Genomic DNA, 71179 nt, shown 5'->3' with positions numbered 1-71179 from the left:
CTCACCAACTGTGAGATCATGACCTGAACTGAAGTCGGACACTTAACCAACTGAGCCACCCAGGCGCCCTTAGGTGGGTCTTTTTTTTTTAACTTTAGGCAATGTTGCACATTGCCCAGCCCTATAGAGTTAACCCAGGTTTATCGTCTGCGTAAAGTTTTAAGAAATTACTGTATTTCTGGTAATTTCTTAATATTAAGTTATTGTATCGCATCTGAATATTAATTATTTTTTCTCAGGTTCTTAACTGACTTCGCGCTATAATACTGAATTTGTTAGTTAATATATCTTTGTTGGTTATAGAGGGAGAGAGCCCGCAAGCATGCTCGTGAGTCGGGGAGGGGAAGAGAGAGAGGGAGAGAGAGAATCCCAAGCTGGCTCTGCACTGTCAGGGTGCACAAGATCCGAGGCTTGAATTCACACCGCGAGGTCGTGATCTGAGCTGAAGTCAGACGCTGAACCGACTGAGCCACCCAGGCAACCATTAAAGAACTTAAAATTGAGAGAGACTAAAAAACGAGTGCCTAGGCCAGCACACCGTGCTCATGTGTGTTTTTAACCTCTACATTCTTGTCTACATAGAAGCACTTTCTTCTGCAGAACCTCCGTGTTAAGATAATAAAATCAGTCAGTGTAGTTTCTTTTCTTTTTTTTTTTTTTCAACGTTTATTTATTTTTGGGACAGAGAGAGACAGAGCATGAACGGGGGAGGGGCAGAGAGAGAGAGGGAGACACAGAATCGGAAACAGGCTCCAGGCTCTGAGCCATCAGCCCAGAGCCCGACGCGGGGCTCGAACTCACAGACCGCGAGATCGTGACCTGGCTGAAGTCGGACGCTTAACCGACTGCGCCACCCAGGCGCCCCAATCAGTGTAGTTTCTTATAAAATACTTGATGAGATTGTGTTTCGGAAGGGACAGTTTGAAAGGCTTAAATAACTACTGTCATTAAAAATATTGTTTTGACTGTCAAATAATGTGAATGTCATACCAACGCTGTGAAATAATAGAAAAAAATGTGTATATATTCATTGGTCTCTGCCCCTCCCATCCCTGTTCTTGGCACCGAGTTCCTGAAATTCCTTGTAATTTCTTAAGTAGTAAGAACACCAGGGGCCTGCCTTCTTCTGATATTTGCTCTTTGACTCTGGTTCCTGGCACAGGGCTCCCAAGTCCCCTGGAGTGTCCTGGGTGACAGCAGTGCCTTTGGTTCTAATGAGGTGACTCTGGGTGGGCTCCTGGATGGGGGCCGGTCACCAGAAAGACAGAGCCCTGATTAGAAGCTTGGAATTTCAGCACCATCCCCATTCTCTAGAAAGGGAGGAGGGGCTGGAAATGGAGTTAACGACTGATCATGCCTACGTGATGAAGCCTCTATAAAAATCCCCAAAGAGGGGCGCGTTCACATCAAGGTGATTTCCTGATTTCCCATGCTACGTGCTGTTCAATGAACTGGTGAAGTTAAGGCAAACGCTAGTGTGAACACCCGCCAGGTCAAAGAACAGAGTATAGCCTCCCCACGCCCCTTCCGTGACATGTCCCTCCTGCCCCTCTGGGTAACACCACCCTGACTTTTGTGGTGCTCATTCCTTTTCCTTATGTTGGCATCCCTAAAGGATAGAGCTCATTTTTGCTCATTTGTGTCTTTATATAAATGGATCACACCGCACCTGTTCTTTTGTGAGTTGCTTTTCTTATTCATTACTACATTGGTGCGATTGAGCTAGACTGATCTCCAGTTACAGTTTTGTGGGGGTGTCGTATAATAGTACACGATTTGAAGAAATCACTGTTTATTTATCCATTCTACTATTGAAGAGCATTCGGGCTGTTCCTGGGTTTGAGCTAACAAGCACGGGGTTTCTGTGAACGTTCTTGCCTGTCTCCTGGCGCACTTGACTGGAACCCCTTCAAGTGTAGGGTATGCACCTATGGGTGGAATTGCTGAGTGCAAGAAAAGACCAACTCGCCAAACGACTCTGCACTCGGCAAGCATAACTTATATTGAATTTCCTTTGCTCCACGTTCTCTCTTACATTTTTGTTATCTCTTTTATTTTTGTTATCTGAGGGTGTGCAATGGTACGTCCTTGTGGTTTTAATGTGCATTTCTCTGGTTATTAAAGAGGTTGAGCAATTTCGTGTGTCTTTATTGACTATGTGGATTTCCCCTTTGCCCTTTGGGAAATGCCTGTTCATGTCTTTGCCACTATTTTATTTTATTTTATTTTATTTTATTTTATTTTATTTTATGTTTTTCCATCTCTCTTTATGTGCATATGTGTTCACAGGAATTCATGAAATGTTTCTGGATATTATTCTTTTGTCATTTATGCATCACATATATATGGGTTTTAGTTCGTGGCTTGGCCTTTCACTTTCTTTATAATGTCTTTAGGTGAACAGACTTAAAAGTGTTTAACATATGAGTACTGTTCATGCTTTTCGTGTCCTTTCCTACACCGAGATCACGAAGGTTTTCTACTACATTGTCTTATAAGATCTTTATATTTTTGCCTCTTGCATCCGGGTCTTTAATAATCAAGGAACTGAGTTTTGTTTACAGGGTCAGGTAGTGGGGGTGTGGTTGCTCCATTGTGATTTATTTCATTTTATTATTGGTTGTTTTTATTATTTATTTTTTATGTTTATTTTTACTTTTGAGAGAGAGAGAGAGAGAGAGAGAGAGAAAACAAGTGGAGGAGGGGCAGAGAGAGATGGAGACAGAGAATCGGCACAAAACCCAACATGGGGCTTGAACTCACGAGCTGTGAGATCATGACCTGAGCCGAAGTCGGATGCTCAACCGACTGAGCCACCCGGGTGCCCCTGAGAACAATGGAATTGTTGACTCCGGATAGCCATTCTTTCTTCTTCCCATTGATGGTTTCCATGTGGTTATTTTACCCTGTGGTATTATGAAAATACTAAAGTACAATCAGTATTGAGTATTCCTTGAGTCAGTCCTAAGCAGACTGCCACATTCGTGCCTTGTAAGTTCCCTGGGATGCCGTGGCCCCAGCTGCTGCCTTGCTCAAGTCACACAGTTCAGGGCCACCTGTGGGTGACCGCCCCCAATACTTGCCTCTCAAGGTTTTGATACTTTGAGGGAACAGAAGGATAATTCAAGTCATGGAGAATGAACTATAGGAGCTCTACCCAGAAGCAAGAAGGCCCAAGTCTTTTCTGTAACTGCGTCCTGGGGGACCCCAGGCTGACTTGTGTTCTGATTTGTTGGACTACGGGCATCCAACGACTCTTCCTCTGCTAGAATTCAGTGGGACTCCACCGCCATCTTTCTACGTGACCATACGTATCACACATACGTGGATTTTAGTCTCTTTTCCTCTGGGTCCAGGGTTTCTTTCAGAGCCCATTTGAATGGATGCAGTGCTTAATAGACAACTGATTTCTTACCCTGGAGGAGGAACTGGAAAGAAGGTCTCCCGTGTGGGGAGAGTTGGTGAAAAGGTGATGAGGAGGGGTGGAGGCCCATCCAGTCTGCTCACGCCCCTCCCCATCCCTGTCACTCTACCGCTCTGTAAGGATACCTGTGCCCCTTCGAAATGGTTTCCTTCACTTGCGAACGAGGATACAATACCTACCTCATTTACTTTCTAGACGTGTTGGGAAGGTCAAATGAAATAGAAATAATAAAGTATTTTAAAAGCAGAAGCAGTTAGATGTGCATTCACTGGGTACCTACTCTGAGCCTGCGAACAAGGAACACGTAATCAGCGCCCATCCTCACAGAGCTCACGGTCCAGAACTTCCAGAGACAACGGCTCGAAGCCCGCTTCCCGGGAAGTCCACTTGTGTGACTTTGGACAAGTCCTGTAACTCCTCTGAGCCCAAGCTTTTTATTTGTGGAAGGAGGTGCGGAAAGATAAATTACACAGCAGATAAGATCTCTTCTAAAAGTCCCCGGTTCTGTGCCCTTGGACAGACTACAACTAACTAATGACCTCATCTTTTTTGCCTCCTTGAAAGAGTCATTGTCAAGGTCAAGCGGGATGTGCAGGAGGCCGTGGAAATACTAAGGAGCCGCGTGACTGTGACGTGTGCCTATTATGTCTCCCCTGACCTCACTCCTGGGGTGAGTGGGTTTCAGGACAAGCTGTGTAGTTTATGTGGCCCGTCGCAAGATGAAACCTGGGCCCCCTGTTAAAAAATTATTAAGAATTGCGAGAGGGGAGGCGCCTGGGTGGCTCAGTCGGTTGAGCGTCCGACTTTGGCTCAAGTCACGATCTCGCAGTCCGTGAGTTCGAGCCCCACGTCGGCTCTGTGCTGACAGCTCAGAGCCTGGAGCCTGCTTCGGATCCTCTGTCCCCCTCTCCCAACATTCAGCCGCAGGTTAGGGCACACGGCAGGCGGTGGCAGGGGGAGGCGTGTGAGGCCTCAAGGCTTTGAAGGAAGGACTGACTGCAATAAATAGGCCTGGCTGAAGGATGAAATGAGCCAAGGATGAAATGGGTTGTAAAATTAGTCACTGCATGCTGTCTAACCGGGCTCACTAACCATCCATCAGACGTGTTAGAGAGGCATTTGAATGTGGGTGCAGGTTTGAGCTAGTCTGTCTTAAGAGCTTTACGACTCCGAGATCCGGTGATTCTGTGTTTGCAAATTATTATCAGATTGGTTCCTCCTTTACCACTGTTTGAAAATCTCTTAAACTGTGAATGGGTGTAAAGGGATGTTTGGGGGTGATGGAATGTTCTAGAATTGGATATTGGTGATGGTTGCACGGTTTTGCAAGTTTACCCCAAATTATTGAACTGTATGCCTAAAAGAGATGAATTTATGGTGTATACATTATACCTCAATAGATCTGTTTCTTCAAAGTCTCTTATTCAAAGTTTCTTATTCAAAGTGTCATATTTTAAAAATAACGTATTTATTTTACATTATACGTTAAATGGTTTAAAGTATATGCTATGAATTGGGATGTTTTGAAGAGACTTTAAGAGATTTTAGGATTCAAATATGAAGTTAAATGTAATTGCTTAGAAAATTATTTAGTATCTATTAAAACGATGCAAACTTTTTTTAAATTTATTTTTAATTTATTTATTTTTTAATGTTTATTCATTTTTGAGAGAGAGAGAGACAGAGCATGAATGAGGGAAGGTCAGAGAGAGAGGGAGACACAGAAGCTGAAACAGGCTCCAGGCTCCGAGCCGTCAGCACAGAGCCCGACGTGAGGCTCGAACTCACGGACCGAGAGATCATGACCTGAGCCGAAGTCGGACGCCCAACCGACTGAGCCACCCAGGCGCCCCTAAAATGATGTAAACTTTAAACAACATGAATCAACTTGGGACTAATAGCTTATTCTTTTAGAAATCACTTAATTTAAAGTTTATTTATTTATTTAGAGAGAGACAGCACGAGAGGAGCGGAGCGAGAGGGAGAGAAAGAGAATCCCAAGCACAAGCACACCCTGCACTGTCAGCACGGAGCCTGATGCGGGGCTCAAACCCACGAACCGTAAGATCATGACCTGCGCCCAAATCAAGAGTCGGATGCCCAACTGACTGAACCACCCAGGCCCCAGAAATTACTTAGTTTTAAATGAACAAACAGCAACATTTTGAGGGTGTATCATTCTGTAGGTTTTCACACATGAATACAATCATGGAAACACCACTGTGATCAAGATAGGAAACACTTCCGTCGCTCCTGCAGCTCCCCCCGTGCTGCTCAAGTACAGTCAACTCCTCTCGCCACCTGCGGACCTTGGCAATCATTGACTTGGTCTCCGTGCCTTTGCAAGGACATTATATGATATATAAATTTTGGAAAGATTTTCCAACGTAACCATTATCCACTTTACTTTGTAAAGTTGAGATATGATTGACAGATCACATCATATTAGTTTCAGGTGTACAACATAATGGTCTGATATTTGCATGTATTGTGAAATGATCACCTCAGCATGTTGATAACATCCATCACTTCACAGTCATACCTATATCTATCTAATAGATGATAGATAGATAGATAGATAGATAGATACAAATTTTTTTCCCCTCAGGATGAACACTTTTAAGATCCACGCTCTTAGCAACTTTCAAAAATACAATTAACCATTGTCACCATGCTGCACAGCACACCCCCGTAACTTATTTATTTGATAGCAGCGTTTGACCTTTGAGCCCCTTCACCCATTTTGCCCACCCTCGTCTCTGGCAACCGCAGATCTGCTCTCTCTATCCATCGGCTTGTCTGTTTTGTTTCGTTTTGTTTAGATTTCACATTAAGTGAAATCAGACGGTATTTGTCTTTCTCTGTCCCACTTATTGTACTGAGCATATTCCCTCAAGGTCCATCCGCGTTGTGGGGATTACATTTTTGAATTATAAAAATAATGCCCACTTTGGGGTGGCAGGAATTTCCCTGCTGATAACGAGTCAGACTGAGAAGGGCCAGGCAGTCACAGACAGGATGAGACTTGTCTGAGTTCAGCCACACGTATCGGCTCCCAGGCAGTTAGAACCGGAAGGAACTTCTGGGTCATTTAACCAAAATCTTAATTGTAGATAGGAAGAAACTGAGGTCGCGAAGGGAAGAGTGGGTCTCGAGTCTGTGTAACCACCTGCTCTATGGACCTAGCACTCAGTTTCTTAGGAGTCAGCCTCAGTGTGTTTGCAGTTCCTCTGTACTGTGCCTGCTTTTGTTGGCTTTGTCTGACTGTCAGTTCTAGCACAGACCTTGCCTCTTTGCCACACCCCTGATGGCTGATGATCAAAATAATACTGGTATATATCACTAATATCAGAAGAAAGGATGTTTTTGGGTAATCACCTCATTAAGTTCATTTCTGACTCTTTGCATCACAAAACTATGACACACTCACTAACATTTATCTGATGGCTGTTCCTTCTGCTATTAGGGAAAGTACCCAGGAGGACACACAATCCAGAATCAAGTCATTTTAAAAGGTGAGAACTGGAAGGGCTCTTAGAAATCATTGGAGGTGGTTCTGAGTCATCTCCAGAGTCCCCAGCTGGGGCATCTCAGTAGAGCGATAAGGGGTAAAGTCTATCATTATCATTCTACTTGAAGGGCTTTCTTTAACGTTTCTTACAGTGATGGTCTGCTCAGCTTTTGCATGTCTGATAAATTCTTCATGTCAGCTTTGTTTTTGAAGGCTATTTTCACTAGGTATAGAATCCCAGGTTGACGGTTTTTGTTCCTCACTCTCAAGATGTTGTGGCATTGTCTGCTGGCTGGCACTGTCTCCACTGAGAAGCCTGTTACCATTTTATCTTTATTCCTCTGTATATAATGTGTCTTTTACCTCTGGCTACTTAAAAAAAATGTTTATTTATTTTGAGAGAGAGAGAAAGAGAGAGCGAGAGGGAGCACAAGTGAGGGAGGGGCACGGAAAGGGGGAGAGAGAGAGAATCCCAAGCAGGCTCTTACTTGGGGCTCGAACCCACAAACCGTGAGATCACGGCCTGAGCCGAAATCGAGAGGCAGCTGCTTAACTGACTGAGGCACCCGGGCACCCTCTCTGACTGCCTTTAAGTTCTTCTCTTTATCACTGGTTTTAAGCAACTTGGTTATGATGGATCTCGGCGTCATCTTCTCAAGTTTCTTGTGGCTGGGATTTATGGAGCTTCTTGGATCTGTCTTTTATAATTTCATTAAACTTGGAAAATTTGACCATTAGTGTTTCAAACCTTTTGCCCCTCTCCTCCCTTTTTCTGGACTCCAGTTCCATGCATATTGGTCCATATGAACTTGCCCTGAAAGTAAGTGATTCCTAGTTATTTTTTCCCCAGTTTTTCTTTATGTGTCATTTTGGACGGTTTTTAGTGCTGTGTCTTCCAGTTCATGTCTTTTTTTTTTTAACTTTTTTTTTTTTTTTAAACACTACAGTGTTTAATCAGTTCTTAATTCTACCAAGTGTATTTTTTGATGCCAGACATTATATTTTTTATCTCTAGAAGTTCAGTTTGGGCTGTTTTATATTTTCCATGCTTCTTAATATACTTGTGTTTTCTTCTGGCTTCTTGAACATACAGAATGTGTTTATAATCACTGGTTAAGTAGGCTCTATATCCAACATGGAGCTTGAACTCACTACCCAGGAATCAAGAGTTGGATGTTCTACTGACTGAGCCAGCCAGGCATCCTCCTACCCCCAACCACTGTTTAAATGTTTTTTTCTACCAGTTCTGTCATCTGGATCATTTAAAAATTCTATTTATATTTAATTTGCTTTTGTCTTCATTATGGGTCACATTTTCCACCCTCTTTGCAGTATCTGGTAATTTTTTATTGGGTTCCAGATACAGTGAATTTTAGGTTATTGGAATTCTTTGAATTCTTTTAAATAATTTTGAGTTGGGTGTGAAGTTAATTTACTTGGGAATTGCTTGATGTTTTGAGGCATGCTTTCAAGTTTTGTTAGGTGAGGTGAGAGCCATTCTTCTTTATTCCTTTGTGTGCATCCAGGTCTCCATCTGGAATCTTTGTATTTAGCCTTAAGAATGTCTTTTTAAATTTGTTATTTATTTTATTTTAGAGAGAGAGCGAGAGGGAGCAGGAGCAGGGGAGAGGGGCAGAGGGAGAGAGAATCTCAAGCAGGCTCCATGCACAGAGCCCAAAACGGGGCTCAACCCTCGTGTGACCCTAGGATCATGACTTGATCTGAAATGAAGAGTTGGACACTCAACTGACTGAGCCATCCAGGTGCCCCAAGAACTTCTTTTAATATTTCTTGTTGTTGGGGTACCTGGGTGGCTCACTCAGTTAAGCATCTGACTTCGGCTCAGGTCATGATCTCGTGGTTCATGGGTTTGGGCCCTGTGTCGGGCTCTGTGCTGACAGCTCAGAGCCTGGAGCCTGCTTTCGATTCTGTGTCTCCCTCTCTCTCTCTGCCCCTCCCCTGCTCATGCTCTGTCTCTGTCTCTCTCTCAAAAATAAATAAACATTTAAAGTAAAAAAAAGACATTTCTTGTTGTTTAGTTCTTCCAGCCATGAATTCTTCTAACCTTTTTATTCTTCCTAAAAAGTCTATATTTTGCTTTCTTTTCTGAACTGTATTTTTCTCAGGATAGAGGTCTAGATTTAGTGTTTTTGTTTTGTTTTGTTTTGAGACACTTTAAAGATGTTGTTTGTTGGCTTGCACTTCAAAAAAAATTTTTTTTTACTGGAAGACTGCGATAATTCTTATCTTTTTTTTCTTGTTTGTAATGTTCCTTTTTCTTTGTGTACATTTTGTATTTTCTTTTTATCACTGGCTTCCAACAATTTGGTTATGAAATTACTTGGGTGGTTTTTATGTTTCTCTTGCTTGTGGTTCATTGAGCTTCTTGGATTCTGTGAGTTGATCGTTGTAGCAAATGTGAAGTATTTTAGATCATTTTCCTTGGAATATTTCTCAGCCATCCCCTTCTCTGGTCTCTGATTACATTCGTGCTGTGCTGCTTAACAGCCATACTTCACTGAGGGGCTTCCTTCTCCCCCCCCCCACCCCGCCCCTCTCTTTTTTTAAAAGAGTATTTTCTCTCTCCTTTTTGGTTTGCATGGTTTCTCCTACTAGGCCACCAAGTTTGCTGATCGTTTCTTTTACAACTGTCAGGCCCAGCTAGTGAATTGTCCAATCAGATATTGTATTTTTCAACTTTATAGCTTCCCATCTGGTTCTTTCCTGTATCTCCCATTTATTTCCATGCAAATACAATAAGGAGAGAAGTGGAAGATAGAGAAAAGAACCAAATGCAACTCTGTTTAAATTTTTTTTTTCCTTTGGAGGGAGCCATGGAAGCACACACTCAGATCTTTTGTTGTAGAAAGCCTAATTGATAGATGACTCCAGCAGCGTGCTCTGAACACAACATTGTGTTTGTCCTAAAGCCCCCCTTTTCATGGGCTGATGGGCTGCCCCTAGCCATGGACTGAATGTGATATGAATGCTAATGGAGGTGCAGATACCTCTGATGGGTGACTTTGGCCTGAGGACTCATCAGCCCGGATGGAACTTTCATAGAACTGTATAGCAGTCTGAGACTCTACTCAGTCCTTCTTTCTTTCTTCTCTTTTTCCCAAGGGTCAGATCTGCATCATGGCCTGGAGAGTATATATCTTTGGCACCTTGATTCTCGAAGCATTTGAACTAATGTATTGATTATGATTATGATTATGATTATATTTTGCTTTTATTTGCAATCAGTATACGATTTCATTTAAAGAAGAAGTTCCAGGGGCGCCTGGGTGGCGCAGTCGGTTAAGCGTCCGACTTCAGCTAGGTCACGATCTCGCGGTCCGTGAGTTCGAGCCCTGCGTCACACTCTGGGCTGATGGCTCAGAGCCTGGAGCCTGTTTCCGATTCTGTGTCTCCCTCTCTCTCTGCCCCTCCCCCGTTCATGCTCTGTCTCTCTCTGTCCCAAAAATAAATAAACGTTGAAAAAAAAAATTAAAAAAAAAAAAAAAGAAAAAAGAAGAAGTTCCAGATTGAAAAGTGTTTGAGAACTGGTGGTCTGTCTTATGTCGTTTATAGTTGAGGGACCGTAGCTGGGAGGTGCCTTCTGACCACTGAATGTGCAAACCTAAACCAGCCTATGTTATGACCCTTGTCAAAGTCATAAGGTCTTGTTCTTTTGCCTGGTGACCTGGGGCCCTGGACAATGAATCAGGAGCCCTGATAACACTACTAAGTCCTTTTTGGTACTGGATGAGTTACTTAACTTCTCTAAGTTTATTAAAGGGGTTAGGATAGCTCAACTGTATGGCCTCTTTAGCTCTGATGTGTAATTTTGTAGATGAGAAGACTTAAGTAATTTACCTGGCCAATCGTCCAAAAAGTTGTTACGGAATATCTGATTTGGATTTTTTCCTAATAGCCAACAAATGGCCCAAGTCTCTATGCGTGTGTGCGTGTGTGTGTGTGTGTGTGTGTGTGTTGAACTGTATTTAGGAAAATGCCTTGATAAACCACTTAGGGTAAAGGATATGATCTGAGGTTATGGATTTCAGGACCGAATGAAATGAAATGAAAAAAGTGGTCGAACTGTTTGGCCTACAAAAAGGAAGGAGTTTACTTTTGGTTCTAGGAGGCAACAGAAATGAGAAGGCAGAAGGGGAAGAGCAAGGAAAGGGAGTGGAGCGATAAGAAATGTACAAAACTGAGACCTGCATGGCGTGAACATTCTGGGGGTGGAGTAGGAAAAGGGCTTTTTAAGGCCTGAGATACCCAGCGTTAATTGGAAGGTTTTTGCTGTATTCATTAGGCTTCTTATGTTTGAAGGTGACACAAATCCAATTCAAAGAAGCTTAAATTTAAAAAGGGATCTTAGGGGCGCCTGGGTGGCTCAGTCGGTTAAGCGTCCGACTTCGGCTCAGGTCATGATCTCTCAGTCTGTGAGTTCGAGCCCCGCGTCGGGCTCTGTGCTGACAGCTCAGAGCCTGGAGCCGGTTTCAGATTCTGTGTCTCCCTCTCTCTGACCCTCCCCCGTTCATGCTCTGTTCTCTCCGCCTCAAAAATAAATAAACGTTAAAAAAAAAATCGTTTTTAAAAAGGGATCTTAGTGGGTTACAGAGTTTGGAAAGATACTAGGTGGGTTTGTAGCAACTAAGGAACAATGGCGGAAACCAGTGCTGCAGAGAATTAAGCGGAGTCTTGGGTTAACAGCACCTGATCTTTCTCTCTCTTTCTCTCTCTCTCTTTTTCTCCTTCTCCCCTTCCTTCTTTTCTGGCCTTGCTCCTCTCTTTGACTCTCTTCCTCTTTGAATTCCTTCTTTCCTACCGCAGACAGGACTTGACCATGAGGCAAGAAGCCTGGTTGATGCCAGACCCAACTCAGCAACCATAAAGAGAGAGCTTTTTGTGGGGAAGGGGGTCCCAGCATGCATGTAACAATTCCAGAGACATGTTCTAATTAGCCTTGTTTGGATTCTATGTCCATTCCTTGTGCCAATCATCAGTACCAGTGGAACAGGGCGCCGATCATCCAACGCAGGTCATGTGACTACATTTTTGCCTGGGGTAGGGGAAGGGTCTATTACCAGAAGGATGGGGATGGAAATGCTTTCTGGGAAGATAAAAATAATAGCTGAGTCTGTTGCTTCAGTGTAAACCAACCTTTCTTCCAAAATCCTTTCTTTTTTAAAAGACTTTATCTATCTATCTATCTATCTATTTGCTTATTTATTTAATGTGTCTTTATTTTTGAGAGAGAGAGAGAGAGACAGAGCACGAGTGGGGAAGGGGCAAAGAGAGAGGACGACAGAGGATCTGAAGCAAGTTCTAGGCTCTGAGCTGTCAGCACAGAGCCCGACGCGGGGCTTAAACTCATTAGCCATGAGATCATGACCTGAACTGAAGTCTGGTGCTCAACCGACTGAGCCAACCAGGTGCCCCAAAGATTTATTTTTTTAAAGTAATCTCTACACCCAACGTGGGGCTCAAACTTACAACCCCGAGATCAAGAGTTGCACGCTCCACCAAATGAGTCAGCCAGGCCCCTCACCCCCTAAAAACCTTCCTTACAGTGAAAATGTTCTATCCATGCAACAGCTTTGTGTAAGTGGGGCTCTGTAGGCAGACATTCTGGAAATGATCCGGATCTTTTCTGGGTTTAAGGTGGTAGGGAATAGGGAAATACACACTGCTGCTCCAATGATTCATAAAGTGCACTAATTTAGCAGAAGCAAGAGTTTAGAGCCAAAGGTGACCATAAGGACAATGCAGCGAAAGAGGGCATTGTATTGACAAAGGGTGTAGGATGGAGGTTGGAGCCCATCTTTCTATCCCTGTGACCCGGATTGGGGCAGATTGACATTACTGACTATTCTGTAAAGCTTTCCAAGATTCCCCTGCTGGGAATCTTTTACCTGTAATTCCTGGGATGCTGTGGGTGATGCCTCTTATCTGATTGGCTGGTTTGAACTTCAACTCTCAGGGCTGAGCCTCCCAAAGTTGGTCATGGGGGACCTCTACGGAGGGATGAGCTTTCTTTCTTATTTTCTTAATGTTTATTTATTTTTGACAGACAGACACACACACACACACACACACACACACACACACACGGAGCATGAGCAGGGGAGGGGCAGAAAGAGAGAGGGAGACAGAATCTGAAGCAGGCTCCAGGCTCTGAGCTGTCAGCCCAGAGCCCGATGCGGGGCTCGAACCCACGAGCCGTGAAGTCGGGTGCTTAACAGAGCCACCCAGGTGCCCCAATGTGATGAGCTTTCAAGCTGGCTCCAGGTCAACACCACCTCCGGGAGCTGATGTCTTGTCTGAGGAAACGCTCCTACATTTGTGCCACTGTCTGCGGGTGGTCAGTCCTGTGCTCTGTGGCCTTAAGCTCACCTAACCTCAACCTCTCTTCACAGTCCTTACACACTCCAAACTCTCGAGGACACGTGTCACTCTAAGGGATCTGCCACGTATGGTTCCGTGGCGGCCATCCAACCGGCTTGAGGTGAGGGCACGTCGTCTGCCCCATGCTGTGAAGAACGTGGGTTCTTTGCAGAAGTTTTTTCTTTTCTTCCTCTTCGGTGTCGGCTCCCGATAGGAGGGAGGTGCTAAGGGCCACAAAGCCAGCCTCTGTGCGTCGTCTTTGTAGGTTCCCGAAAAAGTGGGCCAGCTCTGTAACGTGTGCCGAGTTTAGCAACTATTGTTTTATTTACGCTTCTTGAGACTTAGCCCACATTGAAAAAGAAAGAATCCCCATTTTAAGTTCTTTTCACACATACGTGATCCCACTGAAACATTGAGGCACATTGGTCCCATTGCCCAGGTGGGGAAACAGGTTTAGTGAGGCTATGTGACTTGTTCACGGCCATACAGATAGGAAGTGACAGGGATAGAGTCTGAACGCAGATTTTTCCGACTCCCAAGTCTGTGCTCTTTCCACTTTAAAACTGTTAACTGACTACCAGGGAGGCCTCGAGTCTTGCCATCAATGGTCTGAGTTGGGTGTGAGGAGCCGTGGTCAGGTGTCGGTGTGTCTGAGTCACCATTGGGGCTCTTAGCCCACTCACCTCTGGGTCTCTGCTTTCCGTTACAGAAGCTGCGGAACATCATGGTAATATATTACGTATATTTTTTACTGCTTCCTAACAGAACTGTGTTGGTGAAAATGTTTGGGGGTGTCTGGGTAGGAAAAGAATCGACGGAGCTAAAATTTATTGAACGTCCACACTCGGCTCCAGTCGGTCCTTTATGCGCACTGCCGAATCGGGATCGACTAGACTCATTCAGCAAGGGACGCCACACAGTCAGCCACCAATCAGGACCACGCTGGCCACTGACAGCCTGAATGCGGGGGCCTTGAGGACACCGGCTTGGCAGCCCAGGAGGGTCACACCGCCACACGGGTCACACAGCCTGCGGGGGGGCCGCCCCCCCCCCCCCCCGTGTGGTCCCACAACAAAGCCCAAGCTCTTTCCAGCTACTGCAAAGAACACTTCAAAAGAAAGCAGCCACACAGCGGCAGAACTATTATTCTTCTCAGATGCCAGTACTCTGATGTTATTTTGGAAAAAGGTAAACAGGGCTGTAAGTTTCGTTTTTACATTTCCTCTTTCAAAGGAACAGTGTTTGTCTCCTTTGTCTTATCTGTGTCTTTCCCACGCCTCCCAGGACGAGCGGTAGTTCAGTTAGGAGCCTCAAAATCGCATGTTCAGACTCCTTTTTTCTCTCCCTGTGATAGAGCCCCCCCCCCCCCCCATCGAGGTGCATCTGAAGTACTGAGAGCAACGGCCAAGCAAAAAGGAAGAAAAGAGGCAGTGGGGGGAGAGGCACAGGTCAGGAAGAGAGAGGGAGAGGCAGGGAAAGGAAGAGGGGAAGACAGAGAGAAGGAAGGAAGAAAGGAGAGAGAGGGAGATGGAGACAGAGAGACAGAGAGAGAGAGAGGCAGAAGGTGTCCAGGCTGGGGCTGATCTGGAGCCCATATCTCCACGTTCGATCAAATAGAGGCTCACAGCCACCGGAAAGTTTGCAAACTGAGAAGTCATTTCTGCACTCCCCCCCCCCCCCCGCAAGTAGCTCTGAACATCAAAGTGCCTCAGAGTCCCCTGCTCTTTGCCGATCACCAGGACTGTGTTGATCGTGCCCTGGGAGGCGAGGTGATGGTGCAAGGTCAAGCCTCAACGGTTACTTGCTTACTTGCGGAAAAACCAAGGACAAACAGGAAGAATTCAAACAGGAAATGACTCATAAACCATAGACTGGGGCGCTCCCCTCCCTCTTACTCTCCCCCTCACAGAGAGCTGTGTTTCCATTCGCTTTGCTTTTAGGATTTCCACCCCCCCCCAGCAACAACAACAACACAGTCCCCTCCCAACTCCCTCCTGTGAGGGAGATTCAGTTTTTCCAAAGTCCTGACAGCTTCCCGGCGGTCTTCTCTCACGCGTTTTTCGCAAGCCATCTTGAAACCAAATGCTTGTGTTCTGTGTTTGCTGTGAGGAGACAGGATTCATCAAAGATTCATAAACGCACCGTGTAGACAACCCGCAGCAGCAGGTGCAAACGTTACAGATGGAAAAATCCATCTGAGAGGTGGAAGGTCCTCCAGCTCCTCGGGAGGCGCCTGTGTTCAGCTCTGGGCCCTGGTGGCTGCTCTGAAAAGGGAACTTGGGTCAAGAGGAGCTTAAATTGGGCTGCAGTTGGAATCACAGGTGTGTTCCAGGGAGCAGGGAGGGGGGAGGAGGGGAGGGGGGGTGCCAGGAAGTTTAACAACCACCTGTCCAATAACAACAACAACAAACACCCCCCACCCAGCCCTGGCCTCTGGTAGCCTTTGCGTAGACACGCACACCTTCCTACGCTATTTCCACCCTACGGGTACCATAGACGTAAGTCAGCGCCGGGCCATAGAGTGGCAACGTGTAGCCAAATAATTAGGAAGCGATGCCCTTTGACTACTTACGACCTTTTCAAAAACGAATGTATTTAAATGCCAGCTGGTACCTTTCGGTCGCTCACAGCGGTTGTGTTGAGCAACGGGTTTGCAAAATTCCCGAAATTTTACCGGTTGACTTATGTGAACCTGTATGAGCAGCCTCTGGCTTGTGGGCTCTGGGACTTTGCGAGAGGAGCAGGGAGAGACTGAGTCAGAGCTCCCAAGAAGGCCACTTTCCAAGAAGTCAGAGCTCCCAAGAAGACACTAGAGCCTAAGGAGAACGTCACCAGGGAGAAAGTCTCCACGGATGGCCGAGGGATTCCGAGGGCAGTGATTTGAAGGACTCAATGTTATTTTATTTTATTTTATTTTATTTTATTTTATTTTATTTTATTTATTTTATTTTATTTATTTTATTTTATTTATTTTATTTTATTTTATTAGTTATTATTTTTTAAAATATAATTTATTGTCAAGTTGGCTGACATAGAGTGTATACAGGGTGCTCTTGGTTTCGGGAGTAGATTCCCGTGATTCGTCGCTTACCTACGACGCCCAGTGCTCATCCCAACAAGTGCCCTCCTCAGTGCCCATCACCCATTTCCCCTCCCCGCACCCCCCATCAACCCTCAGTTTGTTCTCTGTATTAAGAGTCTCTTATGGTTTGCTTCCCTCCCTCTCTGTTTGACACTATTTTTTCCCCCTTCCCTTCCCCCGTGGTCTTCTGTTAAGTTTCTCAAATTCCCCGTATGAGTGAAAACATATGATATCTGTCCTTCTCTGACTTATTTCACTTAGCAGAATACCGTCCAGTTCCATCCACATTGTTGCAAATAGCAGGATTTCATTCTTTCTCGCCACCAAGTAGTATTCCATTGTATGTATAAACCACATCTTCTTTATCCATTCATGTTGATGGGCATTTAGGCTCTTTCCATAATTTGGCTATTGTTGAAAGCGCTTCTATAAACATGGGGGTGCATGTGCCCCTATGCATCAGCACTCCTGGACCCCTTGGGTGAATTCCTAGCAGTGCTATTGCGGGGTCGTAGGGTAGTTCTATTTTTCATTTTTTGAGGAACCTCCACACTGTTTTCCAGAGCGGCTGCACCAGTTTGCGTTCCCACCAACAGTGCAAGAGGGTTCCTGTTTCTCCATATCCTCGCCAGCATCTGTAGTCTCCTGACTTGTTCATTTTGGCCACTGGCGTGAGGTGATATCTGAGTGTGGTTTTGATTTGTATTTCCCTGATGAGAAGTGAGGTTGAGCATCTTTTCATGTATCTGTTGGCCATCTGGATGTCATCTTGGGGAAAGTATCTGTTCATGTCTTCTGCCCATTTCTTCCCTGGATTATTTGTTTCTCAGGTGTTGAGTTTGAGAAGTTCTTTATAGATTTTGGATACTAACCCTTTATCTGATATGTCACTTGCAAATATCTTTTCCTACTCTGTCGGTTGCCTTTTAGTTTTGTCGATTGTTTCCTTCGCTGTGCAGCAACTTTTTATCTTGGTGAGGTCCCAACAGTTCATTTTTGCTTTTAATTCCCTTGCCTTTGAGACACGTCGAGCAAGAAATTGCTGCGGCTGAGGTCAAAGAGGTTGTTGCCTGCTTTCTCCTCGAGGGTTTTGAAGGTTTCCTGTCTCACGCTTAGGTCTTTCACCCAGTTTGAGTTTATTTTTGTGTCTGGTGTAAGAAAGTGGCCCAGTTTCATTTTTCTGCATGTTGCTGTCCAGTTCTCCCAGCACCATTTGCTAAAGAGACTGTCTTTTTTCCATTGGATGCTCTTTCCTGCTTTGTTGGCCATAGCTTTTAGTTGGCCATAGATTTGTGGGTCCGATTCCAGGTTCTCTGTTCTATTCCTTTGGTCTACGTGTCTATGTGTCTGTTACTGTCTTGATGATCACAGCTTTGTAGTACAAGCTAAGGTTGAAGGACTCAGTTTTAATTTGTTTCTTATTCTGTGCTGTTCTGTGTACTCTGGCCCTTTCCCTCAAATCGTTAAGTGTTTTTTTTTATTTTTTTATTTTTTTAAGGCTTATCTATTTTGACAGAGAGAGTGAGAGAGCACTAGTGGTGGAGGGGCAGAGAGACAGGGAGAGAGAATCCTACGCAGGCTCTGTGCTTTCAGGGCAGAGCCAGATGCGGGGCTCAATCCCACGAACTGTGAGATCATGACCTGAGCTGAAACCAAGAGTCAGGCTGCTTAACCCAATGAGCCACCCAGGAGCCCCAAATCATTAAGTGTTTTAAAAAACGGTTGAAAAGACCATTTCGATGAGACAAACGTTATCTAACACTTCATGAAGCGGGCAGTCTTCGTTCGGAGCCCTGCAAAATGGGGTGGGAGGCAGGATGCCTTTATAGGATAAAGAATGAGGAGCGAGAAAACTGGCACAGAGCCCAGGGTTGGCCTGGGGATGGGGCTCGGGTGACTGGACATGCTGTGGAGCATTTCCAGGGACGTGAGCCTCGTCCCCTTCGGCTGGCCGATGTCATGAGGGGGTGGGGATGTGGGCGGCGGCAGGGCGGCTGCCTCAGGCCTCGACGGTTATTCCAACATGCGAGGGAGTGATAGTCACACAGACTCGTGTTTGGTGGCGCTTCGAGGGTCAGGGGCCACGCTGGTGACCAAGTGGCGGGGAGAGGGACACAGCTATTGGAGGGGAGGTGACACTAGGGGTGGGGACTCCAAAGCCCCAGCTCCAAGCCCCTCCCAGTCCATCAGGGGCTCCCTGCCTCCCCGCCCTCCTCACAAAGAGGGGTAGTTTGCAGAGGTAGGATGGGCTTGTCCTATTTCGACAGTAAATAAAAGGGTGACCCTAGAAGGCTACAGGACTTAGAGACATTTGGTTAAGGCATTTAAAAAACACTTCATTGTAAAAATAGTTTAAATGAATCAGCATGACACAAAGAGATGAATGAAGCTTGATGATTTTCTTTGGAGACTGGATACATGAAGAGCTATTCCAATTTAGAGGGGCCACTCTGATCCTCATTTCTCTCTCGACAACAGGGATGCCCGACAATGTGTACTGATGAAGTTGGTTTGTGTGGCGGGACCCACAAAATGAGTGCCCCCCGCCCCCTTCCCAGTGGCCTGGCCCACGTCACAAATCTAAACCCAAGTCAGCCTGCGCCTTCGGGAAACACCTGTCAAGGAAACCTCGCATACACCAATCGAGATCCTCTAATTCAGCTTTGGCTAGCTTACCTGACCCTAGAAAAGAGGACCATTAGCCTTATTGGGAAGTCTCAGACCTCCTAGCCAATCATGCCTGTTTCCACGTTGCCTTTTCTAACGCTCTATAAAACTCGCTCTGGCCAAAATGCCTCAGGAAGAGTCTCCAACTGCTCCCCCATCCCTGGACCACTTGCCTTTGAACAAAGGACATCCAACCCGTTTTTAGTTTTAGTTTTGTCATGTGACAGTGCTAAAAGCAAGTTCCCAAAGTTATGCCAGCAAAAAGTGTTATGGAAGATCGCCAGCTTACCAGAAACTTCCAACAACCGATTACCAGGCCAGTAGAAACTGGACACAGAGAGGAGCTAACCCATCAAAATGGCGGCCACCATGTCTTTGTCCCAAAGCCCGGGGTGGGAGGTCAACCATCAGAGCCACCAACTCTTAATTCATATGGAACTGATGGTAATTGTATTTCTCAGACCACAGCAAAAATGCAACAACAGATTAGAAGGGACTGGTTGATAAGAGACAGGCTCTACGACACAAGAAGTAACTACTGTTCCTCCTGGAGGTTAGGAGATTATAGAAGAACCGAAGAGACTACTGTAATTCATAGCTATAATGACAAACATGATTAATCAAGAGGCGGTGAAATGATAGTTACTATCGTCTATTTAAGAGGAAGGGTGCCAATGAAATATTCTAGACTTATTTCTGTAAAAAATGTTTATAACAAAAAAGTTACTTGACAATGTAAACTTCAGTTATCTGGAAAAAATGCATCGATGCAAATCACTTTGTTCCTTAAGTTAGGATTTACTATCTCATTTTTATTTAATAAAAACCCATCTGTAACCACTCTCCTCATTTGTCAGAGTTGTGCGTTTGAATATTAACAACAAGTTAATTATGCCTCTGGCTACATTACGCCTCTGGCTACTCTTTTTCACTGAATGTTCTGCTTTCATCTAATGCTCAACTTATCTACAACCAAACTCATAGATTCTCCTGTGAAATGGCAGAAAATATATACATATATGTGTCTCTTCCCTCAGTTCCTGACACAGAGTTCCTAAATCCGTGTGGTTTCCTAAGTGTGGAGAGCACTGGGAACATGTTTGTTGTCATATTTGGTCTTTGATCCCAGTTCCTGACAGAGGGCTCCTGAGTCCTGGAATTTCCTGGGTGATAGGGTTGGTTTTTGGTCCTAATTACTCTGGGTGGGCTTCTGGATAGCTTCAGGATGGGGGATGGTCACCAGAAAGACCAAGACTTGATTAGAGACTTGGAATTTTCAGCCCCACCACCAACCTCCAAGAGTGGGGCAGGGGCTGGAGAGTGAATTAATGACCTATCGTTCCTATGTAGTGAAGTTTCCAGAAAAAACTCCCAAGTATGGGGTTTGGAGAGCTTTCGTGCCGCTGAACACATGGAGTGCTGGGAAGACAGCACACAAGGTGAGGGCATGGAACCTTCACGTCCTTTCCGCCACACCTCCTTGCCCTCATGTATCTCCCCTGTCTGGAAGTCCATCTGTATTCCTATAATAAGTAATATATTTTTATAATAACCCAGCAAATGTAACTAAGTTTCTCTGAGTTCTGTGAGCCATTTTAGCAAATTATTAAACTCAGTGAGGGCGGCGTGGGCACCTCAACTGATAGTCAATTGGTCAGAAGTACGGGTGACAAGCTGGGGCTTTCAATTGGCATCTGGAGCTGGGGTGGGGACAGTTCTGTGGGACTGCGCCCTTACCCTGTGGGATGTGACACGAACTTTGGGTAGTGCCAGGACTGAATTGCATTGTGGGGCTCCCAGCTGGTGTCCCAGAATTGCTTGGTGTGTGGAAAGCACCCTTACGAAGGTCGTGTCAAGGGTGTGGCCAATGTGGTAGTGGAGGGAGTAAAGGAGAAACACTGTTAGTCTCTCAAGCTGACTTCTCCAACCTACCAAGTTTCTACCTCAATGTCACAATCACCAAGCATAAGATGAGGCCTTGGATTCCTCTCTGAAGAACCTTATTTCCCATGTGTCATCAGTTTTAAAGTTCTGCCCAGTGTTTCCTTGGTAAGGCTCTGTGCCTCCATTTTTACCCTCCTGGTTAGCCCCGGTCCTCTTACACCTAAGTTATTCCTTAGCTCTCTCACCGTAACGATTTCTGGCATCCCGACTCTTTCTCCAGACTATCCCATACACTGACTGTCGTCACCTGAGGCTTTTGAAACCCCACTGCATTCTGCTACGTACTGATGGAAAGCATGGGATTTGCTTTCGTCTCGGATTTTAGGCCTAATGCTACCTCTCTCTTTTGTGGGACCTTGAGCAGGAAATTTAGTTCCTAAGCTTCAGTTTCTTCATCCGTAAAGGGTAAACAACAATAGTGCCTAAACCACAGAGCTGTTGTAAGGATTAAGTGAGATAATTTGTGTATAATAGGAGTCCGATGCCTGGCACGTAAATGGTTTCTCTCCCGCCTATCTGACAGCTCCTTGTCAGACTCCTTTATTATGTCTTCTTCTTCCAGAGGCAACAGTCCGCTTTGCCTCTCCTCTGTTCAATCTATACTAACTCTCCACGGGACCACATTTTGTCTCATGCCTTAAAGTATTACCCATGTGTTGGTGATTTCCAGGTATAAGTTGCCTATACCCACTGGCGTGTTTAGGTTCCTGACTTCTTCAGCTCCAAGTTTGGGATATATGAAACGAAAATTAAAACCCAGGAAACTCACCTCTGAGTTGTTCCTTGGGTCCTGGGTTCCCTAGCCTGTCTGCCTTCTTCTCTCCACCTTCAGCATCTTAGGTTTGTTTTATATATGACGTCTCAGGTTTTACATTGTACTTGGTGGGAAGAATAGAAAAGTAGGCCAACTTCATCTTGGTGGACATGTCTATTGAATTTTTATTTTTTAAAAATGTTTGCCATTAAAAAAATTAAAAAAATAAATAAAATATATTCAAATCAGGAAAAAAAACGCTTTTTTTTTTTTAATTTTGAGAGAGAGAGAGAGAGAGAGAGAGAGAGAAAGAGCATGCCTGAGTAGGGGAAGGAGAGAGAGAGGGAGAAAAGAATCCAAAGCAGACTCCACACGGTCAGAACAGAGCTTGACAGGGGGCTGGATCCCGTGAACTGAGAGATCATGACCTGAGCTGATATCAAGACTCGGATGCTCAGGGGCGCCTGGGTGTCTCAGTCAGTTAAGTGTCTGACTTCAGCTCAGGTCATGATCTTGCAGCCCATGAGTTTGAGCCCCACGTTGGGCTCTGTGCTGACAGCTCAGAGCCTGGAGCCTGCTTCGGATTCTGTGTCTCCCTCTCTCTCTGCCCCTCCCCACTCATGCTCTGTCTCTCTCTGTCTCTCAAAAAATGAATAAACGTCTAAAAGAAATTAAAAAAAAAAAAAGTCAGACTCTCAACCAACTGAGCCACCCAGGAGCACCTGAGGTTTTTTTTTTTTTAATTTTTTTAAGTTTATTCATTTTTGAGAGAGAGAGACAGAGCATGAGCGGGGGAGGAGCAGAGAGAGAGGGAGACACAGAATCCAAAGCAGGCTCCAGGCTCCGAGCTGTCAGCACAGAGCCTGATGCGTGGCTCGAACTCACGAAACGTGAGATCATGACCTGAGCCAAAGTCAGATGCTTAACCAACTGAGCCACCCAGGCGCTCTATGGCTAGTTTTTTTTTAAATAAAATTTTAAATTGTAATAAAAATACATAATATAAAATGTACCCTCTTAACCCTTTTAAAGTATACACTCAGTAGTGTTCACTATATTCACATTGTATAACAGATCTCTAGACCTATTTCACCTTGCAAAATTGAAACTATACTCATTGACAAACAACTTCCCATGTTTCCTTTGATGGGAAATTCAAAGCACACAAGGGAGCAATTCATTACGAGTAAAATTCAGCATACTTAAAACGGGAAAATTTGAACCCTCAAGCACTTAAAATAATAGGTTGACATCCTATAACAGATCGTAAAATATTTATAAGTCAATCATTAAAAACATAAAGTAAAACAAAAGGCAAGATTTCATAAAATTTAATTTCCAGACATGAGGCATACGATCACCGAAATTAAAAACTCAGTGGATACGCAGCCTTAACAAGGTAGGAAATTCTGTCATAAGCTACAACGGGGTTGAGCCCAGGGGGAATCTGTTACATAAGAATATGTAATGAACACAGGTACCGTAAATATTTTACTAGTTTAAGGCCTTAAGATATAAATCTATCCTTGATAATCTTGATTCTTGATCTAGCACCTTAATGTCATCGACTCAGATCTTTTTTTTTTTTTCCGACTCAGATCTTTATTTCTATCACCATCTTCTACTACTTTCTACTACGCACACCTTGCCAATTATCATCTAGGACTGTTCTACCTGTCTGAAATACTGAACGTCTGTATCTTACTGTGTGACCGCAAGTTTTTATCGTTCCAACTCCTGTGTCATTTCTCCATACAAATTAGAAGCCTTGTCAATCGCTCTAGTCCAATAACCCACTCATTTTTTCCCCCAGTTTATTCGTCTCCTTCCTGGCCTCACTTTGTTTTTCTGCCATAGTTGACCCATTGCTTCTTAGTGTGCTGAACACCTGTATCTTTTGGGAACCCTTCTTCCATTCCACATGGTACTGGTAGTCATGTAGCCTAACCACCTCCACCATATAGACGTGGGCCCCTGACCCAGGCTGTCCAAGCAATGCTTGTTGGGGATTGATACGGACACTGTCAGAGAAAGGGTCGGGGTCAGCTTATGGGGTCATGAGCTCTAAGGAATGTGTAAAAACAGAGCTGCTGGAAGTTGTCGTGCATACTTGGAGAGATTTGGGAATGAATCGAGTCAAACAGAGGCAAGCAGAGCTGAGAGATGAAGGGAGATAATTTTTCTCATGATATTATTTGAGCTATGGATGCTCCTGGACCTGAAGCCAATTCTATCTCTTGGCTGTTGCAGCCATATGACTCATTAAATCCTCTCCCACTTCTTTCCCCTTATATTATTTTATAATATCTCTCCCTACCCCCACCCCCATCCCGAGTTTGGCTTCATTTTGCAGTACGGAAATCATTTGGAGCCATCTTGAGACAGACATCATTGACGTAGCGGCTCTCTCCGGTCAATACTGAATTGCAGCTTGGTCTGTTTTGTATCCCACACCTGGGATACGAAAGAAGCTTCCACATTTACCTAATGTTTTTTACAACCAAAAGCATCGTGACTAACACACTTACCTAGCCTGGTACTTACCTAACCTTCAGTTATGAACCCATTGGGTTGCAAACGACCAGAAAACATACCACCCATGTCCTACATAAATAAGGGTTAATTTGTTCCGCATAGGCAACAGAGCTGATAACAGCAGCCCTGAACGCCATCGGGAACCCATGTTCCTTCCCCCTCTCTGCCCTGACATCCTTACTATGCTGGATTTATACACCTTCTTGTGGCCTCAAGGTCACCAAATGGCTGCTGCCTCTCTAGGCCTCATGACTGTGCTGGTGACACTAGAAAGGAAAACAGAAGGGCATCGTGTGTAGACTTCTGCCATGTCTCATCGACGCATGGCTTCCCCTCGCTGTAGGGGAGCTGGGGCATTAAGTGTTTGGCATTTATTGTCTCTCTATTAGAGGCAGATGGGTTGGAAATACACAACTCAGCTGGCTGTTTCCGGGATCTTAGCACTACACCTGACCTCTTTCCCTGCCCCTGAAGCCACCAACCACCTGCTGGTTCTACAAGCCATTCTGTACTCGAGTGCTGAGGGTTAGTGGATAAAAATGACACGGCTAGAGAGAACGGATCCTCTACAAGTTAATGGCGGTCAGTTTCCGGTAGGCATTCGGAGCTGCTTGATCTTTCTTTTCCTTCTGGTTTCATTAGCTTCCTCTCCTATTCCCTTTAATTATTATCGTGGATCTTTGACCTGAAATACCTTCTTTAGGCCCCGTTCTCACCTTCCCCTCACTGACAACAGACTGCAGTCTCTTGCATGCTGAGAAAAGAGAGGCTGTAAAAATAATGAAGTTTCTCAACTTCCTATAAGCAATCCTTTCCTCCTTTCTTTGTTCCTTTCAGCTTTAAAACCAGAATCTACAGTTGTGGTTTTAACCTTGCTCACATCCATTTGTGCCGCTTGATGTTGATTTCATGCGTCATCATATCTTAACATAGCATCATTTAGTAGTATTTGTTGGATGCTATCGAATCTTCTTCGCAGGACTGTGCCGGATCGATGATCCTCTACCGGATCTTTCGCTTCTCCCTCTACTGCCTCCTTTTAGCCTATAAACAAATTCAAGCTCCCCACCCCCCACCTATCAACACAGAAATCCCAGAAGAACAAAAATCTTCCTTCTCATGTCCCTGCATCTACCCCCTAGCTCCGTCTGATTTCTCTCTTTCTCTACTGAGTCGAGCTTCTTGAAATAGTAGCCACCAATCTCAGTCTCTATTTCCACATTTTCCAAACATTTCTTAACTACCTTCTCACTCGTTTCAACCCATCATGTCAAGGAAACTGCCCCTGCTAAGGTCCCTGATGATTTCTTACTCACCACACTCATTCTAGGAAGTGGAAATAGCCAAGTGTAAAGGCCCCACGTAGGAGTGTTTGGTATGTTTTCAGAATGGCCGGAACGCCAGTGTGGCTGGAGCTGAGAGTGAGGAGAAAGATGAGCAGGAGTTGAGGTCAGAGAAGTAATGGAGAGGAGGAGGGTCAAGTCACGTCAAGCCTTTTAGACCATCTTAATGGCCCCAACTTCTGTGAGTAAACTGAAAAACTGTTGGAGGGGTTTGAGCAGAGGAGTGATACGTTCTGTCTGAAATTTTAAAAGGATCACTCTGGGGGCCCCTGGGTGGCTCAGTCAGTTAAGCCTCCAACTTCGGTTCAGGTCACGATCTCAGGGTTTGTCGGTTTGATCCCCGTGTCAGGCTCTGTGCTGACAGCTCAGCGCCTGGAACCTGCTTCAGATTCTGTCTCTGTCTCTGTCAAAAACAAATGAAATGGGTTCAAAAATAGGATAAAAAGGATCCCCCTGTGTCGAGAATAGATTGAAAAGAGCAAGAAAGGAAGCAGGGCCTGCCTAGTTAGGAAGCTGTTGCAATCATTCAGATGATAGATGATGGTGACCTAGATCAAGGAGGTAGCAGTGAAGTACCTGTTATGGATCTATTTTGAAGGAAGAACCGATAACCCACGATAAGTGGTGGGATGTGGGGTCTGAGAAATAAGGACGCAGAGATTTTTGTCCTGAGGAACCGAAGGACGGAGCTGCAGTTTACCGAGCTGGGGAGTACCGTGGGAAAAGTAGGTTGGGGGGAGAGATTAAGAGAGAGGGTTTGGCGCACTTCTCTCCTGGCCTGGCTCCCGCAAAGAAGGGTGGTGAGGAGAAGAAGGGCCGTTCTGCCATCCACGAGGTAGTGACCCGAGAACGCACCATCAGCATTCACAAGCGCATCCATGGAGTGGGTTTCAAGAAGCGTGCCCCTCGGGCACTCGAAGAGATCTGGAAATTTGCTATGAAGGAGATGGGAACTCCAAATGTGCTCCTCGACCCCAGGCTCAACAAAGCTGTCTGGACCCTTGGGGTGCCTGGGTGGCCCAGTGGGCTGAGCATCTGACTTCGGCTCAGGTCACGATCTCATGGTTCGTGGGTTCGAGCCCCACATCAGGCTCCGTGCTGATGGCTCAGAGCCTGGAGCCTGTTTCAGATTCTGTGTCTCCTTCTTTCTCTGCCTTTTCACGCTCTGTCTCTCTCTCTCTCTCTCTCCAAAATAAATAAACATCAAAAAAATAAAAAAAAAAAGCTGTCTGGGCCAAAGGAATAAGGAATGTTCCATACCATATCCATGTGTGATTGTTCAGAAAATGTAATGAGGATGGAGATTCATCAAATAAACTCTATACCTTGGTTATCTATGTACCTGTCACCACTTTCAAAATCTACAGACTGTTAATGTGGACGAGAACTAATTGCTGACTGTCAACCAAAGGTATAAAGCTGCCAAAAAAAAAAAAAAAACAAAAAAAAAACAAAAAAAAAAACAAAGAAAGAGAGATAGGGTTTGTACCAATGAAATATAAGATGGTGATTAGAAGACATTCAGTTGTAGATGAAGTCTTGAGGGAACTGGGTAAAGGATGGAGTTTAGCTGTCGAGGGGACTGGAGATAGGCATTTGGGAGTCAACATCCTGCGGTGGATGTAAATTTAGGAGGGTGGATGAGATCATCATTGGAATGAGATGAAATAGAAAAGAGAAGTGTTCTAAGAGCTGAGCCTTGGAGTAATTTAATGTTAATGGGCCCGGGAAGATGAGCATGAACCGGTGAGGGAGCTGGGAGGGCGGGAAGGAAGTGGGAAGAAAATCAGGAGAGTGTGGTGTCCCGGGAGATGACTTCAGAACTATGTCAAGAAGGAGAGAGGGATGGACCAAATCGAATGATGCTGATAGGTCATGTACTTTGAGGACGGACTATTTCAATGGGTCAAGAGAGTGGGAGGAGAAAAGTATGAATTTTGCTGTAAATGAAGAGAGAAATAGAACAGTAGCTAGGGAGAGAAGTAGGATCAGAAGAGTTTTGTTTTCTTTATTAGTCGGGAGAAATAACATGTTTGTAATCTGATGGGCGATGATCTAGCAGAGAGGGAATTTGTGAGAGCAGATTTAAAAGGGAAGAACTGCGGGGCGCCTGGGTGGCGCAGTCGGTTAAGCGTCCGACTTCAGCCAGGTCACGATCTCGCGGTCCGTGAGTTCGAGCCCCGCGTCAGGCTCTGGGCTGATGGCTCAGAGCCTGGGGCCTGTTTCCGATTCTGTGTCTCCCTCTCTCTCTGCCCCTCCCCCGTTCATGCTCTGTCTCTCTCTGTCCCCAAAATAAAAATAAACGTTGAAAAAAAATTAAAAAAAAAAAAAGGGAAGAACTGCATTGCTTCTTGGCCTTTTGGCTGAGGTCAAGTGTAAACGGGAAGAATTACCGGGGCAATGTCCTCGAGAAGGTGACAGGAGCTAGGTTCTAGTGCATAAGTAGAGAAGCTGTCCCTTACTTGACACAGTTCAATTCGTCCAGAGTAACGGGAGAATGGAGAAAGATGCAGAGAGGAAGAGAAGACAGAGCAGGACACAAAGGAAAGGGGGTGGATAGATGTTACAATGGAAGCATGAGGAAATACTTTTCAGATGGCATCTGTCTTTTCAGTGAGGAAACTGAGAGTGAGGACAGTGGAAGAAGTATTGAAAGGCAATGCCCTCTACAGCTTGTCTGCTCTCACCTCCTGATCGTGCAGGAGAGTAAGAGAATGAACGAGAGAAATAAAGTTATAATTGCCCGGCAGCATTGGAGTTAAGGATCATACATTTAAGTGAGACTAGTCATAGCATGGTTGCATGCTTTTTTCCAGCTAGTGGTGCCAATTCAGGTACAAATGAGCCCCAGTTGGAATTAAGCAGTATTGATTTTTTAAATTGGCTTTTGGCCAGGCAGTACAATTCAAAATGGAACAAGGGAGGTGAGGGCGTATCAGAGGGAGTGGTGGTAATGACTTACTATGGACATTAAACTGGGTAAGGAGACGAGTGTTGCCACAAGGGTCAGGAGAGATAGCGAGAGGTAGTTGGATCAATGGACTATTGGTTGGGGCACGGAGGTGAAGGGATTGTTGGAGTTGGGGTAAAAGAAGGAGTGAAATGGAAAGATAGAAGATGGCGATTAGAGAGAGTGGGATGCTTAAAACTAAGATTACGGAAAGATTGTAGATTTTGGCATTAGAGCATGACTATAGGAGATGTCTAATCAGCTATGTCTAGAGAAACAAATCAGCCTGAGGGGCAGGAATCGCACACAAGAGGAACCAAGCCAAAGAGCGGTAAAAGGGAGCCAGGAAGACAGAGGAGAAAACCAAGATGGAGGAACCGAAAGGCTAATGGACTGAAAGGAGTGGAAGACAAGCTCATTGGAGGTGAAGAGGTCAGAGACCTGAAGAGTGAGGCTAATGGAAGGACCATGTACATGGATGTAAGTTCAAGGGGAGTAGGGTCGGAGAGCGTACAAGTCAGCCAGGAGCTGAACTCTTCAAGAAGTTGGGGGGCAGTGACCCGAGGATAGCAGGTGACTCTAATAGGAAGGATGACAGCGTTCCAGTCTTACAACATTAGATTCGAAGCTAAAATTACTCATTGTCCGGTCATGCATGATCTCCTGTTTACCCAACTTTTATCTTAAGTTTTCTGCAGAATTTGTCATCGCTTCCACTTTTTTGAACTTCTTTTATCTTGAACTGTTGTGACTCTGAGATCTCTTGGTTCTCCTGTCTCTCTCTGTCAATTCCTTCTGCTGTCATCTCTTGGATTTTCCGTCTCAGTTACCCAGGGCTCCCAATGTGTCCTCCTCTGTTCTCTTTGTACATACATTTCCTGGGTGGCCCCCCACCCCCCCAATCCCATGGCTTTGGCCACCACCCAAAGGCTTCTGGATCTGTAGCTCCAGCCCTGACTGTGCTCTCTTGTTCTAGTCCTTGATTTCTGACTGTTCACTGAAGAGACTTCGGATGTCCTTCGGACAGCTTAAATTCATCCAAGACTAAATTAATCATCTTCTCCAAACTTCCTTCTCTTTGTTTTTGAATTTCAATCAATCACTGATGTATTTGACTCATCACGGTCATGTTTCTCTTCCTCGTCTCCCATATATAGGCAAGTCACCAATTCCGTGAATTCTATTTCTGAACTCTGAGTTCTAAATCTGATTTGTCAACCCTGATTGAGTCTGACTCTTTGCCTCCTTCAAACCTATATCTGTGCAACGAAAAGTTGGTGAAGAAAAACAGAAAGGCACTTCCCAGCTTCATGGAAGTGTAGAACATCTAGTTGGTTAGAAGTTCCCTTTCTATAGCACAGGTAGGAAAATCAGAGAAAGCCTCCTTGTAATGAATAGTGAGAAAGGGCTGGCCACGCCAGGACCTGGGGATAAAGACGTGCATGGAGAGAGTAGCAGGTGTAAAGGCCCTGAGGTGGTAGAGCCTGGTGGGCTCAACGATACCGCCAGTACCTCTGAAGGACTCGTTTATAGCACTTACCGCGGAGGTAATCGTGTATTTGTGTTTATCTACCTGAATCTACTATACATTTGTTTAGCGCCTGTTATCCCTGCGATTCCCGAGGACTGAGGCCCCGTCTTGTTAAAGGTTAGCACCTAGTACCTGGCCCACAGGGAAGAGGGAAGTTTACTGAATGAATAAATAACTAGGTAACAACTGCTTAGTAAATATGATCATCTATCGGATTAGCTGTTGAAGAGGTGCGTTTTGTTTTCGGAATGTAAACCCTGAATGTAATACTGACTACACCTTTTCAAACTAGCATATTCTGCCCTCTGTCAGAAGCAGACTCCTTTCCTGCACGCTTCTTCTCTCAACAATCTCTGTTGTGAGAACTGCAACATTTAAGGTACCTTCCCCTCTGTTTTAGATGGCCATGAACTCATCCTATGATTGGGATTGTTATTAGATCCTGAGAGGGGCTTTCATAGGGATTTTCTCCTTTCTTGGAGTTACCAGGAGTATTTATGATATATAGTCTATGGAAACAAAGGGAGGGAGAGAGGCAGAATTTAAGGTGATTATTGGACATCCAGGAAGTATCCAGTCAGTAGGATCTGGGGAAACAAATTTATTTATGAGACAAGAATTGTAAGGGAAGCCAAGCCAAGGAGAGGTGAGAAGGAGCCAGAAAGACAGAGGAGAGGGCTAGCATGGCAAGATATACTGAGAGCCAAAGAGAGAAACTTTAGGGGTGGAGGGGACTCTGTAATGTCAAATGCCACAGGGGGCACCAGGATGTACCTGGACATTGGTGCTTTTAAGAGGGAAACTTCAGAAGAGTGTTGGACCAAGTAGGAGGAAGTGAAAGCTTTGGGCATAGTCACTTATGCTATGGTCTGGTGGTCAGAGGTCAGTAACAGTGTCCCCTTCCTTCTTCCCCACAGGGAGTGCCTTTAGGTAATCTCTGGGAAGAGGGAAATCAGGGGTTCAGAGTTCCTCTCTCTCTCTCTCTAGTTGAGAAGTCACTTCTCAGCTCATTCTCATCACTGTGAAATTTAAAATTTTTTGAAATATTTATTTATTTTGAAGGAGAGAGAGACAGAGTGTGAGCAGGGGAGAGGCAGAGAGAGAGGGAGACACAGAATCCGAAGCAGGCTCCAGGCTCTGAGCCGTCAGCCCAGAGCCCGATGCGGGGCTCGAACCCGTGAGCTATGAGTTCAGGACCTGAGTCGAAGTTGGATGCTTAACTGACAGAGCCACCCAGGTGCCCCTCATCACTGTGAAGTTTAGAATGAGATGTCTGCCTTGAGACTCTGGAACAAAGTTGCCTTCTCTCTGTTCTGCGTCCATCTGTGACGATCTTCCTCCTATCGACAGATACACTAGACCCTGGTGGACGTTCAGTGGTTCTTTACTAAGAGCTTTAGAAAACGTTCAAAAGCCGCACAGGGTCCAACTATTGGTTTGGGGGGGATGGGAGTGGGCAAGGGAGATCAGGCACTATGACTTTGCCTGACTTGCTGATTTGCTTCTTTGACCAATATGGAACGGGGCAAAGCTTCATGGCTTAGGCCAGCGTTTGAAAGCTTAGATGTTTCTAGATATCAGGCAGATCAAATAAATGACTGAGGTAGGCAGGCCAGGCCAAGGATGAAGTGTAGAGTGTGGGCCCCGTTTAGAACAGGACAAATGTCCCTCAGCACCAGACATTGTTGCCCTGTAGGCATGTGGTCCCAATGTAGTCAGGTATCTGGAAAACATTTTTAAGGAAGAGTGAGAAATGAGGATCTCCAGGTAAATTGCCTCAATTTTTCATGTTACTAATTTTAAAATTAAGGTGGAGGGGAGTGGGAGATACAGGCCTCCAGCTGTGGAATGACTACGTCATGGGGATGAAGGGGGTGGCATAGAGCATATGGTCAATTGTGCTGTAATGGCGCTCTACGGTGACAAATGGTGGCTACCCTTGTGGTGAGCACAGCACGGCAATAACAACGACAACAAAATTAGAGCATTGTGGGGCCAAATATCTGTAGATAGGATCCTGGTCTCCAGCAGCCAGTTTGTGATTTCTGGTGTAGGACTTAAGAAAATATGCCGAGGTCTACTTTTCTCCTTCCTTGCTCCATTACTGACTCCTCCCCAGCCCCCAACACCCCCGTCATGGTTCCCATGCTCACTTTCCTCAACCCTTCACCGACTGAGATTGTTTTCTCCTCCTCTCTGTTGTGCTGGCTCTGAGGGAGAGAGAAAGTGGGCAGTGGCCTATGGACCTCTAGCTCAGTCTCTCAAGTCTGCAAGCATGCCTTTGGTGTTCTCTTAAAATACCTGAAGATCAACACGTTACCTCCCCAGGAGGATCACTCTCCTCTCAAAGACAGCCCAATGTAGTCTCCATGCACAGGAAAATGTTTCTGCTATTAAGTAGACTGGAGTCACCCAGAGAGTTAAAAACAAACAAACAAACTGCTTACCTGCATCCCAGTCTAGAATAATTAGATCAGTATCTCTGGATGTTCCTGCACTGGTGGTTTTCAAAGCTCCTCATGAGGTTCTAGTGAGCGGTCAAGGGTTAAGAACCACCGGACGGGTGAATACTGAAAATATTCACCTAAGCACCTAACCACTGGATAGGTGAATACTGAAGGTTGGGAGAGTTTGGATTCGCTGGGGGAGTAAAAGCGTCACTGAGTAGAGCCAAGGTCCAAAGAGGAATTGTGTGGCTTTGTGATGTGCTGCATGGTTCATGGGCTTTCTCCTCTGGACTTTGCGGGTTGCACCGGGGAATCAAGATGGAGGACAGGCAATCCTTTGGATTGGATGCTGGCCCAGCAATATGGAAAGCTAGGGAAGAGAGCACATAGAGTGTTGATAATGACTTTATTGATCTGTGGACAGGGAATGAAGGCTATTCAGATAGGGACCAAGGGTCTTGGTGACTTAAAATGAGTGAAGCGGGGAGGAAACACCAGTGAGTGTAGGGGAAATATAAGGACAAGGAAGAGTGGTGATTTCAAATTTCAGATCTCAGAGGCAGATCAGGGCATTGTGACGAGAGACATTGGGGTTTGTCATCCTGGCGTGACTTGACTGGAGAGCCGTCCCTCTGTATACAAGGAACCCCCTCTGGTGTTTCCAGCATTCACCTAAATTCGTTGTATTCTAACAATTTTTTTGAAGTTTATATATTTATTTTGAGAAAGAGTGCAAGCTGGGGAGGGGCAGAAAGAGAGACAGAGAACCTAAAGCAGGCTCCATGCTGCCAGCATGGAACTGATGTGGGGCTCGAACCCACGAACAGTGAGATCATGATCTGAGCTGAAATCAAGAGGCTTACAGTTAACTGACTGGTTTACCCAATATCAGAATTGCCCTGTATTCTAACAATCTTACTGTCATTCATTCTGTACCCTTCCTATAGTCTTTTTTTTTAATGTTTATTTATTTATTTTGAGAGAGAGAGAGAGAGAGAGAGAGAGAGAGAATGCATAAGTGAGGGACAGGCAGAGAGAGAGGGAGAGAGAATCCCAAGCAGGCTTCACATTGCCAACACAGAGCCTGATGCGGGACTCGAACCCATCAACCGTGAGATCATGACCTGGCTGAAATCAAGAGTCAGACACTCAACTGACTGAGTCACCCAGGTGCCCCTCCTTCCTCTAGCCTTTAAATTCCCTCCTCCACCCCCAGCCACCAAATTACTTCCCATCTATTGTTTGCTTGTTTATTCAACAACTATTTAGTGAATGTCTACTTCGATAGATTCGGGACCATGTGAGGTTCCTGGGACACAGTCACCATTCTCTTGGAACTTTGAACGCAATGAGATCTATTAGATGCATCAAACACAAAATTACGTAAATGCTCATAAAATTTGAATTTGTACCAACGGTTGGAGAAACACACGGGGCTCTGAGACCACATCACGGGAATAGCGATGGAGAATATGTCAGAGAAGGCTTCTCTGGAGACATGATGTAGAAGCGGAGTCCTGAAGGATGCCTAGGAGCTGGCTTGTGTGTGTGCGTGCGCATGCGTGCGTGCGTGCGCATGCGTGCGTGCGTAGACTAGTAGAGGGAACTGAATGTGCAAAGGCACAGAGGCAAGAAAGAGGGTTGGCGTTAGTCCAGGAGCGGATGAAAACCAGTGTGGCTGAGATGCTGTGAAAGGGTGGAGAGGTAAGTAGGGCTCTCGCAGGTCATGCCAAAGGTGTGGGACTGCCGGTGGGTGTGACTGGGGGAGGGGGCGGCTGCTCAAAAGGGGGAAGTGTTTCTCTTCCCTTCCGTTATCTTCCCGGGACAGCCAATCACAGACTTCTTCCCTCAGCGAAAGCAGTTGAACTGCGGTGCCCTTTCCTCCATTCTACAATGAAAACATTGAGGAACAAGCTTACTTTCTGGACAAAGAAAGATGTTTGTTTTCCTTTTGTAGGAATCATGCAGGCATTGCCTGGTTCCCCCACCCCGCTGCAAAATGCGTTTTCTATCCCTTGGGAATGGGGCATCCAGGTCTTAATGTGTTTACCTTCATAACAATGGATTACTTACAGTTGGCTAATTCTTTTTGTTTCCACCAGAAAGGAAAAAAAAAAAAAGATTAATTATATGGTGAGCGATGGGTGGTCTCCGGGCCTGTAGAGGAGACCTGACCGTGTCCCACAACAATGGTGCCATTTACTGATATGGGAAAGAGTGGTGGAAGAAAAGCCTTGGAGAAGGAAATCCGATGCTTTACTTTTTCTTTGCTTTTTGGCATCCTGAACTTGAGATGTGTGGTGGACATCTAAGGGGAGGTGCCAAGTAGGCAGTTAGCGACATAAGCCCGCAGGCCAGGGCTAGAGATAGAAATTTGGGAACCGCTGGCATATAAATAGTATTAGGACAATGGGCTTGGTTGACATTGTACAAGAACATGTCGACGGAGGAGTGAAAGGGGCCCAGGTCTGAGCCTCAGCTCCAGTGTTTACTGGTCCCACAGAGGAGAAGGAGGTTCAGAAGGGAACTGAGAAGCAGCTGGTAAAGAAGGAGGACAACTAGGCGGAACGTGGTGTCACAGAAGCCAAGAGATGAGAGGGTGGCACCGATAATAAATATGAGGATGTTTAAAAGGTTTAAGGAAACGTAAGAATCAAGAAGTCTATATTTTATTACCTGGTCTATAGTGAAATGTAAGCTTAATTTTTCTCAAAAATTTTTAAAATTTTTGCTTTTGAGAGAGAGGAGACAGTGCAAGTAGGGGAGGGGCAGAGAGAGAGGGAGACACAGAACCCCAAGTGGGCTCCAGGCTCCGAGCTGTCAGCACCGAGCCCGACGTGGGGCTCAAACCCACGAACTGTGAGATCATGACCTGCGCTGAAGTCGGACGCTTAACCAACCGAGCCACCCGGGTGCCCCAGCTTAATTTTTCTCATAAGCTCTTTTCTCACTCACCTGTCAGATATTCGTGGACACATTTCTAATTCTTGTTTTGGTAGGTGACCCTCCTCAGTGCTGCCCCGACTTGACTCAAGGTAGATTCTCGTAGATTTTCTGCTCTGGATGGATTAGCATCCTTGCCATGACACGGCCTCTAATTTTCTGACGGGGCTTTGGCATCCTAGATGTTGAAAAACATTTCTCTACCTGCCCTGACGTCACAGATTATTCCTTCTTCCCCTCTGAAGGCCCATAGAGGTCTTACTTTTTTTGATTGATACCCTTTGGTGCCCAAAGAGATTTCCTCTGAGCTTGAGGCCATCTTGCATGGGCATGGTAGTAACCCTCTTCTCTTTGCTTTCATGCCTCCACAACTCTGTTCCTAGAAGTTCTTCCTTCTTCCTGATCAAATGTTTTCTCCAGTCCTGTCCTATCCCACTGTTAATGTAATTGATAGCCACTATGTGAGATCAGTTTAACTTTGATGAATTTTGCTTGGCTCATCTGTTGTTTGCACCCATCATCTCTGTATTCCCCATTTGGACTCCCCCACCCATCCCCACTGAATCTTGAGGTCTTAAAAGCTGGTCTCCATTACATAGTTTCTAGCACATGGGCTCTCTCCAACCGTCCTGGTCTGTTTAAAATTTTGCATATAAACTTTAAAATTAATCAATTTTTTAAATGTTTACTTATTATTGAGAGAGAGAGAAACAGAGTGAGGGAGCTGAGGGGCAGAGAGAGAGGGAGACACAGAATCTGAAGCAGGCTCCAGGCTCTGAGCTGTCAGCACAGAGCCCGACGCGGGGCTCGAACTCATGAACCATGCAATCATGACCTGAGCCAAAGTCGGATGCTCAACCGACTGAGCCACCCAGGTGCCCCCAAATTTTGCATTTAACTTTAAAAATGGATTGAGGGGCGCCTGGGTGGCTCAGTCGGTTAAGCCGCCGACTTCAGCTCAGGTCATGATCTCACGGTCTGTGAGTTCGAGCCCCACGTCGGGCTCTGGGCTGACAGCTCAGAGCCTGGAGCCTGTTTCAGATTCTGTGTCTCCCTCTCTCTGACCCTCCCCCATTCATGCTCTGTCTCTCTCTGTCTCAAAAATAAATAAACGTTAAAAAAAATAAAAAATAAATAAAAATGGATTGAAAATTTTAGAAGAATTGAATGGTTTAAAATTACCAAACAATACACTATTCCTGTTGCTACTTAAATAATTCAGAAATGCAGAAAGGAAATCATAGGGTACAAAAGCCGGACCATCTCACAGAGGAGACAGGTAAAGGGTTGTCAAAGGTGACAGTGAGGGAGTCCCAGGACAATTGCTCTGTGTCAGGCATAGAAAATAACCAGCTCAGGGTGGAATATGGGGTCAGATGCTCCAACAGGCATGCCTCTAGAAGAATGTAAAGCCGATAAATTATTTAACAGATTTCACTAAGTGGAAAATTATATTGAGAATCACATTGACAGAGGTAATGGAGGGCATGGGAATGTAGATGTTCAATGAAAACAAAGCAAAGAGGAAAATGAGGAAATTAACTCTAAGAAAAACTAAATATTGTACAAGAAGGGAAATGTAATCATAGTCACTTCTTGGCTCAGTAATCAACAGTATTTTACAGTCATAATGATGAAAGCATCTGAATATGTGTTTAGCCAAAATTGAGATGTCTTCATATTAGGAGGATGGATTAAGGAAAGAATGAATCTAAACAGATAAGATGTCAGTAGATAATGTGGGGCGTGTGTGTGTGTGTAGAAAGGACAGTATGGGAGAGGCAGATATAAAGCGAGAGACTGTAGTTAACTGTCACATGCATTTAAAAAAAATTTTACGTTTATTTATTTATTTTGAGAGAGAGAGAGTGCGTGCATGAGAGAGAGAGCGCACAAGCAGGGGAGGGGCAGAGAGAAGGAGAGACAAGATCCCAAGCAGACTCTATGCCATCAGCACAGAGCCCGATGTTGGGCTCGAACTCATCACCTGTGAGATCATGATCTGAGCTGAGGTCAAGAGTCAGACACTTAATGGACTGCACCACCCAGACACCCCAGTTGTTATATACATTTTATTTATTTAAAAAAAATTTTTTTTAATGTTTATTTAGCTTTGAGAGAGACACAGTCGAGCAAGGGGGGAGCAGAGAGAGAGGGAGTCACAGAATCCGAAGCAGGCTCCAGGCTCCCAGCTGTCAGCACAGAGCCCGAGGCGGGGCTTGAACTCACAAACTGTGAGATCATGATCTGGGCCGAAGTCAGATGCTCAACCAACTGAGCCACTCAGGTGCCCCTGTTATATGCATTTTAAAGCACTATTTGAACTATTTGTAGATAAAACTAATGAAAATTAATCAAAAGCAAAAAAAAAAAAAATGTAGCACAACTACATGTTCTGACATTGGAGAGTTGTTTAAGAGATACTCTTTCTTTAAAAAATGCTTGTTTATTTTTATTTTTTAAGTAATCTTTCCACCCAGTGTGGGGCTCGAACCCACAACCCCAAGATCAAGAGCTGCACGCTAGGAGTGCCTGGGTGGCTCAGTTGGGTAAGCATCTGACTCTTGATTTTGGCTCAGGTCATGATCTCAGAGTTTGTGAGATCGAGCTCCACCTGGGGCTTTGTCTCTGTCACTATCAGCGTAGAGCCTGCTTAGGATTCTTTCACTCCTCTCTCTCGCTCTCTCTCTCTCTTTCTCTCTCTCTCTCTCTAAATAAATAAACAAACAAACAAATACAAAGAGTTTCATGCTCTAACACCTGAGCCAGCCAGGGACCCCTGAAGAGATATTCTTAAGCAGAAAAATTGTAAAAAATATTTCAAAAGCTTACACCTTTGATAGGGAACCATTTGTGGTAGTTATGTTGGGGATTGTATGGAATTTCTGTTTATGGAATGTTTGAATCATTTATAATGAGCATGTATTTATTATTTTTGTGATCAGAAGGAGACACGTTGAAAAATGGTGTATTAGAGTGACATCAGCTAGATGGTGGATACGAGGGCCTAGCCCTGGTCCTCCCAGGGGAACCCTGATTTAGCAGCCATTCCTGGACAAATACACTTTTACGAGAGCTCCAGGGTCCCGTTGAGAGGTCCTAGCGCCTGAGTGGAGCACGGAATCCGAGAACAGACACATTGCAAAGGGTGAGAACAATTTCACTTTACTCACGTCACCCCAAGCTGGCACAGCTCAGTGCTTAGAGAGACTCCCTCAGTCTGGTTCCTCCCACAGGAGACCCCGTGAAATGAGCGTCTTCCTTCCCCAGCCTTTCGCAGTGGGCCCGGGAGGCTTGCTTCTGTCCCCCGGAATGCATAGGGACGTTGCATTTCTGTCTCATTGGGGGGCAGCTAAGAACAAAGCAAGGGGGCTGGGGCCCACGGCAACTGACGTGTGGATCTCAGAAACCAGCCTAGGGGCCCTGCCAGTGAGCTGGTCCACCAGTGGACCCCCACAGCAGGCCCGCATCCACCCCTGCAGGCGGTCCCCCATAGTGGGGAGCCACACGACTCGCATGCACAGCTCGGCAGCCAGCCTGGATCCCAGCAGTTGGCTTTGGCTCTACAGGAGGGGGAGAAAGCACCTTACCCCCGAATGCTCCTTCACCAGGGAAGGAGAGGTAGGAGTTGGCACCATTATCCTGGCACATCTGTGTGCTGCCCTGGGGAAGATAGACCCGGCGCCTCGGCCCTTGGCGTGGCTCCGCGGAGTTGGGAGAAAGGGGATAAAATTTCAGTTATGCGCGAGGAATGAGTCCTAGAGAGATTCACCATACATCCTAGGGCCTATAAGTAACAATATCGTATTCAACATTTTTCTAATCGGGTAGGTCTTATGTTAAGTGTTCGCGTCCCACCAAAAACTAAAAATTGAAAGTAAGAGGCTAGAGGACACTTCTCATGGTGCCAGATACGTTTATAGTCCCGACTGTGGTCAGTTTCACAAATGCCTACTTCTCTCCAGACTCATCGAGTTGTGTGCCATTAAGGACGTCCAGCTTCTTGTATGTCGATCACACCTCCATAGAGCGTTGTAAAAAATTTTTTTATCTTGAAGATCTCAAACGCACAAAAACATCAGAGAATTCTGCTCTGGGGATAAAAGAATGAAGTTTTAAAATCTGAGCCGAGTAGACTGGTAGGGAATGATGTAAACTGGCAAACCGGTAGGGAAGCGGGTCCCAGACAATGTATTCCTTCTCCGTTCTTGTGGTGAGGGTTTGTGAGAAGACTGTAAGAATTCAGGAGGACGCAATTTAACAACAGGAATGGTAACAACGCAACACTGACGCTCGTGTTTATCGGGCTCTGTGAATACACCAAGGGCTGCAGGCACATTGTCTTTAATTCTTCCAGGACTCCACTAGATGCTCATTTATCTATTTAAAAAGTATCATTGAACACTGTTTTCAACGTTTGTTTATTTTTGAGAGACACAGAGAGAGCATGAGCAGGGGGTGGGGGGTGCAGAGAGAGGGGGAGACACAGACTCCGAAGCAGGCTCCAGGCTCCGAGCTGTCTGCGCAGAGCTGCCGCGGGGCTCGAACTCACGGACCGCGAGATCATGACCTGAACCGAAGTCAGTCGCTTAGCCGTCCGAGCCATCCAGGAGCTCGGTTGAACATTTTCTAGGTGATAGATCCTGTGCTAGGTGGTCAGGATACTGAGATGAAATCATTGCGGTCCTTGCTCCCCGAGAGCGTATGGAGTAGTCGGAGAAAGAGACGTTAAATATAATAAATAGTCGATGGCATGTGATAGACGACATGGAAAGTGTGACAGGGGGATGCAATTCAGATAGAATGGTCTGAAGGTCTCTCTTGGAGAGTGACATATATGCGCTGACACCTATAGAATGAGGAGGAAGGAGGCAGGCAGAGAAGGGTCTGGAGGCAGATGTGAGCAAACTCCTCCGAGGAGCTGAAAGAGAATCAGAGAGGCCAAATCAGAGAGAGGGGTGAGTGGTGACGGCCGAGGTTGTAGAGGCGCCAGGCCATCCAGAGCCACGGAGACTCAGTTTCTTTCTGAGTGACCGGGAAGTCCCGCAGGGTTCATCTTAAGCAGACAAGCGAAGGGTCTGATTTATATTAAAGATACTACTCCGGCTGTCTTGTGGAGAATGGACCGGAGGGAGATAAGAGCAAACCTGGGGGACATTTGTTTGGAGTTTACTGTTGTAGCCCAGGTTGGAGATGATGGTGGGTTAATTAATACAGGATGGAGGTTGAAGGTTTGGAGACAAGCGGGTTGATCTGACATACATGTGTGGAGGTAGAGTCCAAAGGGCCTGGTGACGAAACAGCTGAAGTCAAGGATGACTCCGGTTCCTGGTTTGAGTTAACAGGCTGATCCCCATTTTTCAGTCTAGCAGACCAGAGCTCAAGAGGTTCCGTCACGGGTCCCGGGAGGTATGTCTAGTAAACGATGCGTGAGGGTTTGGGGATGGGTCCGTCCGATTCCGGAGACAACATACGTAACACACGGTACTCTCTCCCAGCGAATCGCAGTCCTGCTGCTCTCTACGAGGAGAGAAGTCGTTGTCTTCTGAATTACCAGTCCCCGTCAACCGCAACCCCATCCGTTGCCAAAGAGAAAGTCAATATCCAGGCTTGTTCGCCGAGGCGTGTTTTGACCCGGAGCACATTAGAAAATGTTATTTGGGTCCCATGTTGGAAATGATGTCATTCCTTCGATACTTGACGGAGGCGAACAGGTTCCGGTCCTCAGAACTGGAAGCGATGATCCTAGATATTCAAGTCCTCCAGGCAGAAACCACGCTGTGTTTGTTCTCTCCCAAGGGGTCGGGAGAAGCCATGTGCTTCCTGCATTCCTGCTGAGACCCCTCAGCCACTTGGATGACGTTGCCGAGGGCAGTCGTCCGGGGAGAAATGGGCTTACTCTAATGGCAAAAAGGAAAATCAAGCAGGTTAATGGGGACCAGTGTCTCGGGCTACCTCTCTCGTGGCTATAGAGGAGGTCTGGAGAGCACTAAGTGACAGATAGGAATACGGAGCTAAGGCAAAACTGACTTAAAATTTTAATTTAAACAATTTAACGGAATTCAGGTAGGTTGGAAACTCAGCGATGGGTGACGCGCCTCATACAAGATAACTTCTACGTTTTGGTGATGCCCTGAGACCTTCTACATTCCGCTGGTGTCTGTGCCATCTATCCCGTGGCCCCCTTTACTTTTACTTCCCCTTATAAAGTTCTAAGTCTAAGGAGAGAGGTAAGCTGTGAGAACAGGGCACGCTCACGGGCTCACCTCTTTGGACTGATGAACCGTGGAGTAAATTGTGGAGGAATCAGTGCTTTTCGTAGGCGTTGGGTTACTTGTTTGCTGTAAAAAAATAATCATAGACATCCGGCTCACAGACAAAGAGATATTTGTGCAGGGAAAGACAACGCAACACAGAGGGGCGATGCCAACATCCTCCAGGAGGGAAGGGTAAGAGAGTGTGCAGCAAGAGGGGCTGGCCACCAAACACCACGAGCTCTCAACCCAGAGAAAGTTGAGTGACATTTCCCGAGGCCCACACAAGAAGCACAACCAGTGGCCTCGAGAGCCAGAGAAGGACAGAAAGGCGACCTTGTTGGCGGGTGTGTGAAGAAAGGGAAGCGTCCTTCCCTGCACCGGACTCTGCTGTCCTTCGTCCACCTTATGCCGGAGCGTATAGGAGTATTGTATCTTTTGTCTTAGCTCCTTCGGCAGAAGTCCCCCGTGCTCATGGGTTTTGACATTTAAAACGAACTAAGGAATATTTAGGGCATGGAGAAAACCTCTGAAACTCTCCAGAGCGCGATTTTTTTTTTTTTTTTTTCCGGAAGAAGTGGGCAAGTTGGCTGGAGAGCCGTTTATTGGGTTGTTGAGGGTGATGCATCTTGTCCCCAAGAGAGAATTAGGAAGGCAGCAGAGATATTTGGACCAGGGGGAGTACCCTTCTTGTCACCTCCCTTCGAGGAGCCTACCTTGGAGATACCACGAGGAGCTGTGTGAAGGGACATTTGCTTGGGGAACCTAAGATTCCTGGCGGGATCATCGCTTCCATCAGTGGGTGAGTGCTGAGTTATCTTGGCTTACTTTTCAGAAGGTGGATGGTGCTATTTAGGAGGGTCCACCTGCGGATGCTTTACTTTGAGGGTGGTGGGAAATTGCTGATGTGTGGCAAAGGAGTTCCTGGTGGCTGCCCAAGGCCATCTGCTATGTTGCAGAGGGGAGGGGAGCGTTGAAGGCCGCTCATGCCTTTACCGTCTTCTACTGTTGCGAATCCTTGCCCCGCCTCCCCCCCTTGAGAGAGTGTTTCTCAGTTCCTCTATTTCTACTCCATCCAGGGCAAGAAACCCCCCTGCCACACAGTTGTGCTCTCTGGAAACTCTCAAACTTCATTGAATTCCGATCTATTCAGCAAGTGTTTACTGGGAACCGTGCTCAGGGAACAGAGAGGAAAACATCATTTTCACTTCCAGGCAGCTCGTAATTAAGCTGCCAAGGGACAAGACTTACTGATGCGTCACGCAGTTAGAGGACCATGTAAAGTAGGGCGTGAGCAAACACATCATGGGGCGAGAGCCCTGGGGGCTGGCAAGGTCCCCCATGCAACATCGTCATTGCTGCCACTGCCTCTCCTCTCCTCCACAGTGGGGGTCATTGGATTAAAGAGATGACTGTGGTGACAAGTTTGCGTACAAAGACTCTAAAACCCGTGCCAATGATGGAATATAAAGCTGAAGGGACTCACCCTCTTTGGATGAGTGACATGAGCATACACGGTGTTCCCCGAAGAGATGGAGACATACTCTAAGTTATTCATGTTCTCTGCTGTTAACACAGGAAGGCACAGTCAGTGTCCCGCTCTCTCAGTGTCCCACTCCACGGCACTTTGTGGCCCCAAAGAGGCAGTTGGTCGAGGCAATGCCCTTCCTTAGGGTTCATTCATTTTTGACACTCTTTGAAGTTCTGGGTTGAACTAGAACCTTCTCAGCCGTGTGCTCTATTTTGACCTCATCTCTTGGGGGGACATGGTCTTGAGGTGTCCTAAAGCTTCAGCGTCTCTCTCTGGATTCACATGTGGACCAGTGAGCTCCCGGGACCAAAGAGCATTGCCTCCACAGGGGCCAGGGAACGCCATTGGCAAGCTTAATGGAGCCGGGTTATGTCACATATAAAGCATTAGGAAACCTCTCAGATTCTATTACAGATGGTTGTACTATGGATAGTTATATTATATTATATTTATTATTACTGATGAGAAACCGGAGGCTCAGGAAGTTCAATTAACTTGGCACAAAGTCAAAGAGGAAGTGATGGAACAGGAACTCGGATGCCTGCCTTCTTTCTGACTCTGAACCTCACGTTCGTCCTCTACACACGATGTCGTGTATCTCTGACCCCTGAAATGAGACTCACGGCCAGTCTGAGTCCAGAGCCTGTGTTCCTGTCTCTGTATCACACTTTTCTTTTTGGACTGGGTCTACTCAGTGTTCAAATCCCCTGGCTGAAAGAGTGACAGGGTCAGGCAGTTTGTCTGTGGACCTTTGATGCTCTAACCCTGTCCCTGCCCTGGACTTGCTGGTTGATAATGGACAGCGAGCCTTTCACCGGTACCTGGTTTCTCATCAACGGGGTGGGGAGCCACCCTCATCCCAACGCCTGAGATCCTTCAGGGACAGACATGCATAGTTACGGGTCACCTCTCTTTCACCATCTGGTCCCCCTGAGTAATGGTATTCTGACTCCCTCCTCTCTCATTACCCAGCCTTCTGGCTGGCCCCTTTCCTCCTTCACTAGGACGCCCCCTCTGTCTTAGGATTGGGAGCTAAGAGTCTACAAGCTCACCAGAAGTCTGGGTTTGCTGAGCAGAGAAATGAAAGATGCCTGAAAAATAAAATCAGGGAAATGGAAATTTGTTGAGTGCAATGTGAGAGGCCCCCACGCCCTATCCCTCGCCCACAGGTGTCTCTCTAGAGGATGTGGTGCAGGGGGACCTGAAGGGGAAGGGCAGCCAGGCCTTGAGGCTTGGTCATGCATTTTCTGGAGAAAATTAGCACGTGTGCGGTCACATCCCAGGGGCCGTCCCAGTGGACCTTCCTCCCTCCCTTTACCTCTCTTGCACAAACAGTATTTCTTCCTCCAAACAACAAGTAACACGATGACTGGACATATCAAAATGATAGTCACAAGTGCAATCCATAGGATACCAATGGATTCATCATTCAAAAAATCTGGAAAAAGAAAAAGAGAAGAGCATCTTTCTTCTGAAAAGACCCCTCCTGAGGGTCTCTGCTGAGCCTCTTCTAGGCCACCTTTGGGGGCTGGGTGGGTTCCGGCTCTGGGCAGCCTTTCCGGGAGTGGGAGTCCCTGTGGTGGACGGGGCAGGAGCCTGGTAGAGCCGGTGTGGGGAGCAGTTTCGACTTCCCAAGGACTTGGCTCCTGGGCCCTGAGTGGGCTGGAGGACTAGGGGGAGGGAGGGAGGAGAGGCTTCTGGAGGCAATGAGGGGTATGGAGCTGCGGGGGGGGGGGGGGTGTTAGTCCTACCCCGGCAGTGTTGGGTGGCCTCCCCCTGAGCCCCTGTTTTGGGAAGTCGCCTTGGGCAGGAAGGACATACCACATCCCACAGCTGCTCAAGGCTCTCGGGGAGACCTGAGACCGACTGTTACCTTTGCAGAGACTCTGGGTGGAAACAGAGAAGGACAGTTGGCTGACAGGATTCTCAGCTATGCAGGTGTACTTCTCTTCGCTGGAGTTCTTGGGGTCCCAGGACAGAGTGAGGTTGGCTTCTCTTATAGATATGCTTCCTGCGACCTCCCACCTTACTAGGTTGTCGTCACTCATATTCTCCACAGAGCAGGTCAGGTGGATCTCACAGGTCCCATTCTCGGATCGCCAAGTGTGGTTGGCCACTTCTAAGTTCTTCAGTGGTCCTGCACGCGGGGAAAAGGCCCGGCCTGAGACCAAATGGCTTGGTCTTCAGGCCATTGTGAAAAATACCCTTCCCACCGCAAAATGCTTCTGTATTCCTCCCAACACTCTACTGTATGCTATGGCCTGTCTACTCTGTAAGTCACTTGGCTTGTATTGCCTAAAGGATGGTGTCAGGGTCTGGGGTGACCAGTGATGAGGGACATCAGCATGAGACAGAGCAGCCAGGGGGAGAAGTGAGTGGGGACACACGACGGCCATCACCAACTAGTTGCATGATTCTGGGCTGCTCAATTTACTTTCTGGGCCCCAGTGTATTCCTGGCATCCTTTCCAGCCTTGTACACTGGGCTTGTGTGAAGACGTTGGGGAATGCGGCTGAGGGCCAACTGGCCCTTAGTCAGGGCAGAAGCCAGTAAACCAGACTCAAGAGCCCTATTCTTTCCACCATCAGAGTTCCCTAGCTGGGGTGGAAGATAAAAGCTCGGTGTCCTTGGAGACTTGTACTTCTCACGAATCTGCAGGAATGCCGGTCCTCACTGTATCGGATGCTGGCTCCAGTGAGGACAAAGAGATCCTGATGCGGAATGTCAGCAAGACAGAAAGGGAAATGTCGAGAGCCAAAAAACTAGAGAAAGAAGTGAGGGAACTGAACGAGCATGTAATTCTGGAGAACCAAGAAGTACAATATATCCAGGCATTTGAGAAATTTCTAAGAGCAAAGATCAGAAAATATTGGCTATTGAGACGCCAGGAGCGCGGTGCCTGGGTGGTTAAGTCAGACTTCGGCTCAGGTCACGATCTTGTGGTTCGTGAGTTCGAGCCCCGCATCAGACTCTGTGCTGACAGCTCAGAGCCTGGAGCCTGCTTCACATTCCGTGTCTCCCTCTCTCTCTCTCTGCCCCCGCCCCCCCCCCGATTTGGGCTCTGTCTCTTTTTCTCAAAAATAAATAAACATTAAAAGATATCTTTAACAAATGGCTGGAGCTGTGAATCAGTAGGGATGTGGGAGTGGTACAGAAAAAGGCCACTGAGCGGGGCTTGGCCTGAGGTAACGATGACCCAGTAAAGAACGGAATGACCCCGACTGTCTGGTGGGAAGATATTGAGGAATGCTCTAAGCTTAGTTAGAGGAGTAGAGGTGGGACATATTCTGACAGAAAGGAATTTCATGGAATGGAGAGTGTTGGATTTGGAGTTAAGAAGACCTTGGCCAGACTTACGGCTTTGTCATTTCCTGGTTATGGGACCGTGGAGACATTTTTAAATCTCTCCACGCCTCACACAAACTTACATAACAATACCAGCTTGTCAGGTCAACATGAGGATTAAATGAGACAGTGCCCAGCACAGCAATGGCAAATATTTGGCATGAATATCACATTTCCCTCAACCCGTGTCCATGGCTAACCTCAAAAATCTCTCTTGTTACCTTTTCCCACTTAATGAATATAAAACTGCCTACCTGACATTTCCACTTGGATATAATGTGTCTCTCAAACTGCACATGTTCAAAAGCATTCCTGGTTTCCTCTCCCGAACCTGGTCGGTCCGTAGCCTCCCACACCTTGGTTGGTAATCACGCCTTTCCAGTCGCTGAGGCCAAAAGCCCTGAAGCCACCCCTGACTTACCTCTTCGTCTCACGCCACCACGTCAGGATACCCTGGTGGCTTTATCTCCAAAGTATATCCAGAATCCAAGCACTTCACAAAACCCTCTGATGGTTCTCAGTCTCACCAAGAGTAGAGATCAAAGTCCCTGTGAAGGCTCTCAGAGCCATACGTGATATGGCCTCTATTTCCATACTGACCTTGTTTCTTGTTCCTCTCCCCTCACTCTGCTTCTTGGTCTTTGACCTCTTTGGCGTTCCTTGAGCCTGCCAGGCACAGGGGAGGCTTCTCCATTCAGCTATCTGCATGGCTCACTCCCTCACCTCCAACAGGTCTTGGCTCAAATGCTATCTTCTCAGCCTATTATGACCACTCCATTTATTAAAAATTTTTTTAATATTTATTTATTTTTGAGAGAGAGAGAGAGAGAGAGAGAGAGAGGCAGACTGCAAATGGGGGAGAGGCAGAGAGAGGGAGGCACAGAATCTGAAGCAGGCTCCAGGCTCTGAGCTGTTAGCACAGAGCCCGACGCGGGGCTCCAACTCACGAACCGCGAGATCGTGACCTGAGTCAAAGTCGGAGTCTCAACTCACCGAGCCACTCAGGCACCCCATGACCACTCCATTTAACAATGACTTCTGGGGGCGCCTGGGTGGCGCAGTCGGTTAAGCATCCGACTTCAGCCAGGTCACGATCTCGCGGTCCGTGAGTTCGAGCCCCGCGTCAGGCTCTGGGCTGATGGCTCAGAGCCTGGAGCCTGTTTCCGATTCTGTGTCTCCCTCTCTCTCTGCCCCTCCCCCGTTCATGCTCTGTCTCTCTCTGTCCCAAAAATAAATAAACGTTGAAAAAAAAAATTAAAAAAAAAATGACTTCTGTTCCTTGTCACTCCTGATGCCAAAAGGTCCTGAGAAGGGTTTGGTGTTGAACCTCATGAGTATGGTTATTGCAGAAGTCATGCTTTGTCTTCTGACCAGTGGCTAAAGAACATTATCTCAACAGTGTGATGGAGACTGATACGGGGTCTGTTCTCAGACTTTCCACCGGATGTCTCTCTTCTCTCCAGGGTCCTAGCACTGACTTGATGACCTCTGGTCACCCAGAGTGATTCTGCCTGTAGTGGGTTGAATGATGACACCCTCCCAAAAGATATCTCCACGTCCTAATTCCCAGAATCTTATTCAGAAAAGGGGTCTTTGCAGATGTAATTAAGTGAGATGAAGAGATGATTCTGGATTATCTGGGTGGGCCCTAAATCCAGTGATAAGTGTCCTTGCAAGAGGAGAGCAGAGAGATATTTGAGACAGAAGAGGAGATAACATAGGGAAAGGAGGAGGCGATGTGACAGGGAGGCAGAGACTCGTGTGACACAGACACAGGCCAACAAACATTAAGGAGTGCCAGCAGCTTTCCAGCAGAAACTGGAAGAGGCCAAGAACAGATAGCCCTCGAGGGCCTCCAGAGGGACGGTGGCCCTGCCCACACCTTGATTTTGGACTTTGGGCCTCCAGAATTGTGAGAGAATAAAATTTCTGATGTTAGCCACCGACTTTGTGGTGATTTGTTTAACAGCTTCAAGATATCAATACCTTGTCCCAGGGTGTTGTCTGCCTGTGGCAGACTTTTCTAGACAACCTCTCTTTCCTATCATATTTACCTGTTCTGTGTCCTGTTCTTTTAGGGACATGACTTTGACCAATCTAACACGGTACATCTGCCAAATATTTAGGGGATTATAAAGGTTCACAAGTAACCTATTTGTGGTGACATCTTACTTTAACTGAAGGGCTTTTTTGGATTCCACGTCTTAACCCAAAGGGCTCTGGGTGAGTTTTAGACACTGTAGGCTCTCGGGTAGATGAGACGTACGGAATCTCGGTGACCTTCAAAGTTGCCAGTTCAAGCTTGAATCTCCTATACACCATTCCTGCTAAGAGATGGTCTTAAAGGCATTCAAGGCATCTCGAACACCACCGATTGCTAGAAGGATCTTTTTTTTTTTTTTTTTTTTTTTTTTTTTCTGATACTGATTGGCAAGCTGTCTCATGGTTTCCATAATTTTATGTTGAGGACGTGAACCGTCTGGGGAAAATGTTCTTGGAAATTAAATAACCTTGTAGAAAAGATCTTTCTCGTTATCAACTCATCCTTACAGAGCACTTTCTAGGTAACCACTGTTCTGTATACTGATCATTCTCCACTGAGCCAGACGAGCCTTTGTGTAAAGGGACGTGTCATGCCAGCTAGTCATGTGGGAAACTCTCCCACTTACTGTCTCCTCTGTGACTGTAGGCAGGTTGCTGTGACTGATGCTGTGCCTCAGGGTTAAGGGTTCGTATCTACCTCGTGGAGCTTTGGCGAAGATTACCCAACAGATACAGGTAATGCATGTGGTAACAGAGTCACAGCTATTTCACTTCTGTTACTTCCATTACATTTCTTTTTTTTTTTTTAAGTTTTATTTATTTAAGTAATCTCTACACCCAATGTGGGGCTTGAACTCGTGACCCCGAGATCAAGAGGGATGCCCTTCCGACTGAGCCAGCCAGGTGCCCCACTTTCATTACATTTCTGGTCAAGAGGGACTATTTTTTTTTTTAAGTTTATTTATTTACTTTGAGAGAGAGAGAGTGAGTGAGCGAGAGCAGGGGAGGGGCAGAGAGAGAGAGAGAGAGAGAGAGCGAATCCCGATCAGGCTCCGTGATGTCTACGTGGAGTTGGACGTGGAACTCGATCTCACAACTCTGAGATCATGACCTGAGCCGAAATGAGAAGTCAGATGCTTCACTGACTGAGCCACTCAGGTGCCCCAAGAGGGACTATTTTATTGGGTGAGGGAGAGTGATGTGATTGGGGGCCAGGAGTCACAAGACTTAGGTTCTATTCTCCACTCTGTCACTCACTGGCCGAGCAATGCCATTGAGATTGTTTACTGCTGGACCTCAGCCTGACTCCAAATACTATGCTGTTTACCACTAGGCTATGGTGGTCACTATGTGACTGGCTGTCACATAGGATTGACATACGTCCTACCTTTCAGTCCATACACAATTAACCCCCATGCTTTCACTCACTGAAGATCCTCAGCTTGTAACTGGAAAACACTGTAGAGGTTTGTGTGGTTATCTGGGCATGGTAAGATCCTGCGTCAGCCATTGTCAGGTTGCTGAGCTGTAAGGAGTAGTTCCTGGTGAATTGCAGTCGGTCTTTCCATTTTGGATTCGTCAGTATGATCTGGGGATCTGAAGGATCGCTTAGTTGTATGAAGGTTATAGATGTTCCGTTGTAAAGCCAGGTGATGGAATGAGTATCCTCAGATATAGGAAGCTTCAAGGGAAAAGTTACCGACTCCCCCAGAGTCCCATTCACCATCAGTGGGGTTGAGCTGGCTTGTGAAGCTGTGTTCCCTGTAAACACAGAAGAGAAATTGCTTTAACCGCGCCCCACCCCCCCCCCCGGCTCACCCCTTGCTCCCCACACCCTTTCCCTACCTCTGCCCATCTGTTAGAGCCTTCTGATACTGATGCCCGGACATATGATGAAGAGACACAGGGTTAGGAGAAGTGTGGAAATGGACAATCACAGAGGCCCCACCCCCAACAAAATGTCTGGTGTTCTTGGATAATGGGAAGTTGGCCCAGATGGTTCTGGCCCAGTCCACCCTCCTATCCTGGCTGGTCACTCTTGGGTCATGACCACAATATCTGACTCCAGCCTCTGAGTTCTCTGGGCCCGAGGTGGAGGGAGAGAGGGAACTGTGTCAGCTCCCTAGCATAGACTCCAGCAATCACAAGTCTCTGCTGATGAAGTTTAATGAAAGCTCAACACTCACTGATTATCTGCTGTGCCCAACATAGTAGGTTTGTGGGTGGGTGGGGTGGTGGTTAGAGGACTGATACTAGGAATTTATAGCTCTTTACATTCATTATTTCCTTCGATGCTGGTGCAATTCTGGGAGGCAGATCGGATATTATCATCTCCATTTATAGATAAAAGAGCGGAGGCACAGATCGTTGAACTCCTTTTTTTCCCCAGGGTCACACAGCTACAGAATAAGGGTCAGGATTCAGACCCAACGATTTTGACCTCACTTGCTTTTTGCTCTTTTGGTGATACCAGAAAATATCTTTTCTATTCTCAAAGTGGAGGAGCTAAAACTGATAAATACAGAAGCGATAAATATAACTTCAAAGGAACGGACGGTGGTCCTGTTCTCGTGAGCCCATCTCAGAGCCATTCATGTTTGAGCAAAAAAGGTGAAATGGTCCCAACGATTCTTTTTTTTTTTTTTTTAATTTTTTAAAATGTTTATTTACTTTTTTGACAGAGAGAGAGAGAAAGAGAGCATAGGCAGGGGAGGGGCAGAGAGAGAGACACACACACACACAGAATCTGAAGCAGGATCCAGGCTCTGAGCTGTCAGCACAGAGCCAGAGCGGGGCTCAAACTCACAAACCATGAGATCGTGACCGGAGCCGAAGTCTGGCGCTTAACCGACTGAGCCACCCAGGCGCCCCTGGTCACAACGATTCTTAAAGAGGATGCTTCCCGAGCATCCTCTGCAAATACGTAGCACGCATCACACCATTTTGTGGTCCTGTGTTTGCTTGTTTGTCTTACTGGCCATGCCCTGATTATCTTTCTATTTCGGCACTGTGTCTAACATGAAGGAGGATCTGGAAATGTTTGAGTGAGTTGGTGAATATGTAACTGTAACCAGGACCCCCAACCTTCTCCAGATCTCTTCTCAGGAGAAGATCTAAGCAGGGAGGAACTACCTCTCGGGATCCTGACGCTCAGCTCTTGGGCGAGATCACACTGCCTCTCTCCTTCCTTGATGGTTGTGCAGACGCCAGGCACTGAACGCTGCCGGCCATTCCCACCCCCCCTGCCCCGCACCCCATCTTTCCCATCAGGGGTTTAACGTGATGGGGAAGATTTCTCATCTTAACCTCTCTTCCCTCTAGGAACGGCATGGGGGACGATCCCAAGCAAAATCTTGAGCAAAAGATGTATTTTGCCTTTTTCTGTTGTTGATCCCACTGACTGAAAGTTTAAAACCAGGCAAAACAGATCTGTTGCTTGACGTCAGGACAGTGGTTACCTTTGAGGAGGAGCGAGAGAGAACAGGTAGGAGGGAGCAAAAAGGGGGACTCTGGGGTGCTGCGAATGTCCTAGTTCTTGAGCTGGGTCTGGATACTCGGATTTACTCATTTTGTGATAATTCATTGAGTTCACACTTAGGATTTGTACACTTTTCTCGTCATGTGTATATTTCAGTTAAAAAAATGTTAGAATGACGACAAAACCCAACCCAAACGAAAACAGTTACAATGACCTATGAAGACCAAAAGGTGGGGCGCCTGGGTGGCTCAGTCGGTTGAGCGTCCGACTTCGGCTCAGGTCATGACCTCGCAGCTCGTGAGTTTGAGCCCCGCGTCGGGCTCTGTGCTGATGGCTTGGAGCCTGGAGCCTGCTTTGGTTTCTGTGTCTCCCTTTCTCTCTGCCCCTCCCCTGCTCTCCTCTGTCTCTCTCTCTCTCTCTGTCTCTCAAAAATAAATAAACATTAAGAAAACTTTTTTTTTTTAAAGACCAAAATGTTCTGCTCATGTTTCTGTCTTTGACCTATTTTTTCTATAACTCTCCCCAGACCAGTTGACTTTGCTCAAACTACTCTGGCCTGGCCATTCCTTGAGCAAGCCAGGGCTGGTTCACCTGCCGTTCCCTCCGCCTGGAAGGGTGTTGTCTCTCAGGTGTGCATGTGGCTCACTCTTTCACCTCTAGAAGGTCTTTAATGCACACATTCCCTCTCAGAGAGGACCGCTCTTCCCTCATCACCACCCCTCACCCCTGTACATTCAGCTGCTTTTGGACTTCTTTTTCTCCATAATACTTACCACCTAGCCTACTTTATAATTTGCCTTAAAGAAAAAAATTCTCTCTCCCTTCTGCTAGAATGTAAGCTCCCTGAGAGCAAAGGTTTCCGTCTGTCTTTTTCATTGTTGTGATCACTCTTGAACACTGCTTGGCACAGCATAGGCCCATAGGATTCATCCAGTGAGTATCTGTTGAGTGACTGGACTCTCCGTTCTTTCTCTTGGAGGTTTTCTGTCCAAGATATTAAGGAGCAGATTCTCTTTTGTAAGGAGCCTGGGCATACCCTGGGGCCCAAGGACTCCCCAGGAGCTGTTGCCTCCTGCCTAGCACATTCCTTGACGCCTCCTTTTTTTTTTTTTTAATATAGATGGCAACTATTCATTGAACAAGTCATTCTTTCTACCATTTGCTCAGTTCTATGCCAGTTCAGTGAGTAGAGCTTTAGAACTCACGGCATTCAGACCATATGGACTAGATCGCTTTTATGGACCAGTTTCTGGGCTGAAGATTGGGAACATGAATAAGAAATGTTGGTCCTCTGGGCTCACCATGTCGAAGAGGAGCCTAACAGGCAAGCGAGTAGTTTCAGTGCAATGAGCTGGGTCTGGAGCTAGGAAGGGGCTGACTTCTGCATTGACCTTGTACGGACCATCAGTTGCACCCGGTACACTCAACACCAAGTACTTCTTTCTTTTTGTTGTAATTATGAGACTGTTTTCCTCTCTTTTCCAGCATCTTGGGGATAGAGACTGTGCTTGTTATCTCTGTGTTCCTAGCACTTAACACAATTTCTAGCTCAATAAATGTTGACCCAACAGAGGTACGTGCTGTAGAGGAGCCCAAATAAATGCGCATCCGGGGCTGGGGGAGCTGGGGGTTGTCAGGGAACCCTTCACAGGGGCGATAACATCACAGCAGGGTTCTGAATAAAAACAAGAGGTTCCTATGGCCCAACGATCTGTGATTCTTCCAAGAGTGCCCCGCTCTTTCTTTGCCCCGTTGTTCCCTTTGCCCGGAATGCCCTTTGTCGCTTTTTCCACCTGCTGAGTCCCTATTTATCCTTCAAGGAGGGGCTCAAATATCTGTTTGCCTCTGCTTATATTTGTGGGGAGTTTGTTTTGGTTCAGGGGAAGGAGAAAAGAGTCTGGCTGAAAAAGAGACCAAGGGGAAGAAGGTGGAGGAGGGGAAGGTAGAATTAGTCCCCTGAAGGTCTAAGAAGAAGAAAAAGGCTTAGGGCACTTTGCTCAGGGAAGGGGAAGGTCAGAAGTTACAGGAAATGTTCAAAAGCCCTTCTGTGAGAATTTTGGCACAAGGAGAGCTGCTTTGGGGTCCAGGCGATGTGATTCTGTCGGCAGGGAGAACCCCTCCACTCCGGAAACTCCTCAAAGCCTCTGCCCAGCTATAGGTTTTATCTTTTAGAAACCAACTAATGAATTGCTGGAATAGGAAAAGAAACATTTTGAGTAGGACCCCCCAGGACATGCCTGGGCAGCTGAGTCATAAAGTGCCAGACAGGTACCTCAGCTCTAGGACAATATTAAAATCCCTGCCCTGGGACGGGCATAAACCTCATTAGCATACCGTATAATATATGTATAGGCACGTTTTCTGGGTGTGCATGTGAAGGTCTATGCCTGCCCATGACACGTGATGATCAGGCCTCTCCCTCTCCATATCCATCCCAGACCCCAATAAGAGGAACCTGCTTATCTACAATTTTTTTTCCATTACCCAGATTTTTATAAAGTTCCCAATGCTTGATGCGGATATATTGGTAGCTTGTTGTGGTTTTAATTTACCTTTCCCTTACGACCAGTTACATTCAATACCTTTTAATATATTTATTGGCCATTTCCATTTGAATATTTACTTTAGTCACTTGTCTGTTGAAATCTTTGATCCACTTTTAAATGGATTCTCAGGTTTTTTTCTTATTATTTAGGAGCTCTTGGTGTATTCTAGATACAAAATATATTTCGAAAATCTTTTTCTCCCACTTTGTGGATTGCCTTTTTACTCTCTTTTTAAAAATGTATTTATTATTTAATTTACAACTAACTTGGTGCAACAATGATTTCAGGAGTAGGTTCCTTAATGACCTTTACCCATTTAGACCATCCCCCCTCCCACAACCCATCCAGCAACCCTGTTCGTTGTCTATATTTAAGAGTCGTTTATGTTTTGTCCCCCTCCCTGTTTTTATATTATTTTTATTTCCCTTCCCTGATGTTCATCTGTGTTGTGTCTTAAATTCCTCATGTGAGTGAAGTCATGTGATAGCGTCTTTCTCTGACTAATTGCTTATCTACAAATGTAATGCAATCTCTGTCAAAATACCAACAGCATTTTTCACAGAACAGAACAAACAATCCTAAAATTTGGATGGAACCGCAAAAGACCCTGAATGGCCAAAGCAATCTTGAAAAAGTAGAACAAAGCTGGAGGTATCACAATTTCAGATTTTGAGTTATACCACAAAGCTGTAGTAATCAAAACACCACGTTACGGGCACACAGTAGGCACACAGGTCAAAGGAACAGAGCCCAGAGCCCAGAAATAAACCCACAATTATATGGTCAATTAATCTCTGATAAAGGAGGCAAGAACATGCCATGGGAAATAAAAAGGTCTCTTCAACAAATGGTGTTGGGAACACTGGACAGCTACATGCGAAAGAAGCTGGACCACTCTCTTACACCATACACAAAAATAAACTCAAAATGGATTAAAGACCTAAATACGAGACCTGAAACCATAACATTCCTAGAAGAAAACACGTCAACCATGGAAACATTTTTCTAGATACGGCTCCTTTGGCAAGGCAAACAAAAGCAGAACTGAACCGTTGGGGCTATACCAAAATAAAAACTGTTTCCCAGTGAAGGAAGCCATCGACAAAATAAAAAGACAGCCTATTGAATGGGAGAAGATACTTGCAGATGACCTATCAGGTGAAGGGTTAGTAGCCAAAATATATAAAGAACTTCTACAACGCAGCACCCCGAAACCAAATAATTCAGTGAAAAAATGGGCAGAAGAAATGAACAGTGTCCACAGAAGACATCCAGATGGCCAACAGACACAAGATGCTCAACACCACTCGTCACCAGGGAAATGCAAATCAAAACCACAAGGAGATGTCACCCCACACCCGTCAGAATGGCTAAAATAAAAAAAAAAAAAACATGAGAAGTAGCAGGTGTTGGCGAGGTTGTAGAGGAAAAGGAACACTGTGCACAGCTGGTGGGAATGCAAACTGGTGCAGCCACTGTGGAAAACAGGAGGGAGGTTCCTCAAAAAATGAAAAATAGAACCACCCTACGACCCAGCAGTTGCACTATGGGGTCTTTACCAAAAAGATACAAAAACGCGAATTCAAAGGGATACACACACCCCGGTGTTTACAGCAGCGTTGTTAACAATAGCCAAGATACGGAAGCAGCCCAAGCGTCCATCGATGGACGAATGGACCAAGAGTATGCGGCATGTACGTTCAATGGAATATTATTCAGCCATAAAAAAGAACGAAATCTTGCCATCTGCAACAACATGGATGGACCTGAAGGCTATAATGCTAAGTGAAATCAATAAGTCAGGCAGAGAAAGACAAATACATATGGTCTCACTCCTGTGTGGAATTTAAGGGATAAAACAAAGAAAAAAAGAGGCAGGCCACGAAACAGATTCTTAACTACAGTGAACAAACTGCTGGGCACTAAAGGGGAGCTGGGGCTGGGTAGGGCGATAGGGAAAAGAGGTGAAAGGAATGAACAGCACACTTATCGTGATGAGCACTGAGTGATGTATTGAATTGTTGAATCACTACGTCGTACAGCTGAAACGAATGTAACACTGTTTGGTAACTACACTAAAAAAAAAGTTAGAGAGGGAGGGAGCCAAATCAGAAGAGGCTCTTAAAAACTGAGAACAAACTGCGGGTTGATGGAGGTGGGAGGGAGGGGAGGGTGGGGGAGGGGCATGGAGGAGGGCACCTGTGGGGATGAGCACTGGGTGTTGTGTGGAGACCAATTGGACAATAAATTTCATGAAGAAAATAAATAAATAAAAATAAAATAAAATGAAATAATTACACTTGAATTTTAAAAAATTGGTTTGAAAAAGGGAAAAAGGAGTCCGCTCACTCCTGTTTGGGGAGTCACCGCCTTGGGAATTATACTCCATGTTCTCCGTATTTGCTGCAAATAGAGGACTTGGTAAGGTAGCTCCGGCCGGTGTAGCTTCTCTCTGTAACTCACCGAGGGGCCCACCCACATTGGCTCGGTAACAAACGTTGGTGACCCAGGTGGGACTCTTGTCCTTCTGCGACTCTGCCCTCCGATTCCCTGGTGTCTGGTGAATGGAGTAGAGGGCAGTGTCCCCTCGTCCTGGGCTAACCCATTCAAGCTCCCGGGGCCGGGCTGGAAGCGGATTCCTTGCGGGGTTCCCCCTCCTTGGTGCCTGTAACGACCACCGGTGTTGGGACCTCCCCCGAGATCCAGCGGCTGCACCGAGTGTTTTTATTCGGAAGGCTCTCTGCTGGCATAGGCCGGGTCTACGGCACAGATTTTAGAGAGTGTCTCACAAAGTCTGGGTGAACTGGGAAAGACCATTAGGAAGACTGCACAACCTGGCTATCCGGGAGGCTTGGATGCTCCAGCCCGGCGAAACGGGAGCGATCGTTTTGAGACTAGTCAGAGGGTAAACTTGACCTCTTCGCTGGGGACACTGGACCCTGTTGTGCTGGTGTCTCGTGCTTAGAGTCCGGGAGATTTGCCGGACGTCTCCGTCCCGGCTGGTCTAGTATCTGTGAGTATGTTTTTACTCAATTGACTGTTGTCGACTGTCTGAATCTCCACCCTGAGTGCCTGGCCGTTGTATACCTTGTCCTTCCCTTCTTTTCGGTACTGGCGATCTGTAAGTAGGGCCCCCCAGTTCTCTGGTGTAACTTCACTTACTAACAGTTAAGATAGACGCCCAGAGTCCTCGGCAGTCCCCAAGACCTTTCTTTCTCTAGCCTTTTTCTTTACAATTAAAAAAAATTTTTTTTAATGTTTATTTATTTTTTGAGAGAGAGAGACAGAGAGAGAGAGAGGGGAAGGGCCAGAGAGAGGGGGAGACACAGAATCCACAGCAGGCTCCAGGCTCTGAGCTGTCGGCACACAGCCCGAGGCGGGGCTCGAACTCACGAACCGCGAGATCATGATCTGAGCCGCAGTCGGACACTTAACCAACGGAGCCACCCATGGCCTTTTTCTTAAGGACAAGCCACTCGAGGCTTAAATATTCTGGGAGCAAGATCGTGTGGCATTTGTGTCACCCCTAATCACTGTATGCGACCTTTGGTAGTTCAGAGGCTCTAAGGAAGGTTCCCAGAACATGGGACAAGTTCCATTCTGAACAACAGCCTGTGGCCTGTAGCCTCCAGCACTGGAAGGCTTTTGAATTTTTTTTTTTTTCAACGTTTATTTATTTTTGGGACAGAGAGAGACAGAGCATGAACGGGGGAGGGGCAGAGAGAGAGAGGGAGACACAGAATCGGACACAGGCTCCAGGCTCTGAGCCATCAGCCCAGAGCCTGACGCGGGGCTCGAACTTAGGGACAACGAGATCGTGACCTGAGCTGAAGTCGGACGCTCACCCGACTGAGCCACCCAGGCGCCCCCAGAAAATGGAACTTTAAAACTCAACGGCACATTGCAATGGAAACTATTTTGTAGAAAAGTAAGAGATCCCATGTGTTCAGAAGCCCCAACCTTAGCGTTACCAGACCTTGAAAAACATTTGATTTATATGGACCTGAAAGATAAGGCGTGGCTGTGGGGGTGTTAACACAGATGCTGGGGCCCTTAAATGAGAGCGTGGTGGCTGATTTCTTTGAACATTCGGACATGGTGGCCAGGAGTTGGTGTCCCTGCCTGAGAGCTGGGGCAGCCACGTGCCTTTTGATAAAAGAGGTAAAAAGAAAGTGTGAGTCCACCTAGAACAGTCTGGACCCTGCACCTGGTCTCTGGTTTATCAGAAACCAAAGGACATCTGTGGCTGTCCCAACACAGAACACGACAATATCAAGCCACCTGCCAGATCCCCCTCAGCTACGGCTGAAGCCGCATCACACTTTAAACCCAGCTACCCTGCTTCCTGACCTCGCTCCTCCACCCCTCACAGTTGCCCAGAAGGAACCGGTCAAGTCTCAAGTCGCAGAGATCTCCCAAGTGGATCCCTGGCCAGGGCGGAGGAAGGCCAATCTGTAGATGGGCAAGAAAGGCAGGGACGTGGTGTCCCTGGATGCTCTTGTAGAGGCCAAGAGGCCGACCCCAGGCCCCTCGGCCCGAAAGGCAGACATAAAGTGCTACCGATTAGCACTCTATTCTACATAAAAGATTCTAAATACACCTTCTCTGTCTTCCATGCCCATGGAGCCAAATGGAAGGAAAGGCTTACGAAACCTGGATATAAAGAAACCAGCTTTGGCAGAGAGACCCGCGGGGTGTTGGAAACCGCCCACAAGTCGAGCAAGGTGCCCATGGTGCATTGCGAGTCCCACCAGAAAGGAAACTCAGAAGTCGTACAGGCAAGTAGCTTGGCGGCCGCAGCCACAGGAAGGGCTGCTAGGTCGGGAGATTTTGCAGCACAGCGATAACCTCCTTGCCTCATTATCAGTCTGCCCCAACCTACCCCCATGTGGAGACAGAGGAGGCAGCAAAACCGGGCTGAGGATGGGCCCTGATAATCAGATGACAAAGAGCAGTGGGAAAGTCCAGGGGCCCAAGCAGACTTCTTGGGGGCTTCTTAAGAGTGCACATGACCTAGGGGCGCCCGGGGGGCTCCGTCGCTTAAGCATCCGACTTCGGCTCAGGTCACGCTCTCACGGTTCCCGGGTTCCAGCCCCGCGTCGGACTCTGGGCTGACAGCTCGGAGCCTGGAGCCTGCTTCGGATTCTGGGTCTCCTCTCTCTGCCCCGCCCCTTCTCTCTCTGTCCCTATCTCTCTCTCCTTCAAAAATAAACAAACACTACAAAAAAGCGTTTAAAGAGTGCACAAGATCCAACTGACGGTGGCAGAGAAGCTTCATGCCTGTGGTCAACAGAGACAATATACGGTCCAGGGATGAAAGAGATTATTATTATTAGCCGAGGCAAATCAGGCCAGGGGGACACTGCCTGCGGAAGACTGGCAAACGGGTTTTGCCGTCATGCCAGCAGCCCCTGGGGGTTTCAAATACTGGATATTTGTAGTTACGTTCACTAGATGGATTGAGGCCTCTCCCTGTGGGGCAGGAATGGCAAATGGGGTAACAAAGGCCCTTATCAAAATGGATATTCCCCTGATTTGGGCTACTGAGGTCGCTACAAAGCGATAATGCATTGACTTTCCCATCAAAGGTCATGTCTGGGATAGACAGAGCTGGGGACATCGCATGGAGGCCACGCCCTGTACCTGGAGACCTCTAGAAAGACAGGACAGGATGGACACGTTATCTCCCACGGCTCTTCTCTCCTTGCACTTTTTCTTAGCTTCGGTGATGATCTCCCTGCCGTGATGTCCGCGCCTCCAGCCTCTAGTCCTCAATTTCCAGCCGCTCCCGGGAAATCTCACGGATATCACCCTGATGTCTTCAAATCGGTAGATCCGACCTTGAACTCCCCGCCTCCCTTCCCTTCGTCCCCCAACTTTATCACCTCTGGCGACTCTGTCTGAAATCTCCCTGCCCCTTCCTTCCACCATCCTTCACATCCCCATTCCCCGCTTGATTTTTTTTCCTCCTTATCATTTGTCACTGTCCACTATGCCACTTCACTTAGGTAACTTGTTTCCTCTGCTCAGATGTGAGCTTCACGGGGAACAGTTTTCACCCGCTCTGTTCACGATGTGTCCCCAGAAGCTAGACAAGCAGAGCCTCCCCCACCCTCCTGGTGTCCGTCTTGTTAATTCTGCATCCACGGTGACTGTCACCGTGGCCCTTTCTCTTGCACTGCGGCTGTGTCTGGGCACTGGTCACTGTTTCTCAGAACTGTTGCAAGAGCTTGCCACCTGCTGGCTAACGAAATCTGGGCCAGTTATTTAAATTCTCGTTGTAAAATGGGGTCAATATAGCACAAGCTCCCGAGACCTGTACTGAGGCTTATGTATATAATGCGTGCACAGTACTTGGCCCAGGGCCCTGAACAGAAGGCGTCAGGAAGTATTAGCTATTTTCATCTGCTACCCTGGCCTAGCTTTTCTTTTATTTTTTTTAACTTTTTTTTTTTTTTTAACATTTATTCATTTTTGAGAGTGAGAGAAACAGAGCGTGAGCGGGGGAGGGGCAGAGAGAGAGGGAGACACAGAATCCGAAGCAGCCTCCAGGCTCTGAGCTGTCAGCACAGGGCCAGATGCTGGGCTTGAACTCACGGACTGAGACCGTGACCTGAGCTGAAGTCGGACGCTCAACCGACTGAGCCACCCGGGTGCCCCATCTGGCCTACCTTTTCTGTCTCGTCTCCTGCCCCGTCTGTCCCTGAAGCCTGTACTTTGGTTCCAATAACCACCGGTGATTCCCCAAACATGACACGAACCTTCCCGTTTTCCATGTACTGGTCAGTGGGGAACGGGGAGGCAGGACGGGCCAGGACTTTCTGTGGCCATATAAAGTTCTGGCAGCCTAGCTAGCCTCTGATATGAATCACAAGAAGGGAGAGCCAGCGATCACAGTAATAAAATAGGGCTATTTCCAGCGTTTGCCCTGTGCCTAGAAATTTTGGCCACACTGAACCATAGGGTTGTCAATATTTTCGACGCGGACACTGAAACTCAAGAGGCATAAGGAACCTACCTGAGGTCACCCGGCAAGACAGTAGCTCATTTGGGGAGAGAACTCACTTTCCTAACGGCAGAACTCTGTATTTCACAGCATGCCGGTTGTAAACTCCAAACTGTCTGCTCTTAGAACAAGCCCACCTCCCATGCCCCGCAGGTGAATGCAGACACAGGGGAAGCTGTCAGCTCCAAGGGAGCGCTTCGTGTGCCAAGTGGAGAGGCGGTGACACCCACCCGGCCCCGCGGGGGGACAGACAGACACCTATGCATGAGTGGTGTAGACTGAGCGAGCTGCGCAAAACCAGAGAGTCGCTCGGGGGGCTGCGCGACCACCCCCCGCATTTACCTGGGCCGAGGCAGGAGACCAACGCGAGAGGCAGGAGCAGACAGAGCATGACGGCGGGGCAGACGGGAGCCGGTGGCCTCCTGCAGCCGGTGTCCACCCTTGGCGCTTCTGTCATCAACTGAAAGTGGTTCTCACCCGGACTTCTCCTTCCTCTCGGAGGTGTGGTAAGCCTTCCTGCGCACCGACAGCCCTCATTTGCCTACTATTCTGTTTACTCTTCTCTGAGTGGAGTGCAACGCTCTTAAGTGTGCGACGTGAGTTGCAATTTTCATTTTCTGTCTAGTTCCTTTTTTCATTTTTTGACTTTTTTTTTGCCGGCGGGTTTGGGGGGGGGGGGCGCGGAATGGCCCAAATGACAGGCTGTGGTGTGGTGACCCAAGAGTCACTGTTGTAACCGTCCCATTCGGTGGCATGAATGGCATTCGAGGCCAATATTACAGGCTTACCTCGCTCTGTTGCTCTCCGCCTTGTTGAGCCTCACAGACATCGTGTTTCTCTACAAACTGAGGTTTTGTGGCCACCCTGGGTCGAGCCAGACTGTTGGTGCCATTTTCCAACCTTTCTTTACTCTGCGACACGTTTTGGCGATTCTCGCAGTCCTTCAAACTTCGTCACGGTTTTTATTTTTATTTTGTTTTATTTTTTTCATGTTTATTTATTTTTGAGACAGAGAGAGACAGAGAGTGAGCCGGGGAGGGGCGGAGAGAGAGGGAGCCACGGAATCCGAAGCAGGCTCCAGGCTCCGAGCTGTCGGCACAGAGCCCGACACGGGGCTCGAACCCACGGACCGTGAGAGCGTGACCTGAGCCGAAGTCGGACGCTCAACCGACGGAGCCACCCAGGCGCCCCATATTTTTATATTTTTACAGTGATCTGTGATCAGTGATTTTTGATGTCAGCATTGTAATGATTTGGGGGCACCAGAAGCTGTGCCCCTATAAGACAGCGAACTTGCTAGATGTTGTGTGTGTGCCGATGCTTCACCGACAGCTGTTCCCGGTCTCTCTCCCTCTCCTCGGGCCTCCCTGTTCCCTGAGACAGGGCAGCAGTGACATTAGGCGGATCATGGACCCTGCAACGGCCGGTAAGTGTGCAAGTGAGAGGCAGAGTCTCCCGCCCGTCACTTTAAATCAGAAGCTGGCGGTGATTCAGCTCAGGGGGGAGGGTGCGTCCAAAACTGAGATACACTGAACGCTTAAGTCTCTTGCGCCAGACGGTTGGCCAAGTTGTGAACTCAAAGGGACAGTTCTTGAAGGAAAGGAAAAGTGCCATTCCAGGGAACACGCAGATGATGAGAAAGCTAAATGGCCTTACTGCTGACGTGGAGAACGTCTGAGTGGTCTGGACGGAACATCACACGCGCCACGTCCCCGTAAGCCAGAGTCTGGTCCGGAGCAAGGCCTGGACTGTCTTCATTCTGCGAAGGCCGAGCGAGGGGAGGAGGCTGTGCAGGCACAGCGAGAAGCTGGCAGAGGCCGGTCTGTGAGGTTTCGAGAAAGAAACTGCCTCCAGAACAGCGAAGCTCAGGGAGTAGCAGCCAGTGCTGATGTAGAAGTTGTGGCAAGTTCTCCGGAAGATCCGGCGAAGAGAAGGTGGCCACGCTCACCAGCAGATTCTCAGTGCAGACAAAACAGTCTCATATTGGAAGGGGAGGCCACCTAGGACTCTCGTGGCTAGACAGAAGTCAATGCCTGGTTCCCCAGCTTCAAAGGATGGGCCACCTCTCTTGTTAGAGGCTAACGCAGCTGGTGACTCACTGACCTTTTCCCAAATCCCGGGGCCCTTAAGAATTACGCTAAATCTATCATGTCTGTGCTCTAGAAACGGAACAACAAAGCCTGGATGACAGCACATCTGTTTGCAACACGGGTTACCAAATATCAAGTCCACTGTCGAGACCTGCTGTGCAGAAAAAAAGGTTTCTTTCAAGATATTACTGCTCCTTGACCATGATCCGGGCACCCAAGAGCTCTGATGGACAACGAGACGAGTGTTGTCGTGCCTGCTGACACAACACCCGTTCTGCCGCTCACGCATCAAGGAATCATTTCGACTTTCGAGTCTCATTATTTGACAAACGCATTTTGTGAGGCCGTGGCTGCCCTAGATAACGATTCTGCTGATGGATCTGGACAAAGCAAACCTGAAAACAAAACTGAAAACCTTCTGGGAAGGAGTCATCATTCTAGATGCCTCCAGAACGTTCATGGTTCGTGAGAAGAGGTCAAAACATCAACACTCACAGGAACTGGAGGGAGCGGATCACAGCCCTTCACGGATAACTCTGAGGGTTCAAGACTTCTGCGGAGGCTGTAACCGCGGATGGGGTGGAAACAGGAAGAGAACTAAAATCAGAAGCAGAGTCTCTAGACGGGATGGATTGCTTCAATCTCAGGATAAAACTTTCAGGGATGAAGCTTTGCTTCTCATGGAGGAGCAGAGAAAAAGAAAAAAAAAATTTTTTTTTTTTGAGATGGAATCTACTCCTGGGGAGCATGCTATGAAGATCCTTGAAATGACACCAAAGGATTGAGAATATCCCATCAACGTAGTTGAAAAAACAGTGGCAAGGATGAAGAGAATTGACTCCAGTTTTTTTTTTTAAATTTTTTTTTTTCAACGTTTATTTATTTTGGGGACAGAGAGAGACAGAGCATGAACGGGGGAGGGGCAGAGAGAGAGGGAGACACAGAATCGGAAACAGGCTCCAGGCTCCGAGCCATCAGCCCAGAGCCCGACGCGGGGCTCGAACTCACGGACCGCGAGATCATGAGATCCCGCGAGATCGCGAGATCGTGACCTGGCTGAAGTCGGACGCTTAACCGACTGCGCCACCCAGGCGCCGCGACTCCAGTTTTGAAAGAAGTTCTGCTGCGGGTAAAATGCTATCAAACAGCAGGGGCGCCTGGGTGGCTCCGTCGATTAAGCATCCGACTTCAGCTCAGGTCATTATCTCCTGGTTTGTGGGTTTGAGCCTCGCGTCGGGCTCTGTGCTGACAGCTCGGAGCCTGGAGCCTGCTTCAGATTCTGTGTCTCCCTCTCTCTCTGCCCCTCGCCTGCTCTCGCTCTGTCTCTCAAAAATAAACAAATGTTAAAAAAAAAAAAAAAACTAAAAAAAAAAAAATGCTATCAAACAGCATGGCTGTGGCAGAGAAATCACTCCTGAAAGGAAGTGTCATTTCATGTGGCAAACTTCATTGTTGTCTTATTTTAAGAAATTGCCGCAGCCAGCCCAGCCTTCAGTAACCTCCACCCCCACCAGTCAGCAGCAGCGACATGGGGGCAAGACGCCCCTCCAGCAAAATGATGACAACTCACTGAAAGCTCGGATGAGGGTTGGCAGTTTTTAGCAATAAAACATTTTTAGGGTCTTTTATTATATCTGATATATGCATGTTAAGAGATAAAGAGATATGATTTTGTATCTGCATGGCTGAGGTTTAAAGATGCTGACTTAGCGGTGTTTGCTGGAGAAAAGAATTAGGTCACCACAGACGAGCAGAGATAATGAGACTCAAGGAACAGAGAGAGAGCACCTCGAACGATGTCATTTGTCTCTGGGTATACACGTATCTGATACTCGGAAGAGACTCTTGAAGTCCCCATATAAGTAAGCCGTGGTAGCCCTGTTCCTCCCCTACCTAGAACTTGGTAAGTGACGCTGTTGGCCCTCTGCAGCTCTGGAAATTTTGAATTAAAAAATCTTTTCTTTCCGGGGGCGCCTGGGTGGCGCAGTCGGTTAAGCATCCGACTTCAGCCAGGTCACGATCTCGCGGTCCGTGAGTTCGAGCCCCGCGTCGGGCTCTGGGCTGATGGCTCGGAGCCTGGAGCCTGTTTCCGGTTCTGTGTCTCCCTCTCTCTCTGCCCCTCCCCCGTTCATGCTCTGTCTCTCTTTGTCCCAAAAATAAATAAAAAACGTTGAAAAAAAATTAAAAAAAAAAAATCTTTTCTTTCGGAAAGGCTTCCCCTTGTCCTTTGAATCCTAGTGGATATTTTTACTTTTTATCCAACACCTCATTGACCTGCCTCTTATCTTCTGTTCGAAACCATGATCACCTTTTAAAAAAAAATTTTTTTTTTTAATGTTTATTTATTTTTGGAGAGAGACAGAGTGTGAGTGGGGCAGGGGCAGAGAGAGGGAGGCCCAGAATCCAAAGCAGGCTCCGGGCTCCGAGCTGTCAGCACACAGCCTGTTGCGAGGCTCAAACTCACAAACTGCGAGATCATGACCTGAGCCGAAGTCGGATGCTTAACCGGCTGAGCCACCCACGCACCCCAACCATGATCACCTTGAAACTGAGGTATGTTTGGTTGTGTCTACAATCCTCTCGTAGCACATGTAGCACAGAGAAGATATCATCTACCTTGAAAAGCTTCCCCCAGCATCCTGAAAACCAGGTGAAGTGACTTCTTACTATTCACATCCTGGCATTTCTCGCATGGTTCAGCATGTTTCCACTGGCCTGTCTCCTTTATTTCTTTATAATCTAATTGAGGACACGGAATGTGTTGATAACCATCCTTACCCACAGCCTAACACAGCACCTAGGAACACAACAGGCACTTAGTAAATATTTATGAAGTTAATGAATACATGCAATGCAATGTAACCCGACGTAAGGACTACAAGATATTTTTTCTTTTTTTCCCCCCTTTTTAAAAAAAAATTGAAGCATAGTTGACGATATCGACTACAGTTGACTATGAAACTAGTATCATTAGCTTCAGGTGTACTATAAGTATAGTTATTGCCTGTCAACATGCAAGGTTATCGCAATTTCTTGACTGTATTCCTTATGCTGTACTTTTCATGCCTGTGACTTGTTTATTTTATAACTGGAAGTTTGTACTTCCTGATCCCCTTTACCTACTTCACTCAGGCCCCTAGCCCCTTCCCAAACTGACCGTCACCAGTTTTTTCCCTGTATTTATAAGTCTGTTTTTGTTGGTGGTGTTTTTTTGGATTCCACATATGGTGGAATCGCTTATATTCACATGCAAGTGAAAGCATATGGTATTGATCTTCCTCTGTCTGACTTATCTCACTGAGCCTCATACCCCCTTGGTCCACCCCTGTTGTCGCAAAGGGCGAGATTTCATTCGTTTTTATGGCTGAGTAATATTTCCTTGTGTATATACGCCACATCTTCGTTATCCATTTGTCTATCAGTGGGCATTCAATTCTTTATCTTGGCTGTTGTAAATAATTCTTAAGCATGGAAATACATATATTTTTTTTCAAATTAGTGTTTATACTTCCTTTGGGTAAATATCCAGAAGTGAAATAGTTGGCTCATAGGGTAGTTCTGTTCTTAATTTTTTGAGGAACCCCCATACTGTTTTCCAGAGTGGCTGCACCAGTTTGCATTCCCACCAACAGTGCATGAAGGTTCCCTTTTCCGCGCATCCTCGCCAAGGCTTGTTATTTCTTATCTTTTTGACACTAGCCACTCGGGCCAGTGTGAGGTGGCATCTTACTGTGATTTCGGTTTGCTTTTCTCTGTTGATTAGTGATGTTGAGCATCTTTCCATGTGTCTATTGCCCATCTGTCTGTCTTCTTTGGAAAAGTGTCTATTTGGGTTCTCTGCCCATTTTTTTTTTTTCAACGTTTATTTATTTTTGGGACAGAGAGAGACAGAGCATGAACGGGCGAGGGGCAGAGAGAGAGGGAGACACAGAATCGGAAACAGGCTCCAGGCTCTGAGCCATCAGCCCAGAGCCCGACGCGGGGCTCGAACCCACAAGCCATGACTTTCGAGCTGAAGTCGGACGCTTAACCGGCTGAGCCACCCAGGCACCCACCACCCCCTGCTATAAAGTATTATTAAATGAAGGTATGTATTGTTTCTAGATGTAAATGCCATTGCACACCTAATAGACTACCATGTAGCGTAAACATAACTTTTATATGCACAGGGAAACCAAAAAATTCACTTGGTTTGCTTTATTGTGAGATTCACTTCACTGCGGTGTTCTGGAGAGGTTCCTGCAATATCTCTGAGGTGTGCTTGTATTGAGGTCCAAAATGTTTTCATGACCTGTGATACTGTGATTTGTGAGAAATACATATTGGGTCATTCATTTCTTGTATATATTTGGTCTTTGTTCATGGTTCCTGGCTCACAGCTCCCAACACCCTCGGAATTTTCTGAGTGAGTAGAGCAATGGAGGTATCTTTTGTTATAATATTTGGTCTCTAACAATCAAGATCTCAGGATCTAAAGATCTCTAAGGTTCAGTTCCTAAAGTCTCTTCAGGGCCTTAAAAGTGAAACGGGTGTCATGTGGATAACAAATCTTTCTTACCACAACTGGATTTATGTTAATGAGGTGGCTTTTGGACTGCACCTTAAGATGAGGGCTGGTTGCCAGGGGAACCGGCCACATCGTTAGAGGGTTGAAAATTTTAGTTCCACTTCCTGACCTCCTGGGAGGGGAGGGGGCTGGAGGTTGAATCAGTTACCAGTGGTCAATGAGTTCATCAATCATGCCTCGGTAACAAAATCTCCATGAAAACCCAGAAGGAGGGGGTGGGTTGGGAGAGCTTCTGGGTTGGTGGACACGTGGAGATCTGGGAGAATGGTGACCTCACACAGCGCATGGAAGCTCCTCACCCTTTCTCCAGCCCGTGCCCCGTGGGTGCTTGGGCTATTCCTGGGTTATACCCTTTCATAATAAACGGGTAACCTGGTAAGTGAAGAGTTTCCTTGAATTCTGGGGGACGCTCTAGCAGATTAATTGAACCTGAGGAGACGGTTGCTGGAACCTTCCATCTATAGCCTGGGGGTCAGTGGCCCTGATGACAACCTGCATTTGTGACTGGTATCTGAAAAAGTGGTGGTGGGCAGGGGGAAAGCAGCCTGTGGGACTAAACATTTAACCTGTAGAAACAGATGCCACCTCCAGGTAAATGGTGTCAGGATGGGGTTGAATTGTAGGACACCAAGCTGGTGTTGGAAAAGCCCTTCTTTGTTCAGACACCCACCCCCTACCAAAGACACACAATGAAATTACAGAACCTTTTACTACCCGGAACAGAAGCTCTATAACCATTAGCCAATTACTCCCCATTGCTCCTTTCCTTCAGCCCCCGGTAACCTAACCTACTCTATACCTCATATAAGTGGAAATACCCTTGCCCTTCTGTGTGGCTTATATCAAATAGCATAACGGCTTCAAGGCGTTTCCATGTTAGAGGATGTATCAGAATTGCATCCTGGTTTTTTATGGCTGAATAAGACAATTCCAAAGATTCGCTTGTTTGCATATACTACATTTTCTGTATTCATTCATCTGCTTGCCGACACTGGAGTGTTTCCACCTTTTGCATATCGTGAATAATTTTGTGATGAACGCTGGGGTACCTGTATCTGTTTGAGTCCTTGCCTTCAATTCCTTGGGTATATACCTAGGACTGGAACCGCTGGGTCATTTGACAATTCTATAGTCAGCTTTCTGAGGAACGACGAAACTGTTCTCCATAGTGGCTATACCATTTTACGTTTGCACCAGTGTATCTACATCTTTGCCAACATCTGTGTTGTGCGTGTGTTGTTTATATATAATAGTCATCCTCATGGGTGTTAGGCAGTATCTCATTGTGGTTTGCTTTACATTTCTTTTTTTCCCCCTTTTTAAAACAATTTTAAAAATATTTATTCATTTATGAGAGACGGAGAGTGTGAGCAGGGTAGGGGCAGAGAGAGAAGGAGACACGTAACTGAAGCAGGCTCCAGGCTCTGAGCTGTCAGCACAGAGCCTGACACGGGGCTTGAACTCACAAGCCGTGAGATCATGACCTGAGCCCAAGTTGGACGCTTAACTGACCGAGCCATCCAGGCGCCCCTTGCTTTACATGTCTTTAATGATTAGAGATATGAAGCTTCTTTTCATGTGCTCACTGGCTATTTGTGTATCTTCTTTGGAGAAATAGCTACTCAAGTCCCTTGCCCCTTTTAAAATTTGTTCGTTTGGGTTTTATTGTTGTTGTTACTGAGTTATAGGAGTTCTTTATATATTCTAGATATTAGTCTCCTATAAGATATATGATTTGCAAATATTTTCTTCCATTCTGTGACTGTGTCTTCCATTCACTTGATAGTGTCTTCTGAGGTACAAAAGTTTTAAATTTCGATGAAGGCCAATTTATCTGTTTTTTACTCTTGTTGCTTATGCTTTTGGTGTTATTCAAAAATATAGTTGCCAAATCCAGTGTTATAAAGATTCCTTCCATGTTTTCTTCAAAGAGTGTTTTTAGTCTTATCTCTTGTATTTAGGACTTTGATCTATATGAATTAATTTTTGTTCATGGAACAAGATAAGGGCCCAACTTCGTTCATTTGTATGTGGATGTCCAGCTTTCCCAGCATAATTTGTTGAAAAGACTGTCCTTTCCCTATTGAATGTTTTTGATATCCTTGTCAAAAATCAAGGGTTTATAACTAGGCTGTCTATTTTATTCCATTGGTCTGTCTTATGCCTGTGTGGTACCATTTTTTATTACTATAGTTTTCTTGTAAGTTTTGAAACCAGGAAGTGTGAATCAAACAACTTCGTTTTTCTTTTTCAAGATTGTTTGTCCATTCAGGGTCCCTTGAGATTCCTATGAATATTAGGATGAGTTTTTTTTTTTATTTCTGCAAAAAAACACTGTTGGGGCTTGGTAGGGGTTGCATTGAATCTGTAGATCACTTTGGACACTATTTTCATTTTATAGTATTAAGTCTTTCAATTCATGGACACAGAATGTTTTCCATTATTTTTGCCTTCTTTAATTCCATTGAGTAATGTATTATAATTTTCTGTGTTTAAGACTTTTGCCTCCTTGGTTAATTTTATTCCTAAGTATTTCGTTCTTTTTAATGCTATTGTAGATGGAATTGTTTTCACGATTTCCTGTTTGTATGGTTCATTGTTAGTGTATGAAAACAACTGTGTTTTGTGTGTTCATTTTGTTTACTGCAACTTTGCTTAACTCGTTTATTACCTCTAATAGGTTTTGTGTGCATGGAATCTTTAGGGTTTTCTATATATAGGATCGTGTCATCTAGGAACAGAGATAAGTTTACTTCTTCCTTTCCAGTTTGGATGCTTTTATTTCTTTTTTCTTGCTTAATTGCTCTGGC

The 71179-nt window shown here is 46.4% G+C and overlaps 1 protein-coding gene and 1 long non-coding RNA gene across 3 annotated transcripts; both read right to left on the bottom strand.

Moving 5' to 3' along the window:
- Positions 1–12319: 12319 nt before the first annotated feature.
- LOC121015501 (uncharacterized) lies at positions 12320–27095 on the bottom strand. Its single transcript, XR_005783839.1, has 3 exons — positions 26981–27095; positions 19904–19907; positions 12320–12348 (listed from the first exon to the last, which is right to left on the bottom strand). It is a non-coding gene; the product is annotated as an uncharacterized LOC121015501 (long non-coding RNA).
- Positions 27096–40403: 13308 nt separating this feature from the next.
- On the bottom strand, positions 40404–62650 carry SLAMF6 (SLAM family member 6). 2 transcript variants are annotated; one of them, XM_040452445.1, is made up of 8 exons: positions 62055–62649; positions 50111–50443; positions 45168–45431; positions 44613–44732; positions 44347–44385; positions 43250–43329; positions 41776–41850; positions 40404–41409 (listed from the first exon to the last, which is right to left on the bottom strand). In XM_040452445.1, exons 1-8 carry the CDS (start codon positions 62167–62169, stop codon positions 41263–41265), a joined length of 1173 nt encoding a protein of 390 aa, XP_040308379.1. In that variant the 5' UTR covers positions 62170–62649; the 3' UTR covers positions 40404–41262. The 2 variants fall into 2 exon arrangements, with proteins under 2 accessions (XP_040308379.1, XP_040308380.1); XM_040452446.1 differs by lacking the exon at positions 44347–44385 and having other exon boundaries at positions 62055–62650.
- Between the last annotated feature and the right edge of the window lie 8529 nt (positions 62651–71179).

Source organism: Herpailurus yagouaroundi, unplaced genomic scaffold (assembly GCF_014898765.1).
Source record: "Herpailurus yagouaroundi ecotype Mexico unplaced genomic scaffold, PumYag 207, whole genome shotgun sequence".
NCBI lineage: Eukaryota > Metazoa > Chordata > Mammalia > Carnivora > Felidae > Herpailurus > Herpailurus yagouaroundi.
The sequence above is the reverse complement of the archived record's forward strand: the minus strand, read 5'-3'. Positions and strand labels throughout refer to the sequence as shown.

Excerpts from the sequence above, each read along its gene's own strand:
- SLAMF6 (XM_040452445.1), bottom strand. The coding sequence starts at position 62,169 with ATGACAGAAGCGCCAAGGGTGGACACCGGCTGCAGGAGGCCACCGGCT. Across the intron at positions 50,444-62,054 it reads GGTCTCCTGCCTCGGCCCAG|GGAACACAGCTTCACAAGCC; the intron begins GTAAATGCGGGG and ends CTGTGTTTACAG. Across the intron at positions 44,733-45,167 it reads CACCCAGAGTCTCTGCAAAG|ATTTTTTGAATGATGAATCC; the intron begins GTAACAGTCGGT and ends TTCTTTTTCCAG.